This window comes from Urtica dioica, chromosome 1 (genome assembly GCF_054948205.1).
Source record: "Urtica dioica subsp. dioica isolate 48M chromosome 1, U.dioica_male_clone48M_v1_H2, whole genome shotgun sequence".
Taxonomy (NCBI): Eukaryota; Viridiplantae; Streptophyta; class Magnoliopsida; order Rosales; family Urticaceae; genus Urtica; species Urtica dioica.
In genome coordinates this window covers 13,687,226-13,759,314 of record NC_142756.1, presented here as the reverse complement: position 1 = coordinate 13,759,314, position 72,089 = coordinate 13,687,226, and the positions used below count along the sequence as shown (strand labels likewise).

The 72,089-nt window shown below is 37.4% G+C and overlaps 5 protein-coding genes across 5 annotated transcripts; 2 read left to right on the top strand and 3 right to left on the bottom strand.

The window, feature by feature from the left end:
- The first annotated feature begins 22,354 nt into the window (after positions 1–22,354).
- LOC149407354 (uncharacterized) lies at positions 22,355–30,229 on the top strand. Its single transcript, XM_089613094.1, has 9 exons — positions 22,355–22,461; positions 24,425–24,532; positions 24,643–27,756; positions 27,844–28,086; positions 28,164–28,322; positions 28,412–28,591; positions 28,686–28,844; positions 28,951–29,109; positions 29,573–30,229. The coding sequence occupies exons 2-9, from the start codon at positions 24,449–24,451 to the stop codon at positions 29,825–29,827; spliced, it is 4,353 nt and encodes a 1,450-aa protein (XP_089469220.1). The 5' UTR covers positions 22,355–22,461; positions 24,425–24,448; the 3' UTR covers positions 29,828–30,229.
- An 11,369-nt stretch (positions 30,230–41,598) lies between these two features.
- LOC149407353 (GRAS family transcription factor) lies at positions 41,599–43,609 on the bottom strand. The gene has a single exon (XM_089613085.1). The coding sequence runs from the start codon at positions 43,167–43,169 to the stop codon at positions 41,877–41,879; it is 1,293 nt and encodes a 430-aa protein (XP_089469211.1). The 5' UTR covers positions 43,170–43,609; the 3' UTR covers positions 41,599–41,876.
- Positions 43,610–50,531: 6,922 nt separating this feature from the next.
- LOC149407352 (Polynucleotidyl transferase, ribonuclease H-like superfamily protein) lies at positions 50,532–54,042 on the top strand. Its single transcript, XM_089613075.1, has 8 exons — positions 50,532–50,870; positions 51,096–51,226; positions 51,316–51,504; positions 51,583–51,695; positions 51,787–51,903; positions 52,003–52,117; positions 52,529–52,735; positions 53,144–54,042. Exons 1-8 carry the CDS (start codon positions 50,566–50,568, stop codon positions 53,797–53,799), a joined length of 1,833 nt encoding a protein of 610 aa, XP_089469201.1. The 5' UTR covers positions 50,532–50,565; the 3' UTR covers positions 53,800–54,042.
- A 4,432-nt stretch (positions 54,043–58,474) lies between these two features.
- On the bottom strand, positions 58,475–59,170 carry LOC149407351 (Ribosomal L27e protein family). Its single transcript, XM_089613066.1, has one exon. The coding sequence runs from the start codon at positions 59,123–59,125 to the stop codon at positions 58,718–58,720; it is 408 nt and encodes a 135-aa protein (XP_089469192.1). The 5' UTR covers positions 59,126–59,170; the 3' UTR covers positions 58,475–58,717.
- Positions 59,171–60,394: 1,224 nt separating this feature from the next.
- On the bottom strand, positions 60,395–64,857 carry LOC149407350 (ArgH (DUF639)). The gene is made up of 10 exons (XM_089626393.1): positions 64,773–64,857; positions 64,429–64,684; positions 64,218–64,334; positions 63,974–64,143; positions 63,172–63,305; positions 62,921–63,098; positions 61,882–62,437; positions 61,676–61,788; positions 60,909–61,167; positions 60,395–60,799 (listed from the first exon to the last, which is right to left on the bottom strand). The coding sequence occupies exons 1-10, from the start codon at positions 64,826–64,828 to the stop codon at positions 60,560–60,562; spliced, it is 2,079 nt and encodes a 692-aa protein (XP_089482519.1). The 5' UTR covers positions 64,829–64,857; the 3' UTR covers positions 60,395–60,559.
- Positions 64,858–72,089: the final 7,232 nt, after the last annotated feature.

The following is a 72,089-nucleotide window of genomic DNA, read 5'->3' as shown; positions in this document are numbered from 1 at the left end:
TACTAGGCTATCAAGTGGAGCCTTTCGAGGGTGGGTAGTTAAAAGTGAATTAATGGAGAACTTTTTCAACAATTGAAAAAAAAGACTTGGGAAACAGATTTAAGCTCTTTTCAACAGAATTCAACTTTGATTCTTACACTATTTATTTTACATATTCCCAAACAACCACTTTTGATTCGTCTTTCTTCTAATAAGAAATTTTTAAGAAACATGTATGAATGAAATTTTCTAGCAATGGACATTTATTATTCAGAAATAAATCAAGGAAAATGAGACTTGTCTTCGCCTATAGACTTAACGCTGGTGTTTGAACTTTGAACCTCTGTATGAACTATGAAGGTTGATTTAGAGTAGAAGCATCTAAAGCAGAAAGTTCGGTACAAAAGAATTGCTTTTATTTATCTTTATTTCTTTCTAATTTGTAAAAAAAAATAAGTTAAAATTAACCGATCACTTAAAATTTTGGCGAACTAGAGAATTAACCAAAAAAAATTAACTTTAAATAATGTATTAAAATAAATTTTGGAAGAATAAAAAATGTAAGTCAATCTTCTCGAAACTGTTTTATTTAAAACAAATAATTTAATTGTAGATTTTCGATTAAGTTTAACCAAAATTTTCCAATAAAAATATCTGAAGCTAAATATCATTTTACAGTTATACTACTTAATATTAGGGATCTATTAGATTTTACATTTTTGGTTTGCCATTTACTCAGTTTTAATTAAGTTTTTGGTTAATATCAATGACCAAATATTTACATATGTAAATTGATTAAAATGCTCTATCAAAATGTTGAGTATTTACCTAAAATTTACTTAAAAGTTATAAAATTTAAATTTTACAAGACGTTGGCTAATAATAAATTCCTCTAGTTTTAATTGGCTAATGTGCTCATTATTTGTAATATCAATATATTATAGAGGATACATACATCGCGTTTGATTAACTTGTTCTTGAAGCAAACAAGTATAGTGTTTACTAAAGCAGCAAGCAAAAGTGCATACTAAATAATAGATATTAGAGGTTGCGAACTGCTTCTAAATCCATTTTCTTATTTATTAAAATGATAATAAAAAATATGTGTAATCTGCAGCAATGTCAGCAAGCGTACGTATATTAATTAGTGATAAAAAAATGTATTTTTATTTTATTTTTATACGTGTGCATATATTTTTGTTTTGTTTACTAAACATCTAACGCAATTACTTCTAATTGTTAGTAGTACTTGTAGACCTAGAATAATTGCTGACACAAATTATTATCGAGTCTCTATATGTTAGACCAGAATTATCACAAAGCAATATTATCTCTATTAATGCTCAAGTGTTCTGATACCGAGCGTGCTAATTATATATGGATCGAGTGTGTCTAGTGTGCAACATGTTAGACAACAACAATAACTTGATTATACATATTTTTCATTATGATGTTTGATATTTAGTTGTAAATTATTCACCTTGTTTCACCTTTATATTGAGTAGTGTCTTAGGGGAATTTAGTTTAAGTCTTGTTCATGATTTAATAAAAACGATAAGACAAAAGTTCGATGCCCGTGACTTTTATTTAGGGAAGAATTTATTGTAACTAATAATAGGCTTTTATTAATATTCTAACTCAAATTTTATTTTATTAAAAAAATTCTAACTCAAATTTTATTTTATTAAAAAAATAATCCATCAATTCACAATAAATTAAATTAAAAAATTAATTATTTAATTAATTTAATTTATCGTAGACGGCTGGATTATTTTTTTAATAAAATAAAATTGAGAAATTGCCCTATTTGCCACTTTTTTGATAACTTTTTTCCCACATTCCACTAAAACCAAGGATCGAAATACCGTTACCGTTACCGTTCCGAGCCTTCGAATTTACTGGTAACCGCCCGTACCGTAAAGGAATACCGGGGGAAGCGAGAAAAAAAGAGGAAACCGGTACCGTTGAACTTACCGTTACCGTAGAGGAATACCGTCAAATACCGGTATTTACCGAGGGGAATTCAGAAAAGAAATATACAAAAAAAACATACAAAGTACGTAGAATAAAACAAGTCACAAAATTTCTTCATAAATCAATAAACAAGTTCATCATAACCTTAATCATCACTAACTAATCACAAAATTATCAAATAATTCGGATTAAATCCAAAAAAATTACAAACATCAACACAAAATTTCTAAAATTAAAAACAAGTCACAAATTTATTCATAAATCAATAAACAAGTTCATCATAACCTTAATCATCACTAATTAATCACAAAATTATCAAATAATTCGGATTAAATCCAAAAAAATTACAAACATCAACACAAAATTTCTAAAATTAAAAACAAGTCACAAAATATCTTCATAAATCAATAAACCACTTCATCATAACCTTAATCATCACTAAATAATCAAAAAATTACCAAATAATTCGGATTAATTACAAAAAATTAGAATCATGAACACAAACCTTAAATCAACACTACATTTAAGTTCACAACTATCAATTTATACTTAATCTTCAAAAATTATCAAGAAATTTCAAGTTTTAAACTCAAAATCATCAAAAAATAAAATTTGGCCGGGAAGTGGACCGGGAAAGGGGTTACCGGCGGGATCTGGGAAGATTTGGCCTTCGTCGCGTCGGGAAATGGGCGGGACGGCGGGATCCAGTCGGAAAGCTGGCAAAATTGGTCTGGGTCGCGACGGTTTTCCCGGAACCACCGGAAAGTTCCGGTTTTGGTGGTTCCGGTGCCGGGGAGCTCCAAAAAGGGGGAACCGGACCGGTTCCCCCGGTTTTTAAATACTTGACTAAAACCTTAATTTGTTCCAAAATGTCACCATGACAAGTGTAAAAAGTCAAGTTTGCCCTTCACTATCTATTTTCTTTACAAATTGGCATCTATGTTTAATCATCCATTTTCTCCCGAAATGAAGACCGATTAATACTCAGTCAAAACCCATTTACCCCGAATTGTTCTCCTATTTCTCATATCAAACTCAAACTTTTCTCATTTTCCCTCTCTCTCACGTCAAAACCGTCGAACTTCTCTTTCTCTCTCTCTCTCTCTCTCTCTCTCTCTCTCTCTCTCTCTCTCTCTCTCTCTCTCTCTGTAACTGCATGTAACCTCCGGGAAACCGTCGACTCAAACCCACCAATTTCGTCTCTACAATAACTCTCTTTTCTGAACCCACTCAAACCCATCACTTCTCACCCGAACCCCTAACATCGAGAAGAAAAATGGCGGACTCAAATCCATCACCCCTGCGTCCGACACCCCCGTGTCGGAGTCCTCGAATCGTAACTAAAGTCCCGGAGGAGCCGGCAAGTCCAATGCCGGCTCGAAAACGGAAAACAACAACTTCGCCCAAACCCAAACCCTGGACGAAAATCGCGGCGGCGAAGCCCCCAAAGAGGAAGAACATCATGGCGAGTTCGTCCGACACGGAAGAGGAAGAACTGGTTCCCAAAAAACCCCGTACAAGAATGGGAACTTCAAAGGTTAGTGTTATTGATGAAATTTTCTTGATTTTTCGGAATATTAGTCTCTGAACATGGGAATCGGTTCATCTCTGAATATTTGTTGGTGATTTTGTCTCTGAATACTTGTTGGAATATTTGTCTCTGAACATGAGAATCGGTCTGTATTATTGTTGTATTTGTCTCTGAATATTGTTGTTGTATTTGTCTCTGAGTAGATATCAACAATGTTGACATCGATGTCAACATTGTAGACATATATGTCAACATTGTTGAAATCTATATCAACAGTGGACAATGATGTCTAAAATGTTGGCATCTATGTCTACAATGTTGACATCTATGTCAACATTGTTGACATCTGATGTCTACAATGTTGACATTAGATGTCTTCAATGTTGACATCTGATGTCTACAATGTTGACATCAGATGTCTTCAATGTTGACATCTGATGTCTACAATGTTGACATCAGATGTCTTCAATGTTGACATCTGATGTCAAACAATTTATTGTTTTTTTTTCTTGATTCTCATATCATTTCCTGATCTGTTAAATCTTTATTTTCAGGGTTGGTCGAGATTTGTTCCCGAAGGGAACATTGTTGACCATAATTTCAGTTTCTTTGGATCCCTCGAGAAATTTGAGGAAGCTGCAAATATGAACGAAAAAGAGAGGTCATTGTTTAGCAACTACTGCTTTGGCCAGTTTCTGCAACTACCAAAAATCAACCGCTCTTCGAAGATTATCAACCACTTGCTAATGAGGGTTGGTAGGTATGATGGCGAGGAGGAGTGCGAAGATGCACTATTTATTGAGGTTGCCGGACAACCACGTGCTTTCACGATAAAGCACTTCGCGGAAATCACTGGTCTCTGCGTCGTCGACAACTTTGAAGCTCTCGAGTACAATGAAGTTGCTGACGGTGGTTTGTACTCGGACATTTTTCAGAATGGCACGCTGAAGTCACGGGGAGTGTTGACTTCTAAACTGAGCTCCTCCGACAATAACTTATCTTTTTTTTGGGCTGACATTCGGAATGCTCCTCCGACAATAACTGAGCTCCTCCGACGACTTTTTTGAGCTGTGTTCACGAGTTTTCTCAGCTTGGACGAAATGAGGGAGAGTGGGGTAGAGAGATAGAGAAGATCTGGACGAGAGAGCTTGGACGAGATGGGGGAGAGAGAGAGAGAGAAGATCTGGACGACAGTCAGAAGAGATGGACTGGAAGAGAGAGACAGAAGAGATGGTCGAATGAGGAGAGTGAGAGAGACTGAGACCTAGATGTACTGGACAAGAAAGAGAGAAGAGATGGACGAAGGAGAGAGATTGACTGAGACTCACCTATTAATCGGTCTTCATTTCGGGAGAAAATGGCTGATTAAACATAGATGCCAATTTGTAAAGAAAATAGATAGTGAAGGGCAAACTTGACTTTTTACACTTGTCATGGTGGCATCTATGTCTAATATCAACATTGTAGACACATATGTCTTCAATGTTGACATCTATGTCTGATGTCAACATTGTAGACATAGATGTCAACAATGTTGACATCGGATGTCAATATTGTAGACACATATGTCTACAATGTTGACATCTGATGTCTACATTGTAGACACATATGTCTACAATGTTGACATATGATGTCTACATTGTTGACATAGATGTCAACAATTTATTGTTTTTTTTTTCTTGATTCTCATATCATTTCCTTATCTGTTAATCTTTATTTTCAGGGTTGGTCGAGATTTGTTCCCGAAGGGAACATTGTTGACCATAATTTCCACTTCACATCCTTCGAAATCCCCTTAAAAGCAGTCTTCAAATTACCGGCGAGATGGAACATGCAAAAACCATGATAACCATGATAACATGTAAAAACCACTTCACATCTAGTGGATGAATTTAAATTTAGTTCTTCACTTAGGCATGCAATTCACAACATTACACATATATAAAACATAGTGTAAATAGACATATTAAGCAGTTTCAAGCATTCAAGTCATACAAAAACCCATACAAAAATATAAATATTACGAAGTTTAGACCAATGATGTGGGGAATTCATCGTCAGAGTCATTTCTTGTTGATCCTCATCCTCCTATAATAGAGAAGTTCCTCTCTCTGGGTTTTCAGCATAAACAGTCGTGTCCCCTTGGGCACGACTTCCATAAAATCTCCTTTTTTCTTCAACTGAATCTCCCAGTCGTCTCCGATGATTTCTTTCATAACACTTTCGAGACACATGATTGGACCCGATTCAGTTTCACTACAAAAGGTATCCAAGTACCATATGTACTCAGCCTGGCTCATTTGAAACTCCGTGAGTTGTGCATCACCGAGTTCCGATCCGCTTGCCTTATTAACATCAATTGACTACAATTTTAGTAATTGTCTACAATTATAGGTATGAATGTCTACAATCATAAAAAATAATAACCAAAAATCAGCTTTGCTTGGCATCAAAATGTACCTCATTTTTAGAACATTTTCTCTTTCGGGGCTCGAAGTCGTCATAGCTTGTCACCGGAGATTCAATGGAGTGTTTTTCTGACATTTCTGCATATTTTTGACAATATTAGAGTCAACAACGTTCATTAGTTGTTGACATCAGATGTCAACAGTTGACGTCCATTGTTGACATCTAATGTCAACAAGACTTCCAAAGGCTTTCCATCTCACAAGTTCACACCAACATTAAGCAAAACCCCACACTCTGATTCATAGTCACAAAAACATGCAATGTAGAACAAAAACTCACCATCATGTAATGCAAGCAAATGAACAAAATCTGATTCAAGTATTAATCACAATGCATTAACATAATAGTCACATGTCAGTTCAAATTGAGGTGAACTTGTCAGAGAAAATGAAATAAAAGAGCTAACCATATAGATTAACAAACTTGTCTACTAGCATTTATGTCAACATTGTTGGCATTTATGTCAACATTGTTGACATCTAAAGTCAACATTGTTGACATATATGTCAACAAATAATGAACGTCATCTTCAAAAATCACATAACATACTCATAACAAACCCATACTTTTAAACAACAAAAACTTCATTATTTCAAGATGAAAAACTTTTTTTATACCCGAAAAAATGAAAAAAAAAACGAACCTAGGGTTTTATTTCGTCGATTGCAACTTCTCTTTTCAAAAATCACATAACATACCCATAACAAACCCATGCTTTTAAACAACAAAAACTTCATTATTTCAAGATGAAAAGCTTTTTTTATACCCGAAAAATGAAAAGAAAAAAAAAACGAACCTATGGTTTTATTTCGTGGATTGCAACTTCTCTTTTTTTGGTCGGAATGCTCCTCCGACAATAACTGAGCTCCTCCGACGAATTTTTTGAGCTGTGTTCACGAGTTTTCTTAGCTTGGACGAGATGCGGGAGAGTGAGGGAGAGAGAGAGAAGATCAGGAAGACAAACAGAAGAGATGGACGGGAGAAATGGGTTTTGACTGAGTCTTCATTTAGGCTGAGTAAACATAGATGCCAATTTGTGAAGAAAATAGATAGTGAAGGGCAAACTTGACTTTTTACTCTTGTCATGGTGGCATTTTGGGACAAATTAATGTTTTAGTGGAATGTGGGAAAAAATTATCAAAAGAGTGGCAAATATGGCAATTTCTCAATAAAATTTAGACTACTTTTTAATAATAAAAAAAAGTCCACGAGATTGTATGTCCGTCTGTTACCTGATTTAAATTTTGACTAACTACCCTTCCAAGTATATTATGAAAATTATATTAGGTCAAAGGAAAAAGAAGTACGGAAAGAAACATGGGAGGGCCAAAATTTAAATAAGTGATAAAAGCGAGGCAAAAATAAGTAAAACACAGAGAGTTTAGGAAAGGTAAAAAGAGAGAGAGAGAGAGAGAGAGAGAGAGAGAGAGAGATGGGATGTCTTAATCCAAATGAAAATAAGAAAGAAGATCGTCATGCTTGCATTTGCCAACATGGAAGGGCGGTTTGGTCGGTCGACTTGTTGTGGCCGCCATTATAGGAAGAGAGGACCAAAAAGACATTACATTTCCTTTTTTCCTTTTATACAATGACCACTTAAGCCTTTCTTTTTGTTTCCAATAAATTTAAACACCCTTTTTGAGAATTTTAAATTAATGGATATGGCCCATATGGAAACACCAAAAAAATATGAAACCAACTCTTCTATTTATACTTTATTTTCTTCCTTATGAACATTCTCCTTTTTACTTTATGTTTTAATTTATTGGTTTAGCCTTTGTTGTTTAGCAATGGTAGATCTGTATTTTAGACAATAGAAAAACCCATCTATAGTAACCAATAAAATGATATCATCAGACGAAAACAATTTTAAAATTTGAATTTATAAACACGTAGATAAAATTTATTTATTTAATCTATTTGGCTTGCATAAAAAAAATTATATACTTTAAGTTAGAAGAACTATGATAACATTAATAATTCATTTGAAATTGATTCAGTTTAATTTGATTTACAGTTTAAATGCTTTGAAACACACTGAACTGTTTAAGATTAGTTTACATATTGATAGAGCTGATAGCTTAAAAATCTATTTAAGGTATATGATGTACGAGATTATGGCGAATATTGTTGCTACAATTATCAAAGAATCGACTTTGCGAAAAAAATTATAAGTTATATATATGTCCGTAGAACCTTCGATTATTAAGACCTAGTATTAAATAATGAGTAAAATACTTGGAGAGGATATAAAACTCTACGTTTTTTTTTTTAAATGTCACGGATTTTCCATTAAAATTGGATAAAAACTCATCAATACTGAAGAAAAACATATTAGTACATGGAACACCTCAAATCTAAGTCGAAGTGAAACTAACACTAAGTTCTAGTAATATCACGTTTTGTGCAAGCTTCCGATAAGAGGAAGAACGACGAGCACAATAATCGAGCACACATAGGGCTCTTTCAACAAAACCAAAATTGCTTGATGGAAAGATCCACTCAATCTCGGTCCGATGACCACGAAGAAGATGCTTCTTCAACTTGTATAGGGATCCCACTTGTATATAACAAAACCTAACAGTAAATCCACAACGGAATAGTGGATGACGGCTAATCTGTCTCCAAAATAAACCAAGCCAAACAAAACGCAACAAAAAAAATAAAAGAGTCACAAATCCTTTTAAAACAAAAAAACTCGAAATAAAAATTAAATATGTCACCAAAGTTTGATAGATAACCTCGAAAAGCTGAGCAACATCGTCCCCATTGCCGAGAAGCCTCGCCACAGCATCATCGAAAGCACACCGCAGAGTCTCAGTCGCCAGCTCCGAGAAGCTACGCCCAGCTCCGCCGCCGAGGATTGTCGCCGCACCGACGCCGTCATCGAGGAGTCACGCAGCGGCATCGTCGACGCCATCACCGAAGACCCACACCGCACAACTGCCATAGCTGACGACCCACGGCACGAAATCATCATCGACAAACCTGCAGTCACACCGCGAAGCTCCGTTGTCGTCTTTCTACCTCCGATAACGATTCACACCTCCTCTCCGGGGACCGAGAGATGTCCAGCCACGGCCAGAATCGTCGTCGGAATCGACCCCGGGGGAGAAAAATAGTAGATCTAGATTTAGATCTGAAAAAAGAAAACCAAATTTTTTTTTTTTTTTTTTTGGAGAGAGACTTAGGATATTACTTTATTGCGTTTACTCTCGAACATAACTCTACACTTTTTTTATACAAAGCCAAAATAGTAGTGTGATAAAATTTACAAAAAATACGGTTTTAGTGTGTTACACTCCCCCATTTAGGTTATGTTTGAAATATTAGCTATAAAGATTACACTATAAACTCGTCTTGAAGTCTAGCTAGTGAAACACTTTACTAAAGTTGAAAAAAAATCTTTACATAATTTATCAACCATTTATTTTAGAAACAATATATATATATATATATATATATATATATATATATATCAAACTTTGGATATATATATATCAAACTTTGGATAAGCTAAATGTTTGTTTAGAGTTTCGTGCTATATACATTTTAGAATCTTCATAAATTCTTCATAAATTTAGTTTTATAATTGTAATACAAAAATAAAATGTATTTCATTGTTTGGACAATCTCATCATATTCCACACCAATCAATTCACTCTCGCAAAGACAAGTTAATTTTCATATGGGTAATCTAGCAACGTAGCCAATTTCAAACATGATTTTAAAGATCTACCCAATGTTTGATAAATTTTGTAATCTAGCCATTTACAGAAATAAACGGTTATAAAATATCGAAAATACCCTTATGTAACATAAATCATAAAAAACAAACTACTATCGAACGTTTCAGCTAGCCAAAACTTATCGCATGTAAAATAAATGAAAATTAACTTAAATTAACCCAAGAAAACAACAAACTACTAGCCAACGTTTTAGCCAGCCAAAACTTATCTCGTGTAAAATAAACGGAAATTAATTAAAATTAAACAAAGAAAACTTGCCTTACATTATGAATTACGCAGATTTGAATGTCTTTTTCAAATCAACTAATTAAACTATAAAAAAATGAAATAAAATATTATGGACTATTAAAGGTTGACGTGTATCTTTTTTTTTAAAGAAAAAAAGTTGACGTGTATTAATTGCATTATTTGGTCTATCAAAACGTTGGTTACATGTTGTATTGATGTAGTCAATTTTAATAGAGGATAATTTAGTAATTTGCTAAGTGAATAATAAAGTCACGTCATCATTCGTGGCTATATTTGAAACTTAGGTGAAACGTTGGGTAGATTGCAATACCAAAGTTTCAAGTGGCTTAATCCGACTAATTTTTCTTTTCATATTCAACAAGAAAAGCTAAAATAAAAGAAAGTTTAGATAGTAAATCCTCATAACAATCATGATTGTCATTATTAGTTAAATATCACAGGATAATGATATAGGGTATTCACATGATAATAATATAGGGTATTTTGATTGTAATATCAAATACGAAAAAAAATAGATTTATCTTTGTAAGCATTTATAATCCGAACTTGTATACATATTGTCACGACCCGCGAGCGACAGCTCGCCCACGAGCCGCGACCGATCAACTCTCATATTTTTCATATTAAACAATAGATCATAATACTTTTATATATTAAAATAGTTTGCGAAAATTCGGGGAAATTTTTCGCTTTTATAACTTAGAGTCTTATAGCGACTCCTATACAAATATGTTCCGGAACGTTTTAACAGAAGACACTAACCCCCGATTAAGAAACCCCATAGCCCATAGGTCAAGGCAATACGCGCTCGGTCTCGGTCTTCAATCTCGTTTCCCGCTTACCAGCTTCCCTTATCTACATTACCAAGGGTCATAAAACTATGAGTCGATTGACTCAGTACGTGGGAGTCTATCTATAAAGTAAAACGACTAATGCCATGTGACGTGCAAACAAATACACAAGCATGCAGAATGATTGCTAGATATAACTAGAACATAACATTAGAGTATGACTGACGCGTGATATCACACTCTATCTATTCACTTGTCGTCCTGCAAGACCGTACATCCTCTTCTGCTACGATCTCCACAACGACAATAAGCCAGCCTCAGACCTCGAGCAGCAGTCTTACGGCGGCTTGGGTGTTTTAAGATTGTCTGGGATCCACTAGTGGTACCATCTTCATCTGACGTCGGCGCATGTGTGCCCCCTTGGCACGACAATGAGTTCACTCGAGGCGACTGCTCATTGCTGAATGGGTTCACTCTAGGCGACTGCCCATTACCATCGGGTTCGCTCGTGGCGACTGCCCGTTATCGTTGGGTTCTCCCCAGTTTTGAGTACTCAGCGCCATACAGACCACCTAGGTCTGCCACAAACACAAGTCGTTGACTTGTAGGTACCACCGACACGAGTTTAATTAAAGTTTGGGTACTCTGCGGCTAACAGCGTACACGTTAAACTTATATACGGAAGAGCGTAACGGGATAAACCCCGAAAGAAATTATTATTTCCCTTTGAAGCTCGTTAAGTGTTTTAAGCTGAAAGCTCGAAATGTGACTTTCGAACTCTCTACTCCCGATTGAATTCGAGAGTCTATTGCTCTTCCGTCCTCTCGATTCTAACCTACTTCCTAGAATTAGAAGAGAGGTCTAACTATACACATAGCAAACGTGGCTGGTTCAAGTTAGCGTTTGAACCTAACGGGCGTACCCGAACTAAATTTTAAAGCAAGAGTGGCCGAAGCCTTAACTTTTAAGTTCATTCATTTTAGGGCTTTCACCTACTCTTGTTTACTAGCAAACAAATGCACAAACAAACAGGGTTATTCCCTTGGTAAGTAGTTGACTTATGTCTCCACACTTACCTGGAATTGTTCGACAGACGGCTCGACGATTCCCGTAGATGTCTTGCTTCGCACGTTCTTCGAGGCACTTGGCTCTTGTCGAAACGTCGAAAGAACTAGCATTCGGAGTTGAGTATCCGTTAGTTATTGGATTCAAGTTTACTTAAAGAGGATAGGGTTCGTTGTCGGGATAAGAGTTGGTTCGGAAATCGAGAATTTAATTTATTATTCCCCGGTTCTTCGAAAGTTAAATTTATTCAAGTCTCGCGTATTCTCGTACCGAGATGGATACGAAATAAAATTCAACAATTAATCACGAGTCTCAAATAAATTCAATAATCCGAAAACAAAATAACCGAGAATTCCAAACGAATAATTAAATTAAATTCAAGAACATCATTAAATAAATAATTATAAATTATTTATTTAAATACTGAAAGTACATATTTAAGAGTATTTAAACGCTATAAGCGATTTAAAACTCACGAGTTAATCGAGCTTTATTTCGATAACTCTTTCACTTGATATCTTCAGAAACTGATCTCGTTGCCCTTGACTCGTCTGGTTCCCGTCCGTCCGTCAAGATCTGTAATTCAAACCTGGAACCCAACGACGAGTTAACATCTTAAATTCCAACTCTTATCAGTTTCATAAACCAAATCCCGATTTCAAAAATCCCGAACCCAACACCAAATTAAGTACACTTAATCCGAAATCCAATTATCCAGAAACGTTCTAATACCAAACGACCACAAATGAATCACCTAGCCAACCAATACACAAGCAGAAATTCACACGGCCAAAAACATAACCAACAAACTCACGGTCAAGCATATAACCAAACCAAAACATCCGGATTCTCAATTTTTCTCATTACAGCCTCAATACAATCAGAACATCAACAATTCAAATCAGTCTCAAGAATTACACAGCCAAATTCCATTCTCACGGCCAAAAACTACTCACGGCCAAGCATCAAATCCAACCAAAATATTCAAAATTCATAACGAGTCATCATCAAAGCCTCAAACACTAACAACAATCAGATTCACATATCCAGAAACACCAATTAACTCGCAGAAATCAAAAGCCCCAAATCAAACCCTAGTTCATCACATTTTCGGCCAAAACAAAACCAAGCCAAAGAAATTCGGACTCAAACCTCAAATTCGAGCTACAAACATCATTAACCGAGTCCAAACAACAACTAAAACCAAGCAATTTCACCAAATTCAACCCGGATTCAAAATTCCCAATTTTTGAATCTAAGAACCCTAACTTCAAATCTCACTCAAGGACACGAAATTCTCACCTTAACCCGTGAGATTTGCTTCCACGGAGGGTTCTCGCTTCCTTCCCGGTGTTTTTTTTTTTCCTTGCACCGGCGTCACGGCGGTTCTCGACGGCGTTGTTCTTCCTCGGCTCGGAGCGCGCGCGATGGAAGCCCGACAAGGATGATGGCGCGGCGTGAAGAAGAAAGGAAAAAGGAAGAGAATGTGAGGTTGGGTTGTGAAGGTGAAGCTCGGTGATGATGGCCGAATTTTTTTTTTTTTTCTTTGTGTCTGGTTCTTGCGCGAGAGACACAGGAAGAAGAAGAGAAGAAGAAGAAAAGAAAAGAAGAAAGAAGGAAAGAGAGAGAATGGTGAGGTGGCCGTGCAAGGGAGGGATGAGTGGAATAAGAAATCCACGTGGCAACCTCTCCTCGTGCCACACGTGCACAAATGGCCCACCCACATTTGACACGTCTCTCCCAAAACAACCCCCCTTTTCTTTTTTTCTTTCAATCTCGTCCTTCAAAATGTTGCACATAAGTCCTTTTAAAATAAAACCTCACAATCTTGTCCTTAATTAATTAAAAATAATCTTGAAAAATAACCGAGAAAATTATTATTATTTCCCGTTATCTTGAATATATTTAAGGGATTCCGGAATTTATTTTTACTCTTGAGATTTTTAAATCTCCGAGTCTATTCCGAATAATTTTATTCGGAAATAATATCGAGTTTACTCGAATATTCTTATTCCGAAATCTCGCCAACCTTAAATATTATTATTTTCCAAGATATTTAAAATTTAAGGACGTCTCATATGCAACAAGAATTTGAATTAAAACTCGTCCATTTTATTCAAATTCACAAGTCGAGCGGTTACAAAAGTTTATACATTACAATCCTTACCACCATAGAAGAGTTTCGTCCTCGAAACTTAGAACAATAAAGGGTATTTCTTTTGCATTTCGCTCTTAAGTTCCCAAGTTGCTTCTCCCGCGGAGTGACTCTTCCAAAGTACCTTGACCAGAGGTATAGTCTTATTCCTTAAGACTTTCTCCTTGTGATCTAGGATTACGACGACTGGTTTTTCACTTCTAATGTCAGGAGAAATCTCAACCCCTTAGCTGATAGGATGTGAGTTTAATGATACTTAAACATACTTTATTAACACTAATAAAGTCATAAACCTCCCACAGTGCATACACAGTTATACACCTTCCATTCCCAAAGATAACAGAAAAAAAAACAAACTCTTACAAGAAAACGCTTATCATCATCCACTAATGATAGCGAAACAAAAGAGAGTTTTTTTTCCAAAAAAAAAACTTCACGACCCTAAACTCTGAGTCATCCTAACATTTGCTCTGGTTCCTGGTGGTAGTTGTGGACGTCCCTGCTCGGTCTTCACCCTGGCAGATCGTGAAGACTCGTGCATTTACCTTCGATTGCTCTTGTGGTGCTGGTGCATTATTCTCTACATTCTGACAAACCCGAGACAAATGACCTTCCTGTCCACAGCGGAAACACACCAATGTACGCGCAAAGCAATCTCCCTTATGTACTCCACCACACCTTCTGCATTGCGACGACTGGTCGTTTGCAGAATTCTTGGCTATTTTATTGGACGGCTTTGGTCGATTATTAGATCTTTGTAAGGATTCATTCCTATCCTCATATCTCGATTGAAATCTATTTCGCTTCCGGGTGTCGACCCGATTTAGGTTGGGGGTCTCTGGTGGAACTGTAGTACCTGGCTTTAGAGCAGGAGTTGGATTCGCCTCGCGCCATCCCGCAATTCGTAGGGCTCTCTGCACAGCATTGGCATAGGTGCGAGGTCCAGTATCACCACTATCCACCTGGCTCACGATGTCCACGTTAAGACCATGCATATATTTCATCTTCCGAGCCTGATCAGTGGGGACTAGGGAAGGAGCGAACCTTGCCAACGCGTCGAACTTCGTCGTATATTCTAATACAGACATTGAATCTTGCCGCAAGCTCATAAACTCGCGTACCTTGTTTGACAGGTTAGCTTCACTCATGTACTTCCCATGGAATAGATTGAGGAATCGAATCCACGTCATCGAGTTGACATCCTCGACTGATGCCATCACCTCCCACCAGCCCCTAGCCTCATCCTCCAGCTGATTCACGGCGCAAGCCACTCTCTCTGTATCAGACAGCTGCATGTAATTGAAGATCTGCTGAGTTTTCTTGACCCAATTCTCAGCTGCAGCTGGATCAACATGGCCGTCAAACGTCGGAGGCTTCTGCTTACGAAACCTCTCGTACACAGGCTCGCCCACTGGAGGAACTACGTCAGGAATTTGAAAATTCAGCTCTTCCTGGGGATCCACGTATGCCTGCGGTGGACGTTCACGTCGTTCATTTTGAGTTGGGGGCTCCGGGTTTGGTGGAGGTGGCGTATTCAATCTCGTCAGAAGTTCAGTGATCGTGCGATTTTGGGCTTCAAGTTGCTGCGCAACTATCTGATCGCGTTGTGCTGCACTGGCAGCCTGTCTCTCCAAGGCGTGTCGCATTTCTGCGAGATCTGCCGCCGTGGCATTTCCGGCATGAGACGGTTCTTGTCCCGACATATTTTCCCAGTTCTACAAACGAGAACAAACAAAGTTACTCATATATCCATACCGAAATGCGAGAGACATACAATTAACACATGATCAGACTGAAACCGAAACGAGATTTTATATATACAACCATATACATCCATATATACATATCAAAAGATATATACAACCCACCCTATTCAAGAGTATACTCAACCGAAAAGAGACTAGCCTCATATGGCTTAGTCGAACAAGGGACTCGAAGATAAAACACTAGTCCCCTTGTTATCTTCACAAAAACAAGAATGCCACCATCTCTCGTGGTCGCCAAGCAAACGTCTACGCAGCTGGGTCAACCGGAGGCTCGAAAGGATCCTATTCGGAATCCCCCTCATCATAATAAACCATCTCGTCATCATGCGGAACAACTACCGGAAACAACCATCGGTAGTGAGGTACCCAGGTTCCGCTTCGCGTCACGACGAGGAACTCGGTCTACATTCGCAAGATAGCGAACGAGGGACAATCAGATTCCAGCGTCGGATATTGGAGCACTACACACAGCTCCCAATACTCGATACCTCACTGGAGTTTATCCTCGAGCACATCAGGCACTGGTCCACAATCTCTTGGACAAATCGATTTTTATATCGGACAACCGATTCTAACCCGAGCTAGTAGAATCCGTAAGCTTGCTCCTCCCATTTGTTCGTCTCCCCTGGCCCCGATCGTGTACTGTATCACCCCCTGGAATATCTCACGATCTCGGCTGATAATGCCGTCACCGGTGAAAAGAGTCCATCGACTCATCGTCGGCCAATAAGGAGGGGTCATCGTGACATTCGTACGGGATCAGTGAAACGTCGAGATGACACTCATCCACTCACAAGTCAGACCGATCCACCGGCCCCTAAGTGATGGTGCCTCCCACGACACTGAACGTACTTGCGGTCGAAGGAATTCACGTGATCGCATCGCGATACAGACGAATCTCATCGGGGAGGAGAGATCTAACTCCTAGCAATTCATTCTGCATCATGTCGAACCTATCTCTAGACAAGTCGACTCTAAGCACAACACTATCACATGGCATACTCGCGACCTATACCGAGAACACGTATCCCAAGTCTACAGAAACGGCTAAACCTGGGGCTCTGATACCACAAAATCTGTCACGACCCGCGAGCGACAGCTCGCCCACGAGCCGCGACCGATCAACTCTCATATTTTTCATATTAAACAATAGATCATAATACTTTTATATATTAAAATAGTTTGCGAAAATTCGGGGAAATTTTTCGCTTTTATAACTTAGAGTCTTATAGCGACTCCTATACAAATATGTTCCGGAACGTTTTAACAGAAGACACTAACCCCCGATTAAGAAACCCCATAGCCCATAGGTCAAGGCAATACGCGCTCGGTCTCGGTCTTCAATCTCGTTTCCCGCTTACCAGCTTCCCTTATCTACATTACCAAGGGTCATAAAACTATGAGTCGATTGACTCAGTAAGTGGGAGTCTATCTATAAAGTAAAACGACTAATGCCATGTGACGTGCAAACAAATACACAAGCATGCAGAATGATTGCTAGATATAACTAGAACATAACATTAGAGTATGACTGACGCGTGATATCACACTCTATCTATTCACTTGTCGTTCTGCAAGACCGTACATCCTCTTCTGCTACGATCTCCACAACGACAATAAGCCAGCCTCAGACCTCGAGCAGCAGTCTTACGGCGGCTTGGGTGTTTTAAGATTGTCTGGGATCCACTAGTGGTACCATCTTCATCTGACGTCGGCGCATGTGTGCCCCCTTGGCACGACAATGAGTTCACTCGAGGCGACTGCTCATTGCTGAATGGGTTCACTCTAGGCGACTGCCCATTACCATCGGGTTCGCTCGTGGCGACTGCCCGTTATCGTTGGGTTCTCCCCAGTTTTGAGTACTCAGCGCCATACAGACCACCTAGGTCTGCCACAAACACAAGTCGTTGACTTGTAGGTACCACCGACACGAGTTTAATTAAAGTTTGGGTACTCTGCGGCTAACAGCGTACACGTTAAACTTATATACGGAAGAGCGTAACGGGATAAACCCCGAAAGAAATTATTATTTCCCTTTGAAGCTCGTTAAGTGTTTTAAGCTGAAAGCTCGAAATGTGACTTTCGAACTCTCTACTCCCGATTGAATTCGAGAGTCTATTGCTCTTCCGTCCTCTCGATTCTAACCTACTTCCTAGAATTAGAAGAGAGGTCTAACTATACACATAGCAAACGTGGCTGGTTCAAGTTAGCGTTTGAACCTAACGGGCGTACCCGAACTAAATTTTAAAGCAAGAGTGGCCGAAGCCTTAACTTTTAAGTTCATTCATTTTAGGGCTTTCACCTACTCTTGTTTACTAGCAAACAAATGCACAAACAAACAGGGTTATTCCCTTGGTAAGTAGTTGACTTATGTCTCCACACTTACCTGGAATTGTTCGACAGACGGCTCGACGATTCCCGTAGATGTCTTGCTTCGCACGTTCTTCGAGGCACTTGGCTCTTGTCGAAACGTCGAAAGAACTAGCATTCGGAGTTGAGTATCCGTTAGTTATTGGATTCAAGTTTACTTAAAGAGGATAGGGTTCGTTGTCGGGATAAGAGTTGGTTCGGAAATCGAGAATTTAATTTATTATTCCCCGGTTCTTCGAAAGTTAAATTTATTCAAGTCTCGCGTATTCTCGTACCGAGATGGATACGAAATAAAATTCAACAATTAATCACGAGTCTCAAATAAATTCAATAATCCGAAAACAAAATAACCGAGAATTCCAAACGAATAATTAAATTAAATTCAAGAACATCATTAAATAAATAATTATAAATTATTTATTTAAATACTGAAAGTACATATTTAAGAGTATTTAAACGCTATAAGCGATTTAAAACTCACGAGTTAATCGAGCTTTATTTCGATAACTCTTTCACTTGATATCTTCAGAAACTGATCTCGTTGCCCTTGACTCGTCTGGTTCCCGTCCGTCCGTCAAGATCTGTAATTCAAACCTGGAACCCAACGACGAGTTAACATCTTAAATTCCAACTCTTATCAGTTTCATAAACCAAATCCCGATTTCAAAAATCCCGAACCCAACACCAAATTAAGTACACTTAATCCGAAATCCAATTATCCAGAAACGTTCTAATACCAAACGACCACAAATGAATCACCTAGCCAACCAATACACAAGCAGAAATTCACACGGCCAAAAACATAACCAACAAACTCACGGTCAAGCATATAACCAAACCAAAACATCCGGATTCTCAATTTTTCTCATTACAGCCTCAATACAATCAGAACATCAACAATTCAAATCAGTCTCAAGAATTACACAGCCAAATTCCATTCTCACGGCCAAAAACTACTCACGGCCAAGCATCAAATCCAACCAAAATATTCAAAATTCATAACGAGTCATCATCAAAGCCTCAAACACTAACAACAATCAGATTCACATATCCAGAAACACCAATTAACTCGCAGAAATCAAAAGCCCCAAATCAAACCCTAGTTCATCACATTTTCGGCCAAAACAAAACCAAGCCAAAGAAATTCGGACTCAAACCTCAAATTCGAGCTACAAACATCATTAACCGAGTCCAAACAACAACTAAAACCAAGCAATTTCACCAAATTCAACCCGGATTCAAAATTCCCAATTTTTGAATCTAAGAACCCTAACTTCAAATCTCACTCAAGGACACGAAATTCTCACCTTAACCCGTGAGATTTGCTTCCACGGAGGGTTCTCGCTTCCTTCCCGGTGTTTTTTTTTTTCCTTGCACCGGCGTCACGGCGGTTCTCGACGGCGTTGTTCTTCCTCGGCTCGGAGCGCGCGCGATGGAAGCCCGACAAGGATGATGGCGCGGCGTGAAGAAGAAAGGAAAAAGGAAGAGAATGTGAGGTTGGGTTGTGAAGGTGAAGCTCGGTGATGATGGCCGAATTTTTTTTTTTTTTCTTTGTGTCTGGTTCTTGCGCGAGAGACACAGGAAGAAGAAGAGAAGAAGAAGAAAAGAAAAGAAGAAAGAAGGAAAGAGAGAGAATGGTGAGGTGGCCGTGCAAGGGAGGGATGAGTGGAATAAGAAATCCACGTGGCAACCTCTCCTCGTGCCACACGTGCACAAATGGCCCACCCACATTTGACACGTCTCTCCCAAAACAACCCCCCTTTTCTTTTTTTCTTTCAATCTCGTCCTTCAAAATGTTGCACATAAGTCCTTTTAAAATAAAACCTCACAATCTTGTCCTTAATTAATTAAAAATAATCTTGAAAAATAACCGAGAAAATTATTATTATTTCCCGTTATCTTGAATATATTTAAGGGATTCCGGAATTTATTTTTACTCTTGAGATTTTTAAATCTCCGAGTCTATTCCGAATAATTTTATTCGGAAATAATATCGAGTTTACTCGAATATTCTTATTCCGAAATCTCGCCAACCTTAAATATTATTATTTTCCAAGATATTTAAAATTTAAGGACGTCTCATATGCAACAAGAATTTGAATTAAAACTCGTCCATTTTATTCAAATTCACAAGTCGAGCGGTTACAAAAGTTTATACATTACACATATATAGAGAGAGAATATCTGATGGATATGTCACTAAATGATGCTAATAATACTTGATGGAAATATATTAACTAATTTTCGTATGGAACATCTATTTTGCTACTGTTTAGAGAATCTCCAATGGAGATATCAAATTTGGTGTAACTTTTACGACTAAATATATTTTTTAGTCCAACATATTACATTATATCTTACACTAAAGAAATATTCTAATATTATAATTTTTTATTAGGTTTTTTAATCCAAATAATTTTAGATTAAGTCTCTTAATTTAATTAGTTATTTGTAATGTCTAATTAGATATATATAAATGTAATTGTGTTTTATCTATCAATTATGTCTAACATATAGTATAAATTAATAATAAATTATTTAAAAATAAAAAATATTGTGAATAAAAGTGAAAATTAATAAATTTCATTACATAGATAATACCAAAAAAATTTAAGAAATAAATAATACACGATTAAATTTTTTTTTTATTGCTATTGTTGTTTTATAAGTTTAACTTTTTTTTTTGGTCGCTTTTTATCGTTGTATTAGTATTTTCTTGTAATGTTAAGATATTTGTAGTAATAGTATTTATAGTATTATCTTTTAACTACCGACTTCATTAGGTTTGATATCTATAAATTATTATTATTAATTATCGGCTCAATTTGGTTTGATATCTAGAATTTTTTTTTTTTTTTTTTTAATTATTGGCTCAATCGAAGTGGTATTGAAAAAAATTAATTTAGATTATAAACAAAACGTCAAACAGTTAAAAACATATTGAATAAACTTGAATTAATTAAAATATTTACTTTTAATTAAATATTATTACTTAATTGAATTATAATAATGTTTAAATATTTGATGTAATTTTGACACCAAATGAACATTGTTACGGGAGAGTGAGCATACTAACTCAATCAACCCACCAATATTAGGAGAATAACCCAAGTTTGAGTAAATTAAGTGAATAGCCCAATTAATATTTCACTACCTAAATTACCCTCATATATAAGAGCAAAACTCAATTTTCTAAAAACCTAAACTCGTTCCCATCTTCGTCCATTTCACGCCACCGATCCACTTCACGCCGCCGATCCATTTCACGCCACCGCGTCGTCGCCAATCGTCGTCCATCCTCGTTGCTGACCCCTAACGTCGCTGGCGAAATCCGCCATAGATGCCGTCAAGATCCGCCATAGACGGCGTCGATTCCGTCGAGCTCCGGCGGCGGCGATGCTCGGAGAATCGACGGCTCAGATTGACTCGAAAATCGGCGGGGGGAGAGGAATCGGGGGCGGAGAGGAAATCGGCGGCGATGGAGGAGATTGAGGAGAGACACTTTGTAAATTCGCGAATCGGTTAATTTAATTAACCTACTGGAGTGAGTTAGGTTAATTAATTAACTGATTCGTGAAGGATTTGAAATTCACAAAAAATTTACAAAAATCATAACTTAAGTCAATTGATATTCAAAGCATTCAACTAATTAACCTAATTCCGAATTCAATCATTTAGTAAATTAACTTTACTCACAAAAAATCAAAACCTAAACTAATATTCAAATAATAAGTTAATTAATTAACATATCTCACTCCAGTAGGTTAATTAAATTAACATATTCGCGAATTTACCAATGGCGTTATAGTCTGAGCCGAAAATATAGGCTATTCGCTTAATAAAATGAAACTTTGGTTATTCCCCAAAAAATGACAAACTTGGCTAGTTACAACAAATTTCACTTAATTTTACCATTCGAAAATTCTAACGATGTAATATAAAATTTTAGAGTTTTATTAATTTTACTTTTCGAAAATTTTTAGAATTCTCAGATGTTTTTATCCTTGTACAATTTAGCATAATCTCTAATCCCCTTATATACCGAAAAATCAGAAAAACAACAAGCCAGCAGAGATGCGGGCAATCTCGAAAATAAAGAGAAATCAAGGGGCGAAGGACGAGTCAGCGAAAACGCGCCGTTCCAATCCAACTAATCAACTGGGCCCCACCAAGACTGTCCCACAAGGCAGAGACTAAAGTGGAACCTACTTGCCTAGTATATATACTCTGGGAATCTCTCTCTCTTCTCTCTCAATTACTTACTCTCTTACAAAAAAAAAAAAAAAGTGTTCAACATCATCGTCAGCTTCCATTTTCCATTCAACTGGAAAATTTATTTTTCGAAACAGAGATTAAAAGATAGGTGAGCACTTTTCCAATCCTTCTTTTCCCTTATTTTCTTTATCATTATTTATCGTTGTTCAGTCCGATGCGGATACGGGGATTGAAATCTGTCTCTGCTATAGGCTATAGCTGTTTCTGGATTGTCCTTTTTAAAAAAATTTATGTGCAGAAAATATATTGATTTCTCGATCGATATTTGTTATGTCTGTCAAATATGTTATATGCAGAAAATATGATTTTTTTTAAAAAAAATTTCATGGCTTGGATCAGCGTATGAATCTAGTTTTTCAATTTAGTATATATATATATGCTTCGATTATCTGTTTCTAGTCTCCAAATGAATCACAGAAATCGGAGAAACCATATCTCTCTGTTTACAATCTCTGTTTACAAGATCAAAGCTACAGAGCTTTTTTTTTTTTTCTCCTTCAAAACGACATAGTTGGCGATCACTTCACTTGGTCATTTTTCATCTCTAATTGTTTTTGTGTATTTGGCAGCGAAGTTCAGTTTCTGATATCAAAAATAAATTTTTTTCCATAAAACTTTTCTCCCACATGTAAACCTCAATTTTTTTTTTTTGGTAGTTCTAAATATTAAAATATATGGTTCATCGAGTAGTAAAAGAATAATCTAACACCATTTTTTTTTTAATTTAGGGTCACGTCTAATTTGGGTGGTATTAAGCTCATATTTTGTAGAAGCACTAGTTGTAGGTCCAACCACTAATAACTGAATATTAAAAGAAATAATTAATTCAAGTTGGGAATTGAAATTTGATTTTGTTTTAAACGGATAGTTAATCAGATTTTTAAAGTTTCCACCATAAGCATGTAAAGATCTAATGATCAAAGTTAATCCTCGTCTTAAATCATCATTAATTTCCAATAGGCTATTGATGATTTCGATCAGCAGCTTGTCTTAAGCATTGTGACAGAGAATTAGATTGCAATATTGTAATTAATATTAATAATGGTCCTCATGAATAAAAAAAAAAATTAGGGATTAAATTACAAAAAGGAAAGATAGAAAAGAAAACGAAAGAAAAAGATTGCTAGCTGTCCAGAGTGGACCGGCTTTAGCTTCGGGGGGAAAGAAAGGCAATTTGAGGGATGCTTTTCACTAAACTAATTAAAGTTAAAAACAAATTAGTGGGACCCATTTTCTGTGCATCCAATTTTTAAAGCAATATCAGCCGTCCACGTGGGACCCTTCGTGATTATACGGGTAGGATTAGTCAATTGAAAACATTTAAGATTGTTCTTGGTATCTTCATATGTTTTAAAAGTTAGCTTTCACTCCCATTCTATTTTATGTTTTAGCAAGATCTAATCTCATTTCGCATTAGTATTATTATTATTATCATTATTTTGCATTATACTAGTAAGTTGATTTTCAAGAGAATATTTTTTAGGCCCCACGAAGTAGATGAATTTTTTCACATGAAAATAATATTCACGTGGTGAGATCTACCTTGTGGGCCATCATGGCAGGTCATTTTATGTATCCATACAGTCTTATTCTTGCATGTACTTTTGTCACATTAGTACAGTTTATAGCAAATTGCAAATCTACTCTTCCTTTTTTTGTAATAAATTCCGATGAATCATTTTCTTATGGAGTGTGAAAGCATAAATTGTTAACCAATAGTGATACTAGGTTTGTTACATTGGCTTTAATATACGGAAAAGAAATACAACTCATAGGCTGATATGATTTTGATGATTACCACTAGAAAATAATGTTTAATTTGTCTCCGATAGATTGGCACACATTTCAAACACTATAGTCGAAATCTGGTAATAACGCAAAATAATTCATGTGTCTCTCTCCACAGTCCCCACTAATCAAGATATCATGTCCGTGTCCGTACTATTCGATCTTTCTCTCAATTTACACAATTACCCCTTTTAGACTGGTATTTTTCTTTTCCAAATTTTATTACATCAAAACCTAATTCCTGATTTGCGTGTCGAAAACAGAGAGATCAATTGATTGATTCGAAAATGGCTGACGATACACAAGTGAGCGTTGAAGTTCCGGTGACGAAGACCGTCGATGAAGCCGAGCCAAAGATTGATGCCATTAAGGTAAGGGTTTTCTTGTGTATGTTTCAAATGCCAGAGCAAATTCATCAATTGTCGTGTTTAGGGGAGAGGATTTTGATGAAAAATGATTTCTGATTGAGCCGATTTCGCAGGCAAATAATAATGGTGACGTGAAGGTTGAGAAGGAGTTGAAGAGAGAAGACGAAGAAACGGCCCTAGACGGAGAATTCATCAAAGTCGAGAGGAGTTCCGGCGATTCTCCGAGCAGAGAGTTGCTTGAGGCGCAAGAAAAGGCGAAGGAGCTCGAGGTCGAGCTCGGGAGGCTCTCTGGCGCGCTGAAGAGCTCGGAGTCGGAGATCTCGCAGCTGAGGAGCGAGGTTTCCGCGGCGAAGGAGAGGATCGAAGAGACCGGGAAAAAGTGCGAAGATCTTGAGGAAGGCAAGAGGAAGCTCGAGAAGCAAGTCGCGGAGACGGAGGAGAAGTACAGCGCTCAGGCTGAGGCCTTGAAGGAGGCGGCGGAGGCGAGGGAGGCTCTCGAGGGCTCGAAGAGGCGGCTCGTTGAGCTCGAGGAGGAGCTCGGTGCAAAGGCGAGCGAGGCCAAGAGGTACGAGGAGCTCCACCGCGAGAGCGGATCGGCCGCAGAGGCCGAGGCTCGGCGGTCGTCGGAGCTCGAGAGGTCTGTCGAGGAGGCGAGGGTTTCTGCGGCGGAGTCCGGCGAGAAGGCGGCGAGGGAGTCGGAGAAGCTGAGGGAGCTCTGCGGCGAGCTCGAGGAGAAGCTGAAGCGCTACGAGGAGAGCTCCTCCAAGGTCGAGTTGGCTCTCGCGGAGGCTCTCTCGAGGAGCGCCGAGCTCGAGAAGAGGCTCGGGTCCTCCGAGGAAGAGGCTACGAGGCTCCGAGCCGAGCTCGAGGGGTCGGTCGAGGCCGAGAGGACCAGGGTGAAGGAGCTCGAGGACAAGATCGGGGCGATGGAGAAGAGGTGTTTGGAGACGGAGTCTGAGTCGAAGAAGGTCTCCCACAGGGCGGCCGAGCTCGATTCGGAGCTCGAGGCGTTCCGGGCGAGGTCGGCGAGCCTTGAGATCGCCGTCCGTGAGGCCGGGGAGAAGGAAAAGGAGTTAGTCGAGGCGTTGAGTGCTGCGGCGGAGGAGAAGAAGAGGTCCGAGGCCGAGTCGGGTGCGACTGCGGAGAGGCTCGCAGAGACGGAAAATCTTCTCGAATCGCTGCAGAGCGAGCTGAGCCTGACTCAGGGGAGGCTCGAGAGCATCGGGAAAGATCTCGAGGCCGGCGGGGCGAGGGAAAGCGAGGTTGCAGAAAAGCTAAAGTACGCGGAGGCGAAGCTCGAGGAGCAAGGGAGGCTTATCGACGAGACGACCCAGAAGCACTCAGAGCTCGAGGCTCTGCACGAGACGTTGAAGAAGGACTCAGAGGTCAAGATTCAAGAGGCGACAGTGAGTTTCGTGGCGAGAGACACTGAGGCAAAGACTCTATCTGAGAAGTTGGGCTCTCTTGAGGAACAAGTAAAGTCTTACGAGGCTAAGATTGAGGAGCAAAGAAGGCTCATAGACGAGACGACCCAGAAGCACTCGGAGCTCGAGCTTCTACACGAGTCGGTGAAGAAAGACTCGGAGGTCAAGATTCAGGAGGCGACAGTGACTTTTGCAGCGAGAGACACTGAGGCGAAGACTCTCTCTGAGAAGCTGGCTGCTCTCGAGGAACAAGTAAAGGCTCACCAGGCGAAGCTTGAGGAGCAAGCAAGGCTTGTCGACGAGACGACCCAGAAGCACTCAGAGCTCGAGCTTCTTCATGAATCCCTGAAGAAGGACTCGGAGGTCAAGATTCAAGAGGCGACAGTGAGTTTCACGACAAGAGACACCGAAGCAAAGACTCTCTCCGAGAAGCTGAGTTTTCTTGAGGAACAAGTAAAGGCTTACGAGGCTAAGATCGAGGAGCAAAGAATGCTCATCGACGAGACGACCCAGAAGCACTCGGAGCTCGAGCTTCTTCACGAGTCGGTGAAGAAAGACTCGGAGGCCAAGATTCAGGAGGCGACAGTGACTTTTGCAGCGAGAGACACTGAGGCGAAGACTCTCTCTGAGAAGCTGGCTGCTCTCGAGGAACAAGTAAAGGCTCACCAGGCGAAGCTTGAAGAGCAAGCAAAGCTTGTTGACGAGAAGACCCAGAAGCACTCGGAGCTCGAGCTTCTTCACGAGTCCCTGAAGAAGGAGTCGGAGGTCAAGATTCAAGAGGCAACAGTGAGTTTCTCGGCAAGAGACACCGAGGCAAAGACTCTCTCCGAGAAGCTTGGTTTTCTTGAGGAGCAAGTGAAGGCTTATGAGGCGAAGATCGAGGACCAAGGAAGGCTCATCCACGAGACGACCCAAAAGCACTCGGAGCTCGAGCTTCTTCACGAGTCTGTGAAGAAGGACTCAGAGGTCAAGATTCAGGAGGCAACAGTGAGTTTTGCGGCAAGAGACACTGAGGCAAAGACTCTCTCTGAGAAACTAGGCTTTCTTGAGGAACAAGTAAAGGCTTACGAGGAACAGTTGGTCACGGAAGCTGGAAAATCTGCGTCATTGAGCAGTGAGATCGAAGAGCTTAAGAGAAAGTTTTCGGAATCCGAGGAAAAATCCTCTCAGTCTTTGTCAGAGAACGAGCTTTTAGTGCAGACCAACATTCAACTTAAAGGCAAGGTCGACGAGCTTCAAGAGCTGTTGAACTCTGCGCTCTTGGAGAAAGAGGATACGACCCTGCAGCTCGAATCCCACAAGAGCAGTGTAGCTGAGCTCGCGGTTCAGCACTCGAGGGCGCTTGATCTTCACTCCGAGTCCGAAGCGAAGCTGAAAGATTCGGCTCAGAAACTCGCCCAGAGAGAGATTGAGGCGAGCGAGCTGTCTCAGAAGCTGAGCGCTCTCGAACTTCAACTGAGTTCCTTTGATGCACAGTGCCGCGAGACCTCCTCGGTCTCGGAGAGCAGGAAAACCGAGCTTGAAGAGACTTTCTTGAAGCTGAAGCAACTGGAGAGCATGGTCGACGAGCTTCAGAGGAAGTCAGCCCAGTTCGAGGCCGAGACCAGAGAGCTATCTGAGACCAACATGAAGCTCACTCAGGAACTAGCTGAGAACGAGGCTAAATCCAGTGACCTTCAAGAGAAACTCTCTGCGGCTCTGACTGAGAAAGAGGAAACTGCCGAAAAGCTAAGTAGCTCAAACAAGGCCGTGGAAGATTTGATGCTACAACTTGCTACCGAAAGCGAGAAACTACAATCTCAGGTTTGGAACATGAAACCCCGTGTTGAGTTTGAGAAATTATTTCTTGATATTTTTCTAAGTTTTTTTCTTTTACTTTTCATTGCACAGATATTTTCGGTTATGGACGAGAACAACCTGCTCAACGAGACTTTTCAGAGCACGAAGAAAGAGCTTCAGTCTGTGATTCTTCAGCTTGAAACTGAACTGAAGGAAAACAAAGAGAACGTTAATGCTTTGAAGTCGGAGAGCGAGATTCTTAAAGCTGAGATCGCCGGAAAGGATGCCCTTGAAGCTCGGACGAAGGAACTCGAAGACCTTTTGTTCAAAACCGAAGCCCGGCTCAAAGATGAGGTAAAATAATTTATTTATTTATTTATTTTTTGGCAAGCTTGAAAGAAAAAGAATTCTGATTCAAGCAATATTTTTAGGTAGAAAGCATTCAATCGATCTCGGCTCAAAGAGAGGCAGATCTGACACTGAAGCTGGAGGATCATTCACAGAGAGTCCAAGACAGAGATTTACTCGATGAGAAATTGACACAGCTTCAAAGAGACTTGCATATCTCTCACTCCACAATTGCTGAACTGGTTAGGACTTTCTAAAAATTCACAAATCTAAGGCTGAAAATTGGCCGGTTTGTCTGAAACATATCTCTTTCCGAATGTCAATCCAACAGAAGGAGTTGCATAGTCAGAAAGACGAGGAACGAGAAGCCGCGGCAAAGCGTTTTCAGGAAGAGGTTGAAATAAAGAACAAAGCAACGACAGAGTTGGAGCGACATAACCAAGATCTCCTGCAGAGCAAATCGCAGCTCGAAGAAGTTATACTGAAAACCGAAGCCCAGTTAAAAGAAGAGGTAGCAATAATTAAAAAAATAATAAAAAACTCTCGACTAGATCTCTTGTTCTCGATTTATTTCCAAGATCTGATCATCCCATGACGCTCTGTAGATCGAAAGCATCAAATCGGAATCTGCAAAGCGAGAATCTGAGTTAGCATCCAAACTGGAGGATTATGCTAAAAAGCTCGAGGACAAAAATGTATTGGACAAACAAGTGGTGCAACTTCAGAGAGATTTGCAACTCGCTCAGACCACAATTTCCGAGCTGGTTCGTAATTTTAAGTCACTTTCGAGCGGAGTTGTGTTTTTAGTTGAATGAAGTGAATTGAAAATTATTTACATTGATTTACTTTGTTCTTACATGAACCCAACAGAAGGATCTGCATTCTCAGAAGGACTTGGAGAAAGATTCTGTGGCAAAGCAGTCCCAGGAAGGGGTTGAAGAAAGTAAGAAAAAGACCACTGATCTTGAGCAGCAAGTCAAGGATCTTGAGCTCAAATTGAAATCAGCCGAAGCCAAATTAACCGAAAAGGTCTGTTTTTTCTTCTTCTTCTTCTTCATTTTTCTATTGCTTCTATGCCTTCATTTTGAAAGGAAACGAGAAAAGATGAGGAAAATTCAGTAATTTTCGAAAATTTATTCTGCTTGAAAGTAATAAAAAAATTTGTGGGGGAAAAATTTAGTACATTAATATGTTCCCATTCTTATTTGAAAGTGTTTAGAAAGTTTGATGGAAAGAATGATGGGAAATTCAAAATCGAGGAAGAAATTGGAAACACGTGTTTGAGATAAGGAAAATGAAATCCACGCACACGTGAAGTTCCTTGGATTTAATTTTCAATTTTTATTTCCAAGGGAGATCTGAGTTTCCCCAATTTTACTACGCATTTTTCTCGCTTACATTTTCCGGGTTCCAAAGAGAGGCTAAACGGATCTTCTAATGAGCATTGCTTGGCAATCAGTCTTATCTAACGCACAAAATAACCATATTTCAGGCCGAGGCAAGCGTTCAGGGCGTGCACAAGGACGGAGTGGAAGTCAAATCCCGGGACATTGGTTTGACTTTCACCGCCCCGACAAAAAGGAAGGGCAAGAAGAAATCCGAAGCCGTATCTGCTCAAACATCTTCCTCGACCGAGACAACACACGCTCCGGTCGCTGAGCACTCTCCATTAATGACCATCAAGCTCATCTTGGGTGTCGCGATTGTGTCGGTGATCCTCGGCGTAATCCTCGGAAAACGATACTAGTCTTGTCTTCTCGTGTTAATGGTACCTAGTTGTCCAACTGGGTTTTTTTTTTTTTTTTTTTTTTCTTTGGTCTTCGATTCTTGGTATCCCAGCTTCTTTTCCTTCTTTTCATACACATCATTTTTTTTTTCTTTTTTCATTGCCTTTTGGTTTTAAGTTATTCAGAGAGCATACTTGAAAGCTTTGTCTGTGTGTTTTCTGAGTATAAGGTTTTTGACATAATTTGGTCAGGGAAATTGTTTTAATCTCTATTCCTCTGGTGCTATATCATATGATTGTATTTAGTTTGGTCTCAGGCAAAGCGGTATACTTGCCCGTTTGTTTATTTATCATATGTTTGTATGTATTTTTTTTTTCTTCTTTGATTGATATGGAGATACAGCAGCTTTATGTTCTTTGTAATTTTGTTTCAACAATGATCTGGTTTCATTTTTGGCACCTTTTTGAAGTCAGCAAAATGACAAAACGTACTCATTATGAGAGGTCTCTCTATTCGGTAATTATACCTTGTTCCCTATAATATCGGAAACCAATATTTGCAACAACAACAAAAAAAAAAACAAAAAACAAAAAACAAAACAAAACAAAACAAAAAAAAAAACTAATATTTTTCTAGCCATGTTAGAGCGAGCAACATGATCTAATTCTGTGAAACCTTGGTCATACTTATTAGTATATAGTTACCCTAATTATAGTGAGGAATTAACACATACACAATACCCATTATTATTATTATTATTATTATTTTTTTTTTTTTTTGTAGTGAGGACATTAGTATTCAATGTTACAAAAACAGATGCATATAAATATGAGATTGGACAAATATAAAAATCTATTATGCTACCGCGTAAATACAACATAAAATTAAATATATATATATATATATCTATATATATATATCTATATATATATATATATATATCTATATATAGATATATATATATACAATGTTACCGTGAGATATAATTCCACGTTATTTTATTTTTTAGAGAGGAGAAGTGCTCAAATAAGTAGCCTACATATAGAGGGGACTTTTAAATTATAGCCCAGCTATCTATTTATTTAGGGATATAGCTCATATTTCTCATACTTCCAAAATTGCCATTGGTTTCATAAAACTTCGTTCTTATTTGTTTGTTAATTCCAAATTTTTTCCAATTATTCATCATCGGATTTGAATCATGGAATCGTTCGCCAAATCGGAGACAAGTATTTTGCTTTTTCGAATGGTAAATAATATTTACTATCGAATGACCCGACTGTAAATATTATTTACCATTAAAGTTTCAGAGTTTCGGTTATGGTGTTCAATGGGTTAATCGAATTGAAAATATTATTTACCATATTTTATAGTTAATCTAACAGAGAATTGATCGGAGATGCGGGCTAGGGTTTCGATTATGGTGTTCTATGGGTTAATTGAATTGGAAATAATATTTACTTACCCTTTTTTCCAAGTATGAGAACGGAGACGTCTTCGTCGGCTTCGGAAGTGGCGAAATCAGAAAATTGGTGGCAGAAAAGGAGGTCGGACGCAATATCGGAGGATTGAAGGATTCGAAATCGACGGAGAGTTCGGAGGCAATATCGGAGGATTGAAGGATTTGGAGTCGGATGCGAAAATTTGATGTATATTTGATGAGAGGTAAGATATGAATATAATATTGTTTGATAGTGGATTGGGTTAATTCTCTAATTTAAGTAATAGTTGAGCTAGAATTTTAAAGGATGCAGCCAATGTGAGCTAGATAAAAAAATTACCATTACCATTTTCTATTCATACATAAAAAAAACGTATTTCAAGGAATCTTCATTCCTTCGCTGACATTATTATATATATATATAAAGCAAAAGTCAGATTTTAACTCCATATTTTTTTTTAAATTTCCATAAATACTCATTTAAGTTTTAAAATTACATAAGTAACCGTATAACAAAATTCCAAAAACAACTTTAAAAAACGAAAAATTCCAGAAACAACTCCAAAAAACGAAAATTCCATAAATGGCTCTCAAAATGAAAATTCTCTAAACTAATTTTAAAATGATAACAATTATTATTACAACTTATAATTTCTAATTTTTTTTTATATATGAGTTATTATTTAATTAAAATGGTTTAAATATATATTAAAAAGTGGTAAAAAAATGCTAACTTTTACGTATGACAAGTGACAACCAACAATTGCAAAACGTTCACGTTATTATCTAAATTAAAATTTATCAAACCTCTCGGGCAACGCCGGGGCCTATTGCTTGTTGAAAATAAAGGAAGAAGAAAAACGACAAAATTTATTCAACTTGACCTGCATAAGCATTAATATGAAAAGGGTAAAAAACTATGTTGGCTCTTATTAGCATGCGGTGGCATTAGTGGACAATGACTAGACATTAGACATTGGGCGTGTTTGGCACAGCTTTTTTAAGCCTGTTTTTGTTGTTAGCAAAAACCAAACTGCAATCTTACTGTTTGGTAAAACAGTTTTTAGAAAAAAATTCAAAAACGATTTTAAAAATTGTACATGAGTCACAAAAGCTAAGAATCTTAGCTTTTAGAAAAAGCGTTTTTGTATCTGATATAAAATTACTTTAATATCCTCACGTGATTATCCATAGCACTGTTAAATATTTATTTTATGTCTATTTTAGTCTTTTTACTATAATATATTTATTTTACCAAACGCTAAATCAGTTTTTGTTACCAGCAACAACTGTTTTATAAACAGTTTACCAAACACCTTGTCAGTTTTTGAAAAAAACTGTTTTTTTCAAAAACTGAATCTAAAAGCACTTTTTTTAAAAACAAGGGAAAATAACACATTTATACCCTGTGTTTTAGTGAAATGTCGAGTATAACCCTCGGTTTTCAAAAATGTCGAGTTCATACCCTCTGTTTAACTAAAATGACGAAATTATACCACATGTTTAACTAAAATGACGAAATTATACCCTGAAATAGACAACAGTGTCACGAATATTCTTTTTATTGACTTTTCATTGACGTTGACTATAATATGTATATATAAACACCAATTATCTTTATTTATTCGCGCCATATATGTAATTTATTTAAAAACTAAAAAATAAACAACAGTCTCTTAATCGTGAAGAACACAGAAAGAGGCAAATGGGTAAACATCGATAGTTGATAGTCATCAAAATCGCATATTCGAACAGAGAATCCAGAATTTAGAGTTACAATTCGAACACGGAATGAAGTCATTTCTTAGGAGGTATGAGTTTTATTATTTAATTTCAATTTAAGGCTATTTTTATTTCAAAATTGAGAATTTGGAAGTTAGGGCACTGATTTAGATTTGATTTGGTTTTTCTTATATAAGAGTTAATATCAATAAAAGGGAGATTTGTGACGCTGTTATTCATTTCAGGGTATAATTTCGTCATTTTAGTTAAACAGAGGGTATGAACTCGACATTTTTGAAAACCGAGGGTTAAACTCGACATTTCACTAAAACACAGGGTATAAATGTGATATTTTCCCTAAAAACAAAGCTGTGCCAAACGATGCCATTATTCTCTAAATGTTGGCGTACTAGGAAAAAAAAAAAAAAAAAAAAAAAAAAACTCAAGAACTTACAATTTAGGGATATTTCTTATTCTACAATTAAAAAAAATTAATAAAAAAAATGTGCATTTTCACCTTTTGTGTATTTTAAAAAAAAAAGTCACAAATAAAATCAAGTGAAAGAGAAATATTTTGTTCTCTTTTAATCTTTATTCTAGAATTGTGTAAAGATAATTTTAATTTTACTGTTTTCCCTAAGTATTTTAATATAATATATTAATAATGATAAATATTTTTTTTCCATTTTATCCTTTGAATTTTGTAATGACCATTTTCACTTGCCTTGTATCCTGTTTATTTTAATTAAAAAAATAAAAGGTGTCGGGGGAATCAAGCGCGTATCAGACACGAACAATCGTTCTGATGCGACTCGTTTGAGATGATTCCACCATATAACCATATTAATGCGGAAAAATAATTAATTACGCTGATCATAAGTTAATTAAATTATGGTTATAATTAACAAGATCTAGTTATGTTTAATTAATTTAATTCACGAGAGCATATTTATCAAGCAACCGATTTGAGCGAAAAACGAATACTTACATTGATTTTCGGTTCAGCTACAGAACGCTCCTAAACCAATCGCGTACTCCTTGCGTCGTCTTGATGAAGGACTCTAGGATGACACCTTAGTCTTCCGAAACGTAATCTCCGAGACGAATAAGAAAGATGAGTGGGCACAATCTTTATCTCACTAGATCACGAAACTAGGTGTTTCGAGATCTCTCTCTTATTTTACTAAGAATGTAAACGAATTTCCGAGGGGAGGGAGAGGCAGATTCACGGCCAAGGAGAGGCTAGGATGCACGAAATTTTCACCAAATAATTGCTTATTTTTGCCTTCTCATGAACCCATATTTATAGTAGTAAAAGGAGATATTCATGGAATCTTCCAGAATATTTTATTTCCTTTTATTGTGTTCACAGTAGTGGATTAAATCTAGGTCATTGGATCTCAACAAGTGAATCCTACTTTTTCTCTCATCCATCAGATCAATATCTATGGGATATTATTCTCTATTTAAATAGAGAATATTTTATTTAGTGAGAGAATAAAGGGGAATATATTATTTCCCTTTAAATATATTCTCATATATTCTCATAAATACTTTCCTTTAAATAAGGAGAAAATATAGGACAATATCTTATATTATTCTCTCTCCTTTATTTAAACAACTAAAGAGAAAATATTGGTAAATACCAATATTGAAAAAAGTCGAATTTTAGGCACACGGCCAATGGGGATTTGCGCAACCCCTATGCCGAAATTCCCAAATCCGATTTTCATATTTTGTGCAAGGCCCAATTGCTTAAAACTCAATTAATCATTTATTTACTTGGTCCAACAATAAACAAATAATTAATAATTGTTTATTTACTTGATCAAACAATTATACCATAAATATTTATTTAATTCTGCGAATACCTGTTTTCCAGAATTAATGCTGTCAATCACAATTACAGCAAGTGAGATTAATAATGATAAACATTATTATACGAAAGTTCTTATCCGTCTTTATCAGAGCCGAATCGGGGACTATGAACCTAGTAATAGAAGCTTAACAAATCTGATGAAAAAGACGAAATAGTCTTTTCTCTTTTTCCATCGATTCGTTTAATCTTGGTCAAATACTCCACCTTGTAAGCCAAGACTGAACTCTCCTTTATACTAGAATTGTATTTACTCATCGTGACGAGTGTCCACTGATATAGTCAGTTCGTGATCAAGATCCTCCAGGTTCAACCCGTATCGAGAGAAGTCAATTTATTCCGTTATACTTCTCTTGATACATATTAGCCCTAAGCATTGTTGTTTCCCCAGCGAAAGATTCTTTCGAACGTTACTTACTTCGAAAGTGCTAGCAATCTATCGGTTCTGGAATCAACCCTTAGGTGAGAGAACATTAGCCTTCTTTCAGGAAGGCTGGATTCCGTATCTGTAAATCATTTCCCACTCGAATTATGCTCTGAGAAAACTCTCAAGACATAAGCTGTGATTAGCATGAATAGCCTTTTAGCGAATGAGTCAAAGAGCTCAGTAACATAACCCAGTGTCCATGATCACTTCAGGATTTAGATCAAGTCTCACTGTGACTATCATAGTGGCCTCGGTTAGTGTGTCGTAACGGTCCTTAAACTACACATCTACACCAAGACCTGTCCAAGTCGTACACTTACCACAAGTGTAGAATGCTCTCACATAGTGATCAGCCTTCACCTATTTGTTCCACATATATGACTTTAGATATAGCTTTCCAGGCGTATATCAGTCATCGACCTCGTTTTAGCTCACCGTCCGAACTCAGGTGCCCAGCACGTGACTCAGTTTAATACGGAGGCTATGTAAGATAGTTGTTATTGATTCTAATTGTTTAGAACTCAACCCACTAATCATATAATGCTAATAAAGTAATCTTATTATCGAATTTAGTAATCATTTATTCATTATCTTCAAGTGGGCAATATTATTCCTAACAAAAGGAAGAGAGAAAAAGAATGAAAGACAAAAACATAGATTTTAAAAGTCCATAGCTCTTGATTTCAACATTCGTTTTCAACAATTTTGGAATCAACATGAAAATGTCGGAGACTACTTTCTTTAAGATAAGTCTTGATCATGTTTTATTTCAAGTTTAAATTTCGTGATCATGTTGTCACGAAACTGGGAATCCGTGCGAAACTGGGAATTTGTGACAACGTTGTCACGAAAACCTGCGCGTTCGTGACAACACTGTCACGAGATATGAAATCTTTTATACCAATTTATCCAAAATCAGTAAATTCCGTAAAAAATTAGTAAATTCTTTGACGATACCAAAAAAAAATGAACATTAGTAAGGAAGTATATCTCAACAAAATGAGATAACGAGGTCACATTTGGATCATGAGATGATGACACGTTTTATTATGTAAATTTGAAAATTAACATAGATTGCTTCCATGTCCCTTACAATATATAATTTTCTTGAATTTTTAAAGAATAACATTAATAAGGAAGTATATCTCAACAACATAATACAAGTCATTTTCTCATGATCTCATGTAAGGATGGCATTCATGGTTCTTATATCATTTTTTTAATTTATTTTTAAAATTTCAACCCCCATGTGACACTACCTTGGAAACTACTATTTGTCAAACAATCAAGTGATTCTTGGCGAATTCGCCAACAAAATTAAATTTCGTGACCATGTTGTCACGAAATTGTTATGTTTCAATGAGCGACAAATGTATTTTCTTGGATACTCTAGAAATAGTCATGCTTACCATGTCTTTAATAAGCGCACTAAATTTATGATGGACTATATTAATGTTGTAATCAATCACAATCCTGCTGAGATTGTAAGTTCAGATGATGAGGATGACAGTCATATTGTTAGTACTTATGTAAGGAGATATGTGTCTTAACAATGTGGGCAACATTTTCATTGACGAGCTTGAACCCACTGACCAGGTTGATTCCGATAAAGAAATGGAACATGTCAAAGAAAGCAGAGGCCTTTTGACAAGGGTTCATAAGAATCATCCTATTGATGGTGTGATTGGCAATCTGAATGAAGGTATTATGACACAAAGAAAAGATCATGTTAGTTACAGATAAATGATCACCAATATGTGTTTCAGTTCTAAGATTGAGCCCAAGAATGTCAATGAAGATTAAGATGATGATCCTAATTACGAGGGTCTTGAGGATTCCGAATACACCGAGACTTATCTCGCTAATGAAGGGTTTTCACCGTCATGAATGGAGTCGGGCCTTCGAATCCTCGACGTAAGACAAAGAATGCACCTGTTGTTTCCCAGGAAGGAAACTCTCGACGCTCGACCCATGACTGACTTGGTTAGAAGGAAGATGTTGTGGAAAGCCAGGGCGCACAAAGGACAAGACGTCCAAGACGAAACTCGTGCATCCGTGCAGCTAACCAAGATCTAAGATATCATCTAATCGTCCACCGCAACGCGCGCGGCGAAGATCTGTGAGAGCATCTTAGCGCCCGACCTAATGCGTTCGACGGCTCCTAGAAACAAGAATCACCGTATGAACCAAGAGTCAAACAATAGGCGATAAATAACTCCTCCCGAGCAAGGGGTTACTCCAGCTAACGGCCTGGGCGTCATAACAATGATACACAATATCCTAAACGAGATTAGAGATATCAAAGAGTAAGGCATTGCAGGGCACATAATTTGCAGGGCTTCTGAGGAAATTGACCCGCCTTTCTCTGCCCAAAACCGGGCTCGAAATTGCGCGGGAAACTTTAAACTCTCAAATCTCTCCCCCTTACGACGGTTGGGTTGACCCCACTTACTACATCCATGACTACGAAACTTAGATGTCTATGCAAGGATTTATCAATAGGGCTTGTGCCAAGCTTTCTACCTTACACTCGTCGGACCCGACATCGAGTAGTTTAGAAGCTTGAGATCGGGGAGCATCCAATCATTCAAGGATTTGAAGGACACATTCCTGACTCGGTCCGCTATATCCATTATTCAAAAGAAACCCAAGATGTACCTCTTGTCCATCAGACAAGAGGATGATGAGTCATTGAGAAACTATCTCGCCCGATTCACAGAAGTGTCAAGCAAAGTCGACCAGTTTGATGACGGAGACGCGATAGCCGCGATCATTGAGGGGTTGCACACTAGTGACTTCTTGAAAACGATTTTCAGTCGCGTTCCGACAAACATGGCTGAACTTATGGCACGAGCCAAAAGCTAAATGGGAGTTAAAAACTACCTCGACGGGAGGAAAGGCATCGGCCAAGGCTCTTGTCGTCGAGACGAGCACGAAGGCGAATACACCCGCTCTCACAAGAATAGTAACAAAAATGGTCAAGCCTACACCACGATCACACCATTGAACATGTCACCCAATCAAATCCTAGGCTTCGTTGAGGAGTCGAATTCAAGAAGTGACTCCGATGAATTTCTATTCGTCTCTGAGAAGAGTCAATTAAGAATAAAGGTCCGTCTTGGTCTTTTATATCACGCATGCTCAAGTCATCTTGAGAAGTGATGGTCACAAGGTGACTTGAGCATACATGACATAGAAGCCCAAGACGAGGACTCGAGCAGGAAGTCTTGAATCTTTGTTTTTCTATTTTTTTTGTTGCTTACAATAAAATGCATAATATGTAACATGTTTATGTGCTTAGAATTGAATAATATAGCTTTTTTTTATTATTATTATGTAAATGCATAATATCATTTGTTTTCGAAATACAAGATTTCGTGATAGATTAGTCACTAAATATGTCGTGACCGATTTGTCACGAAATTCTCTAATTCTGTGTCCAACCTATCACGAAATCTTGTAAATTTTGTGACAAATCTATCACGAAACATTTGAATTTTGTGACAAATTTGCCACATAATGATTTTTTTGTCAGAACTTAATGGAGTAATTTTTTTCCTCATTTTTTGTGACGAATCCGTTACGAAGTTCTCCAATTTTAGGATTTGCAATCTCTCAAAGTCTATCTGATTAATACGAACAAGTGATAGCATTCAAATTCTGTTGTTTAGTATGGAATATGTACAATAAATTTGCCTAATTAAATATTTCGTATAGATTCAAGAAGATTTCGTGATAGATCAATCATATGTCACGAAAAAGGAGAATTAAGTGACAGATTTGTCACGAAACTGGAGAATTTCATTACCAATTAGGTGAATTCCGTGACACATCTACCACGAAATTCTTTGATGTTTGATGTTGAAGGACCAACACAAATAATTGTATAGCAACACTACAAATCTAAAACCCAATTTACAACCAATTTATTTCAACACTATGGCTTGTGAAATAAAAAAGACCCAAAATCAATCAATGAAAAAAAACATAACAGATAAAAAACTACACTATCAATTGAATTTGTTTTTTTCTCAGATTCAAATTCAACACATCTTCAAATTCAAATTCAAAAGACAAATAACAAAGTCAGAACAATTAGTCCAAGTAATATTCTAGCAAATCCGAAACCTCAAGTGAACCAAAAATTGGACTTCTTCGTCTCTCCCATTGATCTCTTCCGGCAACTTGTTCGAGAATGTGCCGAGAGTCCGAAAAGCTTGATCTAATAAAAAAAATGGAATTTACAAATACACGCATATTTTTCAATTTTACCCAATTTAACGTCCACACCTAGAATCAAGATATTAAAAAAAAAATTCACATAATATGCATTTTATTCACATTTTTGTTTGTGCTTCTCAAACAAACTTATAAGTTCGAAGCCATGAATTCAAGTTGGGGGCCTAATATGCGAAAAAAAGTTGAGAGGGGACTAATTTATAAATATTTGTGGTAAATTTAAAAAAAATTAAAAACTGTAAAAAAAAGTGCAATTTTTTTTTTGAGAGGGGGGCACCCTTAGCACTATGTAGCTTCGTGCCTGTTTGACGGGAAAATGGTGTTATTGCTTTGAAATTCCCGAATTAAAATCAGTGTAAAGGAAATCTTCAATGACAAAAAAGTAAGTGGGCCGGGAAAAGAAAAAATATCAGGTTTTTTTTTTTTTTTTAAATACATACTGAATTTTCCAAGCTGGTTATGGAAAAGTATTCAAAGTTGTAACTGTCTTCGTATCATTGTGCTCTTGATTTCAAAGAGCATTTTTGACTCTGTCGAGAAAAATAATCATGCACTCTGTGAAAGAATGAGTCATCGTTAATCACGCAATTAAAAAAAAGTTATTTGTTACTAAGCCCTCAAGTTACATTCACAAAATGTATTCAATTATTGCTCATGAAACTATAATCAACAATGACTTTTCATTCATTCATAATTTTTGAAAGTTATACTTCTAAAAGTAAAGACAAATAAAACCGTATATTGATTAATGAGGTTATTCTAAAAATATGATTAACTGGAAGGCTTTTTCCTGAAATTTACTACGAATATTTTATTTCACTTTTTTTTTATGTTATGATATTTTATTTCACTTTTATGACTAATATTGTTAGTAACAGTTTTTTAATGATATATTTGTTCATTGAATGCCATTTTTTTTTATGACATTTGTTGCCATAAAAGTAAAAAAGAAAAAAGAAAAAAAAAGGCCTTCTTAATAGATAATGAAAAAAAAATCTTTCAATTCTTTTAGATTAATCTCTTCATTAGTTAATTAATTAATTAATTAATGAGCTCATGATCTTGTTAAACTTCAGAAGTACCCCAATCGTTCTCACGACTTACACCCTAAAAATTAAAAAATGATTGGAACTTGAGTTTCTCACCTAAAAACTAAAATAAAAAATGTTTGAAACCACAACTACTATAGTCATCAAAGTTATGATTCTGTACTACAATTCCGTGGAGAAACTTTAGGGCATCCTTGGGAAAGGATTCAAGAATCACTTAGACAAAATCAAGGAACAATTCATACGTTCTGGAATAGAAGTAAGGAATCTAAATCTTGAGTCCTTTCTTCCGTGCTGAACTGTTGGCACCAGTCCTACATTTTGTTTCTGTGGACCGGTACCCAGATAAAGAGCCGTGTGATGGTTTGTTTTCTTGTTCTTTTCATTGTATTCTCATTTTAAAAATGGCAATTTCAAGACGTAGCAACCACAGTTATTCAAAAGATCAGATTGCAGCTGTCTACTTTGCTCGTCAAGTGAGGAACCTTGCAAAACGTTCGGGTTGGCTGTTTTAACGGAGAAAGATTTAAAGAGAAGTAAGTTGTTCATCAGTGGACCTATGAGCCAGGTGGGTATAGTAGTGGCAATGGACAATGAACATTGTTTATGGAGAAGAAATATAGTTCAATTATTCAACCGCTAAAAAAAAGTTAAATTTTTGTGTAACGTTTTGGTAGTAAAATATAATTAAGCTATTTAATTAATTATTAGATAATTAAACTATAATTTTAACGCAAGATCAAAATAAACCATGCGTGTAGTTTTCCAAAAAAAAAAAATCCCGTTAAATATATTTAACAGCACCATGGATTAGATTACCGGAGAACAATTGGTTCGGTTACAAAGCTAATGCAGTAAGCTAAGAGAAAGTCATACTGTATTCATTTATTGCTCATAAAACCAACAAAAAAAATGATTAAAAAAAAAAAAAAAAACAGCGCGCTGCGAGCATTGATACTCTTACTACAGAAGAGTCTCATTCATTCACTATTTTGAGAGTCAAACTTTGAAGGATAAAAACGAAAGAACAAAGGCCGTTCAAAATCAAATACAATAATAAATTAATTAATTACTTCATGATCCTATGAAACCTTAAAAAACCCAAACTTTTCTAAACACGGTCGGTTCAACTAATTTAAACACAAGTGTTTTTTTTTTCTTCTTCTTCTTTCTTTTTTAATTCAACAATGATTGATTGGACTGGGACTTGGAATTCACCACCTAAAAAAACTAATCTTCCATATTTTATTTCCCCATGAAAATTTGTATATGTACCACTACCGTTGGATACCAGGAAAAAAAAGAAAAAAAAAAGTCAATCGGACGGTCGCCAAGCGGAAGCAGTAAGCAAGGACAAGTCCTTCCAGCCCAACTTCAAACACCCGTTCTCCTCCAACAAAGTATAGCCTTTCCAGGGATACATCCCCAAAAGCAGACCCGCTTGGGCCGCCGGGTTCCCGCCAAGCGAAACGGACGTGAACCCGGCCCGGCCCAATTCCTCGCCCCACCGGTCCACCATCGCCTCGCCGGTCCTCTTCGGCCCGCCCACCGCCACGATGTTCCTTATCTCGCACCCAAACAGCTGTTGCTCCACCGCGTGCCGCTCCGTACACTCGAACCCCGACGCGTCTCCCAGCGCGTCGAACAACGCGCTGTAGTAGTGGAGAGCCTCCACGAACCTTCCTAAGAAACCGCCTCCGTGGCTGAGATCTTGCTCCACCACCGTGATCAGCCTCGGCCGGAGGAGAGACAGGAGCCGTATCGCCGCCGCGTCTCCGCCGGTGACGTCGTACAGGCAGTGGTGCATCGAGTGCACCACCGTCGCTTCGCTCTGCCGGACGTTGAGCTCCGACGGATCGGTTAGGGCTCCGATTTTGCCTTCCAGGGGGTGGAACTCGAAGGGGAGGCCTAGAGCTCCGGCGAAATCGGCGAGTCTTCTTCCGGTTGAGTCGAGAAGCTCGGCGGAGGATCCGAAGCCGGTGATCCTGACGGATCGGATTTTGCGAGATCGGGTGGCGAGGATGTGGAATAGGCCTGGCCATTGGAGGCCTTGCATTATATCGAGGTCGATGACGTGGACGCGGTCGACGCCGTCTAGGGCTTCGAAGATCGCCTGGTTCGCCGTGAAGTGAGAGAACTTCACCACCGGACTTATCGAGTTGTACGATTGAATCGCCGCGAAAATCCGCCGCGATTTGGCGGCTGCGAAGGACCTGGATGAGACCGGGGAGTACGCGCCGATGCAGGAGCTGATCACGCGCGATTGGAGCGCGTGCGCGAAGTACGCGCCGACTCGCTCAGGGGAGCTCCCGAAGGGCGAGGAGAGCTCGGCGATCTCCGGGAGGAGGTCGCCGGCGTCGGTGAGATTTTCGGTGGCGACGCACTCGGCGCATTGGAGGAGGAGGCCGAGGAGCCGGAGACCGGAGGACTCGTCGCCGGAGGTCTCGGCGGCGGAAAGGTTTGGGCGCTTTGAGGAGGAGTGGTCCTCTTCGTCGTCGATGTCAATTTCGTCGGAGCGTTTGGTTTTCATGGCCGGCGAGGGAGAGGAAGGGTGGTCCGAAGTAGGGCTGGTGATCGGAGACTGAGGAGTAACTATGCTCTGAAGCATATTCAATCAAACAGAGAGAGGAAGAGAGAGAGTGTGTGTGTTTGTGTGAGTATGTGAGAGAGAGAGAGCTGCGAATAATGGAGAGTTTGATAAGGTTTTGCGGGGAAGATGACAAAGGCGAAAACAGCCAAAGCAAAGAAAGGCTGCGAAGAAGAGAAAGTTGCAGAGACAGAGAGAGTGTGTGTCAGAGAAAATGACTGAAAGTTTGATAACTTTATAGTTTGTAATTGTATTGAAAACACCGAGAGACGAATGTCTCTCTCTGTGTGTGTGGAATATGGATGGATGAGAAAGCGAAGGAGAAGATGATAATAATAATCATATAATTAATATTGAAATGAAATAACGATGGTTGTCGTTTCCTTCGTTGGGGCGTGTTGTTAAGAACGTTTTATGGGAGATGTCAAGATCATTCTCACTAATTTATTATTTTTATTTGCTGACCCATCTCTCTTTTATATTCCAATATATGCTTGGCGTCATTATTTATTTGAGTGGGAGTTTTGTCTTGGTCTTGACTCTTGAGTCTTGACGTAGAAACGTTAATATATATATTGTATTAAGTTCAAAGTCTTAACTATGATCCAAATTTTATAATAATAATTGCCGTTTAATTCGGTTCCATTCTTCCGTAGGGAAATTGACCATTTATGTGTACTTAAATAGGTTCGGGGCTGTTTTAGAGAAGTTTATAATACTAACGCAAGTTACATTATTTTTCATAAAATAATAAATTAAAGTTGTCTTCTTATATAATATTCACTGCTTTGAAGTTTGACATAGCATTCGCTGATTGAAAAGGGAAAAACTAGGGTAGATTTTTTTTCTGAATTTATAATAAATATATCAGAATTTATTTATTGAAACTTTTATAGGGAAAAATATATATCCATAGTGAAAATCTTCATCAAAATAGTTTGCACCACTTTTTTTAAGTACCACGAAGTATTCTATTATAAAGCTTAAAGAAACACTCCAAATACATATGAAAAGCAACTAAATATAAAACACAACAAAAATTTAGGTCAGTCATATTTAACATATCTAACACTAAGTACATATGATCACTTATTTTGTGCACACTTCAAATATGTGGAAGATATGGAGACATACTAATATTTGAGCACATATGCACCTCTTTCAAAATACATTTAAATGTTGATGGAGTGAACCAAACAATAGTAGTCTATTGACCGTAAAAAAAGCACGCCTTTAGTTTGCATATAAAAAAATCTAACCATATAAATAGTGCACAAAGACAAAGTACAAAGATAAAAAATAAAATAAAAAATAAAAAAGTAAACAAACACAATGTAATCGAAAAAATAAAAATAAATGTATGATAATGGTAGTTCGATGAGCATGAGCAACGATGACATCATCCTCTACGAGGAATTACAGACAAAGATAATGGCCGTTGTTACCACGACTACACACCACCGGCCAAAAAGGCCAAGTCACCAAAATCGAATCTCACTCTAGCCATTATAGAACTGGCGACTTTGCCGCTGAAGCACCGTCCACGCTGACTGAGTCCCCCGCAAACGCCAACTAGGGGGAGCTAGCATTTTCTTCTCCAAATGACCAAAAGAGCATCGACCGGAGGATATAAGTGTCTCTCCATTGAGAAACATGAGGGGATCAAAACACACGCAGCCATCTGTAGGGCTCCCGTTCTCCACCGTGTTGGGTTGTCAATCCACCATAACTCCGCATTAGTATGATATTGTTCGCTTTGGGTCCAAGTCCATACGGTTTTGTCTTTGGTCACATTCCCAAAAGGCCTCATACTAATGAAGTTGGTGTGACTCTTATATCCAAGACAATTATTGCTTACTCTTTCGATGTGGGACTTGGGTTGCTACCCCAACACCACCTCCATCGACATACCATCTCGCTGGATGGAAAAAGCGTCGATGCCTCCTCCTCCATGCCGAGAGAGCAAACCCAGAAAGACCCAACCCGCTCAACTCTTGGTCCTTCATCGCCTAATCGGATGAAAGGCACGACAATGACATAAAGCCGCCGCCACACTTTATCCAAAGGGGAAGAATGAAGCAACGGCGCCAATTTGTTTTTTCGTTTTTTTATATATAAGAAAAGAAATTAGGATTTTTAAGAGAGAAAACGAGAGCACTTTCTTTAGTTTTTTTTTTTTAAATATAGTAATTGTTGACGTGGAAAAAGCCGAGGTCAACGATCATGAATATTACCCGAATAATATTTGATTTACTGATTTGGAGTGAGGTTAAATATTCCTTAACGAGAACCAGGAATTTTGATTATACGTATCCAAATAAAGAACAAATCTTTTCCAAGAAAAGATTGCCAAGAATTTTGAACTGTTTGTCTCTTCGGAAAAAAAAAAAATAATAATCCGTCTTATCTCTTGGACCCCTTCTTTTTATTTATATCCAGATGTTAACGTTCGGTCTCATTAAATAAGATCCATACGTTGACGCGAATATTAAAGTACAATTAATACCAAGCTACTATTAATACATCGATTTTTATATTTCATATTTGACTTCGCCGAGCTGACTCGAATCTCCTCTAAATTGAGCTATTTGTGACGCTCTTTTCGTCCCTGCTTGTCGTGAGTTGGAGCAGTTAAAACTTTTCGGTCTTCTATTTAACGGGCCTGGCTAAATTGGACCTAATTTGATTGAGCTTATATTGATGATGGAGTCTGCCATAAATTATTGGTAGCAGACTCCATCATCAATATAAGAGTAAATGTTCCTAGCTATCTTTACCATAAATTAGTATTTATAGTACTAATACTTTTTCCACGGAACATAATTAAAGATATTTCACTTGGAACATTTTGTATTTATTTCAGTAAACTCATTTACTCTTAACATTCGACTTAAGAAAAAAAAAAAAACTACAATAATTGTATAGACCCTGGAGCATAACAAATTACGGACAGCACACATCAAAACAGAGCACCCACAAACACTGTACCAAGTCACCCAACCGTAATCAACAAATCTTTGTCCCTTCTTTAACTAGTCAACTAAAAAGAATATTGTGTCAGCACAAAAAAAAAGGGACATTTTTTACAAGTTTGTTTTTTTCCTTTCATTTTTTTTTCCACTACTACATGATGTTTAATCACATATGAAGCTTTCGCCAAATTATTCCATCCTCCATACATATTTGCATTTTCAACTCAATTTAGGAAAATTGGAATCATTATTTTAAAAACAGCAATTCATTTAAATAGGAAAATATATTTTTGTTACTGTGTTTCTAAATTTGGCAATACAATTAAAAATGATTAACGATAAATTAAAACTGATGCACATATATCCGCATACAAAATTATTTCAATAATTAAAAAATAAAATTTCGAAAAAATAAACATAAACAAACAATTAAACATAGAAGAAACTGTTTCAAATAGGTCAATCTCTACCTTCAAATAAAAATTATTACGGAAATATTCAAATATTAGAAATATTATTTAACTTATGCATAACTCTTACATGATATGACTCATGTGTTTCTTTTTTAATTTTTTTAATTATTATATAATTAGCTTAAAATTTTAACGAAGGTGATTTAGATGATCCATATACCTACATATTTCGATCTAAAACTTGTGAATAAACAAGGGCTAGTGAAAGAAAGTGGAAATCTACTTCTACTGAACACACGAAGTTATGGGTTTGATTGGAATGAAAATCTATTTCCTTCCTGTATCAATCGGAATTACACTCACCATGAAATATAAATTTCATATATTAAAAAATATACTTTTTCAAATAATTAAAGTGTAGTATTTTTAAATAAGGACAAAAATATAAAAGTGAGAAATTGAAGACTAATTTATTGAAAACGGTCTCCTTAAAACCTCTCAGAGGATTGGTAGAGAAAATAATACATTTATTTATATTCAAAGTTACAAATACAAATCTAATCATCAATGTTTAAACTTGAAATATTAGTAAATTGAGATAAACCGAGCCACTTAAAAACATCGATGGGATCCGTACATTTTTTTAAATTTAAAACTATATACCAAAAATATATTTGATAACTATATAAGAAAATTATATAATAAAAATAAATATTTGAGAATATATTGTAATGTGTGAAGAAATATTGTGAATGATGGTGATATTTATAGAATACTAAAAAAATGGGTTAAAAATAAATAAATAAAGTTTGAGGCTGAGTTAATAAAATAAACTCTTTTTTGGACGTAACATTGAGGCTGAACGAGTCAGCCACTTCATTTCGGGCCGTTAGATTTGCAACAATAACAAATTCAACGGCCTAGTTTTCTTTTTCTTTTTTTCTATTTAAAAAAATATAAAATAAAACACTGTCAGAGATCAGCAGCAAAAGAGACGGAAGGAAGCTGTTCCGCACGTTTTTGCGCTCTTCCTTTCGCCCGCCGATAGTCTTCCTGCCGTTCACTCTCCTCGATCGGAAGGAATCCTTACACACGCCATTCACAGTCAGAAGGAAGCGAAATTTCGGCGTCCTTCCATGCCACAAGCCCAGATTTAAGTGTGAAATTATACATTTTTCATTTAATATAATAATTATACGTATAATTTTTTCTATTCATAAAGATTAGCCAATTAAAATGATTGAGCTGTCTTTATTTTTCTCTTATGCTTGACATCTAGATCGTTATTTTTTTTATCCACTCTCATCAGTGTCGTCATCTGATTTGTTTGCTCATCAAAATCGCATTAGGCATGAGAGAAAAGAAGTGAAATAAAATTGAAGAAGAAGAGGAGGGCCAGAAGGTGAGAGTTCGTTTGACAAATTCCCCTCTGTCAAACTCAATTACGTCTTCAATTTTTCCCCTATATTGATCATGCTCGACAAAATTGGTCAACACAAGGAAACAATAAGATAATCAAAGTAAGTTCATGTTCTTTCGATTCAAACATACTGAAACTCAGTCTCTCATCTCATTTGTGTCATTGATATTGTTAAATAAACTGCAACCACTACGTGTTCGACGATATTCTCAAACTGAAGCCTAGAAGATTTTGATGTTTGATTCGCAATTCAATTGCTTCCAATTTTCTATTTGATTTGGATATACTCGATAAGCTGTTTAATTTCCAAAGAAAACCACTTCTTTATCGTATGTCTCTAATTCCCTTAGATATATTCGACGAGCTGATGTTACATAAATTTTCTTGTAACCTCAATTATAGTTTTTTTAAACGATTTTTTTAATTTGATAATTAAAATAACTATCAGTCTAAGATGTTAAAAAATCATATTTAGCCCTTTGAAAAAAAAAATTGGCGTCGTCCCTGAAAACAAGTTTGACATAAAATGTATTTGAATGCGTGGCTAGATTTCACAAGTTTCATTTGGGCTAGATATCCCAAATTATAGCTATTAGGCCATTTATTAGGAGGTAATTATCAAGAGTCACCTGACCACCAGTGAAAATATTTATGCCCTAACTAATGCTATCAAACCTTGATGAGCCATCTCCTCTAAGTGGGAAATTTTCTCCTGAAAATCACCAACAAATGAATCATAATCTCAGTCTACACCCCGCCTCCGGAATCAATCTCCTTGCCAACCAAACAGCCTCGCTCAGGATGGACGAAGAAGATTGGGATGACACTCTCCGCGACTGCGGATCCCGTCTGGCCTCTCATCCTCGTTCCTCGGCTGCGATTGGCAAGGTCATTGTCCCAAGCATAGGTATCCTCAAGCTTATCATCACCATCATCTCCCGTCTCTGGTGGGGTGAACCAACATGGCGCTCGAAGCTCCTCGACAAATCCGATGGCGCTTTCTTCATTGGCTTCGAATTCTCCGACCCCAAACAGTGTGCACGCCTCATAGATAAAGGACCGTGGTGCTTCACTAGCGGTGTACTCCTCCTCAAGCTTTGCCCAACTCAGAACGCTGGAAAGACTGCGCCTTTGCTTCAATCAGTCTTGGACCCGTATTTGCGGCGTCCCGCTCCAAGCCTGAACTGAAAAAAAAACATCACCATAATCGCTTGCATTCGAGGCGAAATCGTTGAGCTCAAATGGGATAAGTCCTTTTGTTCTATCCTAAACGAATTCTTCTGGTTCAAATTAAAATTGGATCTTTCTAAAGCCAATTTGCCCCGGATGCTACATTCCGATAGTAGGAAAAGTAATTTGGATTTCTTTCAAGTTTGAAAAATTACCTTTTCTCTGTTATGGATGTGGATTAATCGGTCACGACCTTGCTTCCTGCTCATCTCCGGCAATCACCATCCTCGACTTGACCGGTACTCCACGCCACGCCTACGGACCCTGGCTCCGAACAGAGACCGTGCGTATCTCATGCTCGACGGACCTATTTCACCCGCGCCTGAGCCCCCAAGCCATCACGATGCGCCAGCCTCAGCGAAAGCTTCACCGCCGAGATCTTCGCGCCTCATCGCCCCAGATTCTCCCGCGATCCGCCAAAATCGCAACAGCCCCAAATCTTCGCTCCAAATCTCGGAAGATCGAGCGTCAATCCCGCTATCTCTAGGATTTACCTCGCTGAGTGCAGCGGTATTGAAACCCCCTCAATTCCAGGCCCTAAATCCAGGCGAGGAAGTCGCACGCGTCTCTCTCTCCCTCCATGGTTTTCGCACGGAGAGCTCAAACTGTGTGCCTTCTCCTGGTTCAATTTATGGACCCAATATTAATATTGACAAGTCCATCTTAACTCCTGATGGGTTGTTAGACTTTGGGTCTAATGGGCTTGTTCAAGTTTCATCAATTGCTTCGGACCATAAAGCCCAAGGTAAAAAAGTAATAATTTATGATACTGACCACCATCGCCCAACATCCATTTTTGGTCCCGTGTCATTGCTCGTTGACTCGTCCACAAAGAAACGCAAACTGCTGTCCGGGGAGGTTTCGATTTGCAATCAACTCGGCCAAAACAAGCCAACTCGATCTCAGAGGAAATACAAAGGTGTGAAAGGAAAACATGGAGACCTCAAGGACGGAAACGACCTTATCGAAGTCATGGTTTTCGATTCACCGAGCTTGATCACCCCCAAAAGAAATGGCTCTTCTGAGGGCCAGCCAAAAAGCTAGTTCTCTTTTCGGAGGTCGAGGGAGAAATCCCGTCAGATGTTTCTGGACATCTTTGTTACTGTTTGTATCTCAGGAGGTTTAGTTATCTTTTATGATTATTTCGTGCTCTTTCTCTAAACAGTTTCAACTTTTTTTAGGAGTTTATCTCGGCTTGAATTCTGTATTCAATTTTCATTAAAATCTTCAATAATGCCGTTTTCGTTTAAAAAAAAAAAAAAAAAAACCCAAATTATAAACTCAACTAATTATTTAAAGTAAACCAATATCCACTAAATATAAGTAAGTCGGCTAAAACCCTGTCGACATAGACAACAAAACCCCTTTGGTTTGAAACAGAAATGAGGGTGGCGCAGAGACGGGTGCTGTTCAGCGGCGTCCCGACGCCGGTGAAGCAGGTGACGAAGGAGAACTTCGCGGCGTCGACGGAGGAGATGGCGCGCCACGTGTCGGAGGCGGAGTTCGTGGCGGTGTCTCTCCGGCGAACGGGGTCGTTCTCGGCGGCGGCGTGGCACCGGCCGCTGCCGGTGGACACGGCGGGCGTGGCGTACGCGAAGGCGAAGTGGGCCGCCGAGAAGTTCCAGCTCTTCCAGCTCGCCCTCTGCCCCTTCTCCCTCCCCTCCCCCTCCGCCCTCCTCGCCCACCCGTACCTATTTACTCTTTTGCCCTCACTCTCTCATTCTTCGCTTTCTTCAATTGCTTTCGGGATTTTCAGATTCCAAGATTGATACACTCCTAAGCTAGTTAGAGGAATCACTGAATGAAGAAATCTCTCTCTCTCTTTTATGCTCTTCCGTTGATTCTGTTTGTGAATGCCAATGATTCTGTTTTACTAACTTACCTTACTGTTGAATTTTTTTTTCTTTTGCAGGTATAATTATGTTTTGTTCCCTCGGGACGAGTTGAAGCAAGGTCTTCCGGCATATAGCTTCTCGTGCCAGTCTTCTCATTTGATGTCCATGGCCGACGAAGGTTTCGACTTTAATGCCTGTGTTTACCATGGTAATTTATTGGTCTGTTTCCCTTTTTAAATTTCAGGGTTTTATCAAACGGTTTTGTTTGGGTATGAGTGATCGTTTGAATTTTGACAGGCATTTCCTATGTGTCCAGAGCACAAGAGTCTACGGCTAAAACCGTCCCGAGGTGTCTCAGATTAGGCCGTTTCGAAGGCTGTTCTGGTTTGACCCACTCTGTCGCTGATTCCGTGTTCATCGAGAGGATTAGATCGCGTATCGTTAATTGGAAATACGGATGCAAGAAGCTTAAAGAAAATAGTAAAGGTGAGGGAGAAAGAAACAATTTTGATGTTTTTTATTTATTACTTTTATATATATATATGTTTACGATTTCATTTGCAGATACTTTGATCAGCTCTTTAGGGAAGATTATACTGTCGGGTAATATTTACGGGAACAGGCTTTGCACTGAAATAGATGTCTGTAGCGAGCGCCAGGTTCAACTTGCTCTACAGGTAACTAGAATTATCTCGAATTTTTGGTGATTTCTCGATGGTGTTGTGAAAATCACTGATGTTATTATTGGATATCCTTGTTCCGGTTCAGTTGTTGAGAGATTTCTCCGACGAACTTGTTCCTTTGATAGTACCGGCCAAGAGCGGAGGAACACAGGCGATCCGGGTTGTTCTCGCGGATTCAAAAGAGGACAGAGAGTTACTTGAGGTAGTGCACGGAAAAAAATACTGATTCATTGCTCTGACAATGTCTCATGCGATTTGACCATTATTTCCTTATTAGATTTTATTGGCGTATCATATATAGGCCGAGCTTCTCCGGGAGGAAAATGATGAAAGAAAGCAAACCCGGGGGTTTCGTGAGGTTATCGATTTGATTTCTGCTTCAAAGAAACCCATTGTCTCCTACGATTCCCTTGCAGGTCTGTCTCTAGTTTTTATAAACCCGTTGTTCTTAATCGGCTAAACTACAACAAAATACCTTTGCTTTCCATTTTCATACTGAATTACAACTTAACTTTTATATTTTACAAATTTATACCCAAACATTTCGTATTCCTGCAAATGGTGCTATTTTGAGAGCAATTAAAGCACAAATTTAAATAGTTATGAAGTGTATGGTACAAATAGTATTGTTTCTTGCGCGTAGTAAACTTGTCAACTAAGGTATAGTTTTTGTAAAAGTTTAAAATATGACTGAATTTGCAATAATTTTAAAATGTTAAGCATATATATTTGCAAAGGTAATAGGAAACGGAAGGCAATTTTTACCAGTTTACCCTGTGCTACATTGTCTAACTTCTGTGTGATTTTGCATTTATTTTCATGTGCAGACTTCACATTTATATACTCAAAGTTCATCGGTCCCCTTCCTCCGACGGTTGAGGAGTTTGTGAGCTCAGTACGTGAGGTTTTTCCAAACGTGGTCGACGTGAGCCATATGATGAATGGCATTGGGTCTTTGAGGAGAGTCTATAATGTCCCCGTTGATATTTTCTACCCCAACTCTGCCCCGACAGATGTTCAGTTTCCGCATCAAGGTCCGTCATTGTTCATTAACCTTTTATGACTACCAGTATTACGTTACGAACCTCATACATTGTGTTTTAGCAAGTAGTCAATTGAAATTTTATGGATTTGCAAAATAGCCAAAGTTTGTCTAAAATTAGTGAAATAGCCAAAATGTGCAAGCATTAAGATTATGATGAAATTTTATTAACGTGATAGTCAAAATTTTAATGAGTGTCAAATTTTTAATTTTTTTTTACCACATAACTGAAAATTTGAAACTTTGGCTATTTTACTAATCAATTAGTTTTAAGTGGCTATTTTGTATGATTTAAATAATAAAAAAAAAAAATTCAAGAATGATTTGCAAAGACTGTCAAGCAAAAGAGGTCCGCTTTTGAGTTCATCTGATTTTTTTAAAATGTTTTGGAGGTTCGCAGAGACAGAAAACGAAGGTGGGGTCCACGGGCGCAACGTCGTAAAGACGTGTCATTTATTCATGAAGCTCTCGTCGATCCTCAAAATCGGCCTCGGTCGCGCCGCCCCCGAAGACAAAGCGGCTTCGGACTCGGCTCTGGAGAAGTACACAAACGTGTTCGACGCTCCGTCGAGCGTCCCTCGAGAGTCGACGGACAAGAACGTGAGCGTGTGGACGAAGATCGCGAGGAAGGTCAAGTGCGCGCAGACGGTTTTCTTGTGGGGTTTCCGAGGCGGCCTGACCGCCGGAGAGCTCAAGACCTTGCTCGGCAAGTCTCACCGCGTTTTCTCCGGAGGGTTCGATGTCCGCTTCGTGGACGACAGCTGTGCGTTGGTCGTTTTTTGGAAGCCCGGGTCGGCCGTGACGTTATTGGACGCCGTGAACGGGGGTTTTGAGATCAGCGGGTCTTTGAGAGAAATGGTGTCGGAGGGTTTAAGAGCCGCTCCGTACGACAAGTACAAAAGGGCTTGTGGCTCGGCCATATTGGAAACGGATTTAGGAGAGTCGTTGGAGAAGGCTTTGGAAGAGCCCGACCAAGCAGAAGAAGCCGATTCCGAAGAGATTTTATGGTCCAGCGAGTCTATGATATCTGGTGGTGACGACCAGCTTGATTCCTAATTTATTTATTTTCTTTTCCTTTTCCTTTTTCCTCGACAACACTCACCCATGGCATAGGCGCTTTGTTCATCGCAAGAGGTTTTGGTCTCAATAAAGAACGAACTTATCATAGTTGATCTTGTAACCATTCTAGTTTAGTTTAGATATCGACGAAAATTGAGGTATATTCGTACCATTTTGTAACAACTCAAATGAAGTGAGCATTTCCTCATGTCTTATGGAGAAAGAAACCACATTGCAATTCATGGAAACCACTTTTGAGATTCTTGATTAATAACTAACAAGGTTTCGATTGCCGTTTCGATGGTCTCACGTTATGTAAAATTGATGTTCTTGTGGAAAATCCAATGGTATGATGAATAGAATAAGGTTTTTAGAGGAAAAAACAGTTTTCGACGAAAAATTCATACGCGGACGAAAAATTGACAGGAAAAAATGTTGTCAAACATATTAAAAATGTAATACTATACATATACAAATCTTTCGTTTTTGAACTTATAAAATGTGATGATTAAAGTAATATATAGAGATTCAATGCGTAGTATGTTTTCTTTTAATATATTGTTATTCTTATTTTATTGATCAAAAGAGAAGAATGATAAATTATAGATATTATGGAATCATATTATTTTGTGGGTCGGCATGCTCATATCTTAAGAGAAACTTGCAAAATCTTATGCCTTGGAGTTTCACGTGACAAAACACTACTCTGAATTGCACATATATGAATAACCCTACACTGCTACACATTCCTATATGAAAACACCAAATTGCCCTTACTTGTATGCTTTCGATCATTTTTATTTATTTATTATAAAGACTCGATCACTTTTTAAAATTTCGACCAATTTGACAAATTTTCGACCATTATGCCAAAGTTTCGCCCAATTTACTAGATTTTTTTTTTTTTTTTTTTGCAATTTTATGAAATATTGGTTCAAAATTTAAAAGAATTATATTATAAAAACTCAAGCTATGTTAAAAAATTATTGACTTAGTGGTTGCAAAGTGTGTTCACCTACACCATGTCTAGGGGTTGATACTTGATACTCACAAAAGTTGTTTTTATCCTGTAGGGATCTAACCAAATTGAAACATATGATTTGTAATGTAGCTATAGTTTGATTAATTTATGGTAATTAGCCACAAACATGTTAGTATTTTACCAAAATATGCTTAATTATCTATTTTTAATTTTTTTAAAAGCATAATATTAGTTCCTCGGTGGCATGGGTTGTTTGGCAAAACAATATTTGTTTAAGTTGTTCGAGTGAAACTGCAAGAAAATGTTCAAGACTCGTTTACTTGTTCTACTATGTTCTCTCGCGTGAACTAAAACTGGAAGCTTCCTATTTTCGAACTAAAACTGGGTATATATTATCGAATATTTGGTTTCCGATTTTGAGAGATTCGCGTGAGATTTGAGCCTTGATCTAATAAAGCTCATTTGGGATCGAATTAAGTCATTGTCTCTTTTGTTAAATAAATCACGCCGTCTTATTTAGCTAGTTTCTCTACTATGAAGATCTTAATCGACAACTAGCTATTGGTGCTTGCAATTTTCTGAGTCATTCCTTGATCAGAGTTTGTGAGTGCATGTATTTGCATTGACGTGCTTGGTAATCTTCGGAAAAATATTGGGTGAAACATAGAGAAGGAACTCAAATCTACATCCATTGGAGCATTCAAAGACGACGGTGTTTGCAAAAGAGAGTTTTGACAAACTTAATATTTATATCAATCCATATGAGTAGGTTGTTTATACCAAATAGTTTTACCTATTCTTATGTGTCCTTATTGCTTTCTATTTGATTGTTTATCACCTTGATTAAAACTGTTAAAAGCAATCAGTTGTTCAACAAGTTGTTCCACACGCTAGTTGAACAACTATCTTAATCACGTGAAGTAATTTCAATTGGTATCAAGCGGGTCACTCAATTCACATAGCGTGATCCGGATGAACATGAAGGAGAGATAAAGTATTGGGCGACCTCCGATGTTGGAATGACACAACTATGGCTATTGAAAAACTAGGATGGAAGCTTTCCACCTCAAGCATAGCAATCAGACTAATGTTGAGCATCGAAGCGCGCGCGCGAGAGACACTGCTTATGCACTTCTCTAAGCTTAATTTCTCTTATTCTTACTCTCAAGTCTCTGCAACGAACGAAGAATGTTCTTGATCTAGAGGAGCGACACTCGTGACTTTCGAGTATCTCCCACTTGGCTGAAGTGCGGCTGCTTGGTCTAATCTTGAGTCGAACCGCTCGAAACTTCAAATAGTTATTCAATTTGCAACGATAACCGCAAACGTAATAAATAAGTGAACATACATTGAGATTATGAAATTAATAAAATCTTATATAAGTATGTCACAAGAACTGTTGAACTAGGCATCTTGTTGTCTATTGAAAAAACAAAACAAGTAATATGAGCTTGAATTTGATCTAACTAATACGCTAGTCTAGCGTGACACAAGGTTAAGAAAAGTATAATTTATATAAATATTTATTTTACAAATTCTGGTTTTTTTTTTTTTTTTTTTTTTTTTTTTTCTGTTTACTCATTAAGTATATGGATCGAAAATAGACAAAAACAATTTGAAGCGTTTAAAGAGAGATATCGATGCGTTGTATTTAGGATAACCCAGTGGTAATTCCACACCACCTCCTATGTGGAGGTCGTGGGTTTAATCTCCACTGCAGCAAAGCTGCCTTAAAAAAAAAAAAAGAGATATCGATGCATATGTTTTTTGTAATTTATAAAGGGAAATATAAGATTTTGATCTTTAATATAAAAGATTGCTAAGATTATATATATACATATATTAATATATCATTATTTTTTCAAAGGCCTAGTTTTGTTTTCGCCTATGACCTCGGTGGATCTGGGGCGAACTAACCAGTCATGAAAATTGCATCATGATTATATCTTTAAAATAATGTGATTATACCTTTAAAATAATGTGATTATATATTTCGAAAATTGCAAGTATTTCCTTAATCTAGATACATTCCTGATTGCATGCCTTTTCAGTATTACTATTTGCTTCTCTACTTCGCGTTCATCCCCGAGACTGGCTGGTCTCTAGTATATAGAGAAAGTGATAAACTCTCAATTTAAGCATTTCGGTGTTTGCTTCTCTGCTTTCTCTTGTATTCATCCCCAAGATTTGGACAATAAAGTGATAAGCTTTCAATTATTATGCTACATTCTTCTTTTATTATTATTATTATTATTATTAATTTTGAAGTTGTTTCAAATTTTTTAAAAAATATACACTTTTATATATAATTGTTCTCTAAGAAAAAATATTGAACTGGTTTTAAATTCTGAACCATCATCTAAGTGTTACCGGCCTAATAGTAATGACGAAAACCATGATGTAAGATTCAATAAAAACATTGAACGTTTATACCGATAATAAACAAATAGCTTTAGCATCTACTAAGAATTCAAATCAATGAAACAAACAGCCAGCTAGCAATCGCAAATTGGAAAAAATGTTAGAATCATGACTTAGTCACATTTTTAGTAACGAGCCAATGGACCCAGAAATAAACACAAAAGATAAAATCAGAATCGGCTTCGAGAAATGCCAGTAACTAAGGGATAGCTATAGATTCTACAGGAGCAATGGAAAGTTGAACATTATTAATTTAGCTTTCAACAAATTAGATAAACTGAGTTAACACATTAATCAACATGAACCTCAACCTACAAAGGCTTAATTCGCAGCAAACTGTATTAGCCATTAATCAACTAGAAAACTCGATAATAACAATAGTACACATAGAGATATAAGCAACAACAATCCTGAATCACCAATAGATCCAACAAAATTAAGAAGAGTGCTAAGCATTCAAAAACCTTCAATAAAGCCTCACAATAAAATAAAACAAAACAAAGAAAATACTTGGAACTAAAGATCTGTGATATTTTACATAGTCGCTCACTAGGAGAACAAAGAACATCTCTCTCTCTCTCTCTCATACAAACACACACACAATTAACATGATGTTTTCATTTATTTCTTCAGCAGATTTTATTGGTCATAAGTATGTAAGATTTATATTATGGAGTTCTATTATACTGTGTACAGGATGGTGACATTTTTTTACAAAAGCTATTCTGCCGAGTTAGGACACCACAGCCATTTCCTTTGTAAAATACGAGTGTTTCAGATCAGAGCAATAAAAGACAACTATACTCATTACCATATCCATATACTGATAAATATTTCAAAATCAAAACAAGTAGAAACAAAACGTAAATTTGAGAAGAAAAATTGAATATCCGAGCTGGTAACTAAAAAGTATCAAAATTGGAAATGTCTCCATATAATTCAGATATTGATCCGAAGGGCATAATTAACTATGTCCAGTTAAGGGAGCAATTAAACAATTTGTGAAAATGTGGATCATCAATAATCAGACATTTAAAAAGTGCTTTGTTAATTAGCTCTCAAATCTATTGCTTCTAAAAACAATTAACAAACGCACATTGCTGAGTTTAAATGCGATCCTCTGAAACAATTAACAGCTCTCTAAAATCCAATACCCCCAATTTGATACCGCTCTTTTATTAGAAAAAAGTTGACAACAATTCTTATTCACACTGGAGACTATAATCAGATTGATCTATATATTCTACGGGCGAAGTAGAATGTTGAACATTTCCGATATAACTTCCAATTCATTCCAGAATTTCAATGCAAAACGAACAAGCCAGGTGAGACATCAACCATTAATCTAAAAAGAGAAATCCGAGAGATAGAACAGCAAATCAAACAAAATTTCAAACACTTTATATCAATCTAAGTGAATCGTACATTTAAATTAAAAATAAAAAACAACCGAAATACCGTCCGATTAGAAAAGCTAAGGACACAGCAAAAGTTTCAAATCTTAGATTCCGATCAGAACCTGAGCTTGGTGAAGAACCACCTGTTCTTTCCGGTCTTGAACCTCTCTTCGAGCCTCTTCTTGGCCTCCTTGAGAGCGGTGACCTTCTTGTCCTTGGACTGGAGAGCTTCGGTGGTGACGACGTCCTTGAAGTCGACGTCGAGCGTGTAGCGCGTGGGCATGATGTGCTGGTAGTTCACCACTTTCACGAACGCCTTGACTCTGGACTTCTTCGCCGTCTTCTTCGCCGAGTCGCGACGGACCACCTTGGCTGGGTACTTTTTGATCCCAGCCACCAGACAGTGACCGTACGGTCGGTCTCGAGTTCCGTCGTCGAACGCCCGGACGATCACCGCCTTGCGGCCGGCGTAACGACCCTGCAAGACCACCACGGCTTTGTTCGGCTTCAGAAACTTCACCATTGCTTCTTCACCTTCTTCACCGCCGAAATGGAATTAGGGTTTAGCTGCCAAAGTGATATTAGGTGATTCCGAATATATATAAAGGGGCTGGGTTATTGCAATGGGCTGGGCTCACTATTGGGCTTACAATCATTGAAGTTGTGTAAACTGCAAGTGATAGTGTTTTTTCGAAATTAATTTCACAAATAGCGTGTCTATATAGCTTTATCGAAAATAATATATATATATATATATATATATAATATATATATATATATATAATATATATATATATATATATATATATATATTTTTGTGTGTGTGTGTGTGTGTGTGTAAGTTTACAATTTATAAAAATATCATTTTTCAGTTCTTTGGCTCTATTTAACTTGTCTACTTTTGATATTTCAATTAATAGAAAAATAATATCATATACTTATATATGGTTCGAAAAATAATCTCTTGGTATTAATATTATAGTGTCACCAAATAATATCATATTATTGTGAATAATTTTAAAAAGCACTCTCACATGCAATTTCCACACTTAAATTATAGTTGAACTATTTAACTATTAACTATTAACTATATAGTCCAACTCATGTCTAGCTCTTACATTATAGTATGTTGCATAGTCCAACTCATGTCTAGCTCTTACATTATAGTAGGTTGCATAGTCCAACTCATGTCTAGCTCTTACATTATAGTATGTTGCATTTATCTCGTCTTACTCTTGCATTGATCTATTTTCTTAATTATTAAATAGTTGAGCCAATATTTCAATGAGCTATATACATAACTCTCCATTAATATTATTTGTTTTAATTTGATTAATATATATATATATTATTTAAATTGTAATAAAATTAATTACAAAATCAAGATTTATACCTGTGTAAAAGTACTGATAAATTATATTTGTTTTTTTAAAAAATAAAAATGTAACCGAAAAATGCGTTTTTTTTATCAATACGTTTAGTCAAAAGTTACAAAGTTGACTAATGTACTAGCTCAATTGCTCAAGTTTAGTCGGACACTCACAGGCATGCCATGTAAAATTTGACACAACATCTAGAAATAAGTGCCTAGCAATTTTTATAAATAAAACTATATACACTGTTTTTAGTTTGGCTTCCATTTTTGTACATTAAAAAAATATTAGAACAGTTTTTCTTTTTAATGTATACATGCATGTAATATTTGATAAATAAATTTACGATGGTATATGCTTGTCCCCATCATATGGAGAAGTTGCTTTAATTCTTCACTAATCTTAGACGAGGCAAAGACTTGATAAATGGCCTAGTTACGTATATCGCCTATGAACATATTCATAACAACGCATAGATGTTAAACAAAAGATGTTCATCGTTCTTTCTTTCTTAAAGAGAGAGAGAGAGAGAGAGAGAGAGAGAGAGAGAGAGAGAGAGAGAGAGAGAGAGAGAGAGAGAGAGATCAGTGGGTGGTTGTGGTTTGAGTTTCATCATCATCGACAAGTCGAACAGGAATGAGCGGAATCGAATCCCACCATTCCCTGAGGCGTCGGTTTCCCTGACGCCCATTTCCAAAGCTCTGTCCCACTTTCGAGGTCATCGTGAATCCATACAATATGAGTGCCATTATGATGTACTTTGTCGGAATCAAAGCTACCAACACAGCCACGCCGATCAGAACCATCATCACCATTTCCGCTTGCTGCAACAACAAAACAACAAACAACAAACAAGGATTGTTTTAGTATAGTACACTCTTTCCTAATTCATCATCTAGTATCGACTATCTATCTATCTGAAAAACATTATACCTTGTGGGCTTTCGAGATGAAAATGGAGCGAGCTTTCAAGATGGAAATGTTGGCCATCTTGACCAAGTCGTAAAGTGTGCGTAGGCCGTGCTGAGCGGAGACCACGCTCTCCATGGTCGTCTTCTTGTTATCGTCGGAAGAGGAAGCTGTGTTGAGAACTATCTCTCTGTGCTCGTCGCCTATTCTTTTATGCCTCGCACACATCATCATCCCCACTATCCAACACAGCACCGCCGCCATTCCCTTCCCAACCCATTCCCTGAACATTTCCCTCTAAATAAGTCAACCGACCTTTGACGATCGAGTCTGGTCTAAAACGACTGGTTCCCAAGCTAGACCAGACCGTCATAAAGGGTTTGAAAAAATTGAGATCGAATCGGTTAAAATAAAACAAATCAAACCATTTAAACAGTTTAGGGTAAATTATTAATTTTCTACAAATTTAATAAGTGAATCGGTAAAAAAAATAAAAATTACAATAGAATGTATTAACATATTGAATGTTAAAATGTTTTGGAATCAAATTTTTTATTTTTTTTTTATATAAAAAAAGTTAGATCAGCTTGGTCCAGTTTAATCGCGATTTCAATTAGTTTGAAACCGGACCGGACAGTTTTAGATCAGTTAAAAAAAAATTGGACTGAACCGGATTAGATAAAACCTGTTGTGAACCGGGGTGACGACCTATAAAACCGGTGGTTCTATCCAATTTACGTGTTTTCTATTTTTTCACACCTATCACACTTGAACATTTCGAATGAGCTTGCCTGTACGTGACTATCAGAAGCATTGCAACCACAAGTAGGGTAGTAGCCGGCCTTTCCCACATTACAACTCCTCGAAACCAATCGAAAACGCTTAAAAGCGGTTTCAAAAGTCCCTGCAAATTGCACAGCTCATAATTAAAATCCATCTTGAAAGAGAAAAACTAGACACGTGGATGGGTTTGGATTTCATAGATAGTACTACTTACGAAGAGGACGAGAGCGCTTTCAGATATTCCTTCTTCTTTCAACTGCTCCGTGGAAGCCTTGGCGACCGCAACCTCCTTGTGTTCTTCTATCGCTTCGAAAATCGCGGTTTGCAAATTAGTAGACGAGATCTCGTCTCCGCCGCCACCGCCGCCGATATTGTCTCGAGCACATTCCTTTTCGATGGCATCGTCTCCCACGGGTTCCTTGGTGACGCTCGTCGTCGTCACCATCCTCCTGAGGAACAAGCTTGCGCTGCAAGTCGGGTTCGCGCTCTTGGCGAGCTTCTCGAGAACGTAGTCTCCTTTGGGGATCTCGTCGTACAACGCGAATATCAAAAACTTGTTTGGGTCGGGGGGCGATATGCGAAGCATCTCGCGGGCGGCGTGGAGCCGGAAAATGCCGAGGACGGTCCTCGCTTGGATCTCCCACGGAGACGCCACGTCGAACTCCGACAAGAAGCTGTGGAGGAGCAAAATCTCCTTCGACAATGCCAGCCAGTGGTCGCGTCTCGTCGAGCTCGCCATCTCCGGAAACTCCAACACGATTCCCTCCCCTCTTGAAAAAGGAAAAAAAAAAAAAAAAAACACCACCCACATAGGATTTTCAAATTTTCGATAAAGATTAGGTACACTAGAAAAAATCCCAACAAAAACAACTAAACCTTGATTAATATTTTTACATCCAAAATACCTAAGAAAACCTACTTTTTCAACCAATTAAAACTATATTCTTTTTTATTTGAAACCAACCTTCGGTGTATCCTTCAAAATGAAGGAGACTTGAGTTTGAGTAAAGAAAGAAATTTTTGGTTGACTTCACTTTTCGATTTTCGATTTTCGATTTTCGATTTAACATTGACCATTTGCCAAAACATGAAACATATCCTAACAAGCTTAATATATATTATTAGAAAAATCAGTCGATCTCATTTAACTCGTTATGTAACCGATGAAAATCAGCATCGAGTTAACATTTTCTTAATATATTATAAACTTTTTTTTTAAAATGCCGATAAAAAAAAAGGCGAAATTTGCATACAGAAGAGGGGAGTCGTATACGATAGCCTTGTCGTAGAGAGGAGCACCCCAGGGCCCCGTGGCCGCGGCTTTCACAGTCTGACCAACGTCAACCGAAAGATCCATCTTCACCGCGTTTTCGTACGATATCACCCCCGACGCCTCGAAGTACAGTGCGTAGTTGGTCAGCGTAAGTCTCCCTGCAAATCCCGCCATTGATACGTCAATTAATTAATAAAAAAAAAAGAAGGTATGATCAATGAGATGACTGACCGGGCCAACTGGTTCCGCCGATGTGTCTTACTACTCTTTGGGACGTGGCTGTCCCTTCCACGTGCAGCACCAACTCGTCGTCTCGCAGTCTTATCCCTTTCGGACTTGCCTGTTTCTCCAAGTGCTTAATTGTTCTATCAAATTTAAATAATAATAAGAATAATTATTATAAATTCATCGGAGAGCAATGGGTACTAAAGGAGAGGAGCAGTGGCGCGCTTGATTTTCTAGTGTAGAAATAGTGTTGTTTATGGTTGTTTGTAATAATAGGTACTAAAATAAAAGTGACCTCTGGTTCTCCTTGTTCTAGATTCATTCCCTGTTCTAAATTTTTAGTGGTTTCTTCAATTTTAAATACCGAAAAAGAGATAGCAAGGGGTTTAGATATCACAAGAGTCTTGTGTAATTTACCGCTGGTGCGCTAGTTTTTTTTTTCCTTACTCTCTTTTTTCACAAGAAGTATACCCGCACGATTTTGCGAAATAATTAATATCTAAAAACATGTCAAAAAATCTCTATGTTTGAAAAACATGAATCTAAAGTTTTCTTTAAAAAAAAAAAAAAAATCAGTCCGAATGATTAAAATGAACTAAAATCTACTATAAAATGAACAGTATTTTGTGTCTGAAAATTCAACCTCTTCTATATATATATAATAATTTCCTTGATATTTTTGTAACTACGGTATTCTCCCGCCCTTCCGCCACACGTATAATTAAGCTCTTAATAAATGTTTTTGTGGTTCCGCCCATAATTTTAAAAATAAAAATATCGAAAAAGCAACATAAATAGATAGAATTACTTGTGAATTTCCCTCAAGAGCTTGTCGTAGGCGGGGAAATAGAGACGATAATCGGTGGGAGCGGTGAGAGTTTGGAACGTAAATCGCGCATTGACAACATCTGCCACAAGTGGCACCAACGACCCCAGCCACACGTACGCCTCTTCACCCACACTCGCCTCATCGTTAATCTGACCTCCATTAACCATAACTCTCAATAATTAACCACATTATAATATATTACGCAAATTAATCAATTCATTACGAGAAGTGGCATCATATCGGAATAGAAAAGCGGGATATCCTCCTCATCTTCTTCTTCTTCTTCTTCTTCTTTCAAGGGACTTCTTTTCCTGTCTTCTCTTCCCTTCCCTTCGTTTTCCTATATATATATATATAAAATACACGAGAGTAATAAGTACATGATGAACTAAATATTAAATGATGTTATTATATATGATTATAAGTGTGTGTACTTGTTGTTGGGCAGAAGTTGGCATTTGCCAAGCGAGCATGGCGTCGAAGGTGAAGCGGCTAAACGACCCATCGATGATCTTATCCTCAATCTTTTCACCGCAAATAATTTCTTTCACTGTTTTCGTGCAGCAATATTCGATTAGTTTCCTCGAGTAATTATAATCCCTCACATTACGTTCATCGTATTCGTTTTCCTTCCAATTATGGCACCCTTCGAACTCTTCCACCAATTCCTCAACGGAACTCCCGATTTGCCTGCGTTACATAATGGTTCGTGATCAGCAAAGCAAAGAAATAATAATGATAAAAGTGTAACTTGATGAAAACAATAGTGAGTTTTTACGCGGCAGTGGTTTGAACGACGTCGTTTGCAATGGAGGAGAGGTACTTTATCGCCATTCCAAATTTTTTTTTTTTTAAATAATCTGATCGGCTTGTTCAACCATAACCTGTGAGTGACCGATCCGATATATGTGTATTGTGCCGAGGAAGAAGACAGGATGACACGTGGCGGTTCTTGAAAGTGCCACGTTCAAGGTCATGCAGAATCATCCTCTTACGCATAATGCAACGTGTAGGCCAACACAGTTATGCAGAACCCCTTTTGTTGAGGTTAAGGATCATATATTTTTATTTAATAAAAAATAAAAATGGCTCAAACTAATCATTAAGTTCTATCATTTACGTTTTTAAAAATCGTCATTGTATATTAAGGTCATTGATATAACAAATTTATCTTTTATAACAAAAAAAAAAAACTGAGTTTAAATATTGAATCAATAAGTATTCAAAAAGAATAAAAAAAAACTCTATCCGCTGCACTCTCTCTTAAAAAAAAATTCAAGATTTGAGCTTTCAATCTGCGTTTCTTTTAGGGCACGAAGACTCTCATGACCTCAACCAACGGAGGACTCTTGACCTAGGAGAAGTTATTTTTATCTTTATTTTCTTTTTCATGTTTTACCTTTTTTTATTTATGTTTAAATAATCCAGACTTCTTAGATCTGGATTTTGTACCGCTCGATCTTTAATCGGAGTGGTTGGTTTCTTATATTTGAATATCAGACTTAAGATATGATTTACCGACATTAACACAAATAATCACAAATATACCGAAATTAACAATTATCAACTGCCAAAAACTAAAATAAAAATATGTAGACGAAGATGAACACGACTGCATATTTACAATAATTAACTATTATTAACGAAAATATACAAAAAATTAACATTTCAAGATCTACTTCTACTTTGACTCTCGTAGAACCCAAAAAAAATTGTTCAATATAATCAAATAAAAAAAACACCAATTTCAAATAAACAAAAAAAAGGAATTTCAATTAAAAAAAAGTTATCAAAAAAAACAAAAACTGATAAAAACACGAATTTCAATTCCAATTACAAAAGGATTAAAAGAAAGAAAAAAAATGGAAATAGCATTTGGAGAAAATGTAGTTTACTTTGAGACAATAGGCCGAGAGATTTTTGCGTGCGGCTGTGAGCATGTTGTGGTCAGTCAAGGTTGTCGCCGAATCGTATAAGCATAATTTAAACGATCATGATTAGCCAAGATCTTAGAACTAGATGATTTTCACAGAATATTAGGGATTGAGAAAAACCTACCTCGATCCATGACGAGAGTGACGGTGACGGCAGTGGATGATCACCGGAATTGGTTTCTCTCTCTTGACCTCTTTAGACTTCAGAGCTTTCTTTTGATGGCAGATGAAAACTACGTAATAGGTTGAGAGAGGACCAATCCTTAGGGTTTCTCTTTTTATAGACTCACCATCATGGTATAAAAGGGAAGTTGCCTTTTATTTATTAACCAATAGAATTTATCTTATTTATTATTAAACCAATGGGTATTAATACACTTGGGCCATAATTGTTTCACACTACAAACCCACGTTGTGGGCTTCAAAACAATGGGTCCAACATTCTCCCACTTGGCCCATGTGTCGTTATATACCACACAGTTTAAGAATAAAACATAATTGCGCGTAGTATAAGATAAATCCATCATTATATCAGTCACATCATAAAGTCATTATCAAGCATGAGAACTAATAAGGATCATAGCGGTTGTACGTCAATTTGTCGACATAGTCCCTTCCATTATCACAATACTAGATTCACACTCAATAAGACACATAATAAGGTATTCATTAGCGGTCCGAATCTTGATCATATAATGCATTCATGTATATACTAATCATAATAGAAAACAAGATTCATTAATTCATATCATAAACAAAATAAACGAGCTCAACGTGTCAATCACATAAAACATAAAAAAAAAAAATAACATCAACGATGACATTAAAGGATCCCCATTCTTTCAACATGTTCAGTAAATGCCTTTGGAGATAATCCTTTCGTTAATGGATCTGCTACCATAAGCTTTGTGCTAGTGTGCTCGATTGACACCCTTTGTTTCTGAACTTCTTCTTTAACGGCAAAGTATTTTATCTCCATATTCTTAGCACCCTTCGAATACTTGTCGTTCTTAGAAAAGAAGACTGCTGCGGAATTATCACAATAAATTTTCAGCGGCTTAGCGATAGTGTCGACAATTTCAAGCCTCGAAATAAAGTTCTGCAGCCATAATCCATGAACCGAAGCCTCAAAGCATGCTACGAACTCAGCTTCCATAGTGGATGCAGCAATGATAGTCTGCTTCGCACTCTTCCATGAAATCGCTCCTTCGGCTAAAAGGAACATATAGCCAAAAGTGGACTTTCTGGAATCCACGCATCCGGCATAATCTGAATCTGAATATCCTATCAGCTCGAGGTGATCGGATCTTTTATAAGTGAGCATACGATCCTTCGTTCCTTGCAGATACCTCATTACTTTCTTTGCAGCTTTCCAATGATCTATTCCTGGATTACTTTGATACCTGCCCAGCATTCCGACAGCAAAACTGATGTCTGGCCTGGTACAAGTTTGTGCGTACATCAAGCTTCCAACAATAGACGCATAAGGAATTTGTTCCAGTTGTTTACGTTCCAATTCATTTTTTGGACATTGATTGAGACTAAATTTATCTCCCTTTTGAATTGGAACAGTTGCTACAGAGCATTTGTCCATTTTGAATCTCTCAAGAACTTTATTAATGTAAGCTTTCCGAGACAATCTCAACCATCCTTGTGATCTATCATGAGATATCTATATTCCGATCACATAGGATGCCTCACCCATGTCTTTCATTTCAAAGTTCTTAGAGAGAAACTCCTTGGTTAGACGTAATAAACCAAGATCATTAGTTGCAAGCAAAATGTCGTCAACATACAAAATCAAAATTATAAACTTACTCCCACTGATCTTCAGATATATACATTGGTCAACGATGTTTTCTTTAAATCCAAAAGATGTGACAGTATCATTGAACTTGAGATACCATTGTCGGGAAGCTTGTTTAAGTCCATATATTGACTTCTTCAATTTACATACCATTTGTTCCTTTCCGTCAACCACAAAACCTTCAGGCTGATCCATGAACACTTCTTCATCTAAATTCCCATTCAGAATGACAGTTTTCACATCCATTTGATGGAGCTCTAGATCATAATGAGCTACCATAGCCATAACAATCATCAGAGAGTCTTTTTTAGAGACATGTGAAAAGGTCTCTTTGTAATCAACGCCATCTTTCTGACTAAAACCTTTGGCAACGAGTCGAGCCTTGTGTCTTTTGATATTGCCATTTGAGTCGAGCTTGGTCTTGAAGACCCACTTGCACCCGAATCTTTTACAACCTTCAGGCAACTCAACAAGGTCCCAAACTTCGTTGTGATCCATTGATTTTAGCTCTTCTTTCATGGCGTCTAACCACTTAATAGAATTCTCACTTTCTATGGCTTGTGAAAACGAAACTGGATCATTATCAATTCTTAAGTCGTATTCCGACTCTTGTAGCGGATCTTCGTTCCCTTACAGATCTTCTTAATGTGACTTCATGTGGTTCACCTATGATAGGTTCATTTGGTACGACATCATTCAGTGGTGCTTGGTCGTTAATTTGTTGTTCTTGCAAATCATTATCATGGTTAACATGAACAGGAACAACAACTTGAGAGGAAGGTAGAGGCAAAGGTACTTGCACTCTAACTTCTTGGATTTCCACATTACGTGGTTCCAAACTCCTACTGACTTCACCATTTTCGATGAACCTAGCATTACCAGTTTCAACAATTCTCGTACTATTGTTAGGACAATAGAATCGATACCCTTTAGATTTTTCTGGATAACCAATGAAGAAACCACTTATTATTCTTGAGTCCAATTTCCTTTCATGTGGATTATAAATTTTTACTTCCGCTGGGCAACCAAAAACATGCAGGTGCCTTAAACTAGGTTTTCTTCCCGTCCACAGTTCAAAAGGTGTCTTAGGAACTGCCTTACTGGGAACCCTGTTCAATAAATATACAGCGGTCTTTAAAGTATGCATCCACAAAGATTTGGGTAAAGAAGAATTGCTTAACATACTCCTAACCATATCCATTAAAGTACGATTACGCCTTTCTACTACACCATTTTGTTGCGGTGTTCCTGGCATAGTGTATTGAGCACAGATGCCACGGCTTTCTAGGAACTTAGCAAATGGACCAGGGCACTATCCACTTTCATCATATCTTCCATAGTATTCACCACCTCTGTCAGACCTGACAATTTTCACATTTCTATCTAATTGTCTTTCAACTTCATTGACAAACACCTCTAGGGTATCTACCGATTGAGATTTTTCATGTAACAAATAGACATATCCATAACATGAAAAGTCGTCAATAAAGGTAATGAAATACCTTTCTCCACCGAGTGATGGAACGTCAAATGGCCCACAAATATCGGTATGTATAATTTCAAGAAGCTGTGAGCTTCTTGTGGCTGCTTTTTTAAGTGTGGTTTTTGTGTGCTTTCCCTTAATGCACTCAACACAAATTCCAAGATCGGTAAAATCCAAATCAGGTAGGATATCATTCTTTACCAACCTTTCGATTCTTTCTTTGGATATATGACCCTAACGTTTATGCCACAAGTAAGCAGATGTTTCATTAGATATAACCACGTTTAGTACCAACATTATGATGCACGGTTAAAAGAGTTTCAGCAAAAAGGGTATCAAGCTTTAGTTTGTACAAACCATCACAAAGAATACCAGAACCCAAGAAAAGATTTTGTTTAAATAAACTGAAACATCCATTCCCAAAATTAAAAGAATACCCAGCTTTATCGAGTTTAGATATGGAAACCAAATTGCGAGAAACAGAAGGAACATAAAAAGTTTGAAAAAGGTCTAAATGATGCCCAGTGTCTAGGACTAAACGATAGGTTCCAATGGCTTCAACTTGGACTTTGGCTCTGTTTCCCATGAGGATGAATTTTTCATTTTGGCTTATGGTTTGGGTCGTAAGAAATCCCTGCATCGTATTTGAAACATGAGTAGTACAACCAGAATCAAGCCACCAAGTATTATAAGGAACTTCAGCAAAATTTGATTCGAAACATACAAAAGCACTAGGCTTACCCTTTCTTTCGAACCATGCCTTACGTTTCAGGCAATCTTTCTGCCAGTGTCCATTCTTTTTACAAAAACGACACACATCATTGCTTAGTTCCTTCTTGTGGATTTGGACAGATGACTCATTAGGTTTTGATAGTCCTTGCTTGCCATTTCCGGTCTTCCATGGTTTCTTTCTAGCTCCTTTATGACCAACGAGATTGGCAGAATGATTTCCCGGTTTCTTAAGCCTCGCTTCCTCTTGAATGAGCATACTTTGTAACTCATGCACATTCCATTTATCTTTCAGAGTGTTGTAATGCACATGAAATGTGCCATACTCAGGAAGTAAGGAATTGAGGATGAACGTCACTAGGAAATTTTCATTCACTTCCATTCCCATGGTCTTCAGTCTTGCTGCAATGTTCTTCATTTCGACAACATGCTCATGCATGGTACGAGAACCATCAAACTTCATGGTGGTTAACCTACCCATTAGTTCCCCAACCCGTGACTTATCAGCCGCGTCGGACTGAGAGCTTTCTTCCACAAACTTCATAAATTCCTTAGCATTTTCAGTTTTCTTAAATGTGGACTTGATGTTGTCTTCTACAGTCATTCGCATAAATATTAGGCTCAGTCTGTTAGATCTTTCCCAAGCTTTATGGAATGATCTTTGGTCAGCACTGCTAGCATCAATTAGAGCAGCAAGTTTCTCACTTAAGAGTGCCGAATCAAGATCCAGAACACCGAGGTGAAACTGAACTTGTTCAGACCATTCAGAGAAATTAAGACCATTGAACTTAATAATAGACGTGGCTTGCGACTGAAGAGAAACATGAAAAGAGGCTGCAAAAATAAATAATATATGCTCACACATTAATGTTTGAGTAATAAACCTAATCTATAATACAGATTCAGAACACGTAAAATAAACATAATGTACATATTGAAGTCACCTTTGGGCAGAACAACAATATATACAATAAGGTATACATAAATGATGCTAAAAATAATTTTTTTTTCACATAATAGGTTATTGACATACTTGAATTAGATATATTTGCAATCTTTAGATGTACTAAATATACCTAACTAAACATATCAATTTACCACGGTAATGATCATAAGCTATAAAATGAGTAATCAACCTTTGGGCGATTCATAAATATTTTATAGCTATGAACTTTAATATATTCATAAGCTTTCAAAATATAATGTCATTAATAAGCATCGCATAAATATGAGTAATTGAATTTATTTAATTTGATATTCAATATTTTCTAATTCGATCACTTTGATGAGTAACAAATTAAACTTAATATGAATATCAAAATAAAATAATATCTTTATTTCATAATAATTATATCAGAAAAGTAGTTATCATAAAACTTTAATACTATATAAACGGTACCAAAATAAAATTCTAATATGGCAACTAATAATAAAAAAAAATATTGATTATAGGGATTCATTATTTAGATCGCCAAATCACATATAGAATAGTTTCCTAAAAGTCAGATACAATTGCCCGTAACCGTAATGGCAATAAATAATAAACTTAATGCATATTTATATTGCAAATTATGGCATTGAGGTAAAAGCATCAGTATATCCAGCAACCATAACGTTATAGGTGTAAAAACACAAAATCAATTCTATAATTCCAAGAATTCAAATGAATATCAAATAATAACCAGTGAAAACCAAAGCGGTGGTATCAATATCACAGACCTGTTCATGATATTGTATATTTTATAATAAAAAGAAAGGCTCACACACATACACCTAATCGAGACTCGATCAATGTTATACAAAACACCAAACAAAATTGCAAAAGCAGTATATGCGAATTTGATCTTCATAACGCAAAGGACAAAAAAATAAAACACATATTTGTGATATGATATAAGAAATCGCAATCGGTGTGAATATATCCGACAAACCAATAACACCGATTTTCATTATACAGATTAAACTATGACGCAATAGAAGTATATCATAACAGGAAAATCAATAGTTCAATAATCATGGTTCTGATACCACATGTAAGCATAATTTAAACGATCATAATTAGCTAAGATCTTAGAACTAGATGATTTTCACAAAACATTAGGGATTGAGAAAAACCTACATCGATCCATGACGAGAGTGACG

What these genes read in the sequence shown, in the direction of transcription:
- LOC149407352 (XM_089613075.1), top strand. Translation starts at nt 50,566, where the DNA reads ATGAGGGTGGCGCAGAGACGGGTGCTGTTCAGCGGCGTCCCGACGCCG. An exon ending in TCCGCCCTCCTCGCCCACCC is followed by an intron (nt 50,871 to 51,095) that starts GTACCTATTTAC and finishes TTTCTTTTGCAG; the next exon opens with GTATAATTATGTTTTGTTCC. An exon ending in AGGACAGAGAGTTACTTGAG is followed by an intron (nt 51,904 to 52,002) that starts GTAGTGCACGGA and finishes TATCATATATAG; the next exon opens with GCCGAGCTTCTCCGGGAGGA.
- LOC149407351 (XM_089613066.1), bottom strand. Translation starts at nt 59,125, where the DNA reads ATGGTGAAGTTTCTGAAGCCGAACAAAGCCGTGGTGGTCTTGCAGGGT.
- LOC149407354 (XM_089613094.1), top strand. Translation starts at nt 24,449, where the DNA reads ATGGCTGACGATACACAAGTGAGCGTTGAAGTTCCGGTGACGAAGACC. An exon ending in AAGCCCGGCTCAAAGATGAG is followed by an intron (nt 28,087 to 28,163) that starts GTAAAATAATTT and finishes CAATATTTTTAG; the next exon opens with GTAGAAAGCATTCAATCGAT. An exon ending in ACTCCACAATTGCTGAACTG is followed by an intron (nt 28,323 to 28,411) that starts GTTAGGACTTTC and finishes TCAATCCAACAG; the next exon opens with AAGGAGTTGCATAGTCAGAA.
- LOC149407353 (XM_089613085.1), bottom strand. Translation starts at nt 43,169, where the DNA reads ATGCTTCAGAGCATAGTTACTCCTCAGTCTCCGATCACCAGCCCTACT.
- LOC149407350 (XM_089626393.1), bottom strand. Translation starts at nt 64,828, where the DNA reads ATGGCGATAAAGTACCTCTCCTCCATTGCAAACGACGTCGTTCAAACC. An exon ending in CAACTTCTGCCCAACAACAA is followed by an intron (nt 64,335 to 64,428) that starts GTACACACACTT and finishes ATATATATATAG; the next exon opens with GAAAACGAAGGGAAGGGAAG. An exon ending in TCATCTCGAAAGCCCACAAG is followed by an intron (nt 60,800 to 60,908) that starts GTATAATGTTTT and finishes TTGTTGTTGCAG; the next exon opens with CAAGCGGAAATGGTGATGAT.